This window comes from Perna viridis, chromosome 9 (assembly GCF_037379345.1).
Source record: "Perna viridis isolate PV_CMFRI_1.1 ecotype Kerala chromosome 9, ASM3737934v1, whole genome shotgun sequence".
In the NCBI taxonomy this organism is placed as follows: Eukaryota; Metazoa; Mollusca; class Bivalvia; order Mytilida; family Mytilidae; genus Perna; species Perna viridis.
This window is the reverse complement of record NC_142453.1, coordinates 11,419,052-11,479,999: the sequence shown is the minus strand read 5'-3', so window position 1 is coordinate 11,479,999 and position 60,948 is coordinate 11,419,052. Positions and strand designations below refer to the sequence as shown.

Genomic DNA, 60,948 nt, shown 5'->3' with positions numbered 1-60,948 from the left:
AACTAATGATTTTCAGAACTAGGTCAAGATTAAATCATAATTTTGTTGTTTCACTTGATGCTACATGTAGCAAACGACAATTTGCTTTACCAGTAGACTCAAAGGGAACATAAACTAAACACACAGAGCCAAAGTAACGACGTCCCCTACTTTGTTTTAGTTCATTTGAAACGAAAACCTATTCCAATATGAAATATAGAAGGTTGGTCAACAAAGGGACAGAACATATCGCTATCGTCAATGCTATCCTCAGAAGGCTGGTGCAAGGAAATTAAATTATCATCTCTTTTCCGTCAAGTTATTCTTATAACCTGTCAAGCTAATCAAAAGCTATCCCAGTATCCAGTCACAAACTGTATATTCATAACAGGTCTGTATGAAGGATACAGGTTTACCTGCCAGAATGTTCAATATTTTTACTCGCTTTTAATTTACGACAGCGTACCTCTGCTAAGAACCTTCTTTTCCCGACACATGGGTACTATTAAAAAAGTGTTCCAAGTCAATGGCTAATAAGCTTTTCAAACCATCAAAACTTGTTACTGACAAAAATAATCAAACTGGTCAGAAAAAAATGTGTCCTGGAGATGCAGTTTTGTCGCATTTCATGACTGCTATACACTACAATGAAATTCTTTTTTTTTCTTTCTTTTGGCTTGCACTGGCATGTTTAAGACGAATATCGGCGATAAGTTTTCGTTGTAACAGGACAACAAGAAATTGTAGACAAGTTTAGTGGTGTTATTTTGAGTTAATGAAAAATTCCATATTTTTGTCAAATTTTGTCAAAAATTGAGATGGTTATATAAAACTTAGGCCTACCAAACATTTTTGCTTAGTATCATATAATTGTCTTTGCAAATATACAAAATATTCACACACTGGGCCACATTGGAAACTTGTTTTTGAACTAATGGAGAAATGACTCTTTCACAGCTGCTTTTTAAATAAATAATTCGATATTTTACTGCAAATGTTAGATATTAGAAATTATTTCAGGGTGTGTTTTTTTCAATATTTACTTTCTACTTTTTACATTCGATACCTCAAAGATCAAGATCGGTCATTCATTTCGGGCTGCTAAAATTTGAAAGTTTTTGGCATTTTTACCAAAAACTACTGCAGACAGCACAATTTTCTATTTTTTCTTCAATATAGATATTGATTCTTGTATGGGATGGAATTTGAGCTGATCTGCTGTAAAAAGTTTGAATTTTTTTGCACTAGCGATACAAAAATGATACAATCATGATTGGTCTTTGATCCAATTTGGTTAGAGTCGTGGCAACAATCGATGTGTATGACATCGCTATTTCGATAGAGCTTTAAATACGCTTTCCATCGATATATTATTCAGCCATATTATATTCCGGTGCATTAAATTCTCAAAACTCGATAGCCTGCTATCCTACTATAGGTGTATACTCATGTAATAGTACGCTATGCCACACGACACACGTACAGGTAAACATAGACTTAGTCATTTTTGAAGCGATTTGTAAGGTTGTTTTTATGAATGAACATACAGGTCCATGGTTAACCAAAACATCTTTTCTCCTATAAAAAGAATAAATAAATCCATACTTTCAGTTTCAATATTTTTTGGTTAATGCTGGATCTCATTTTGAAATAAGTTTCATTAGAGTGAACAAATGTTTTTTTTATTTACTGAGTAGCCTTTTGTACGGTTTTGTGCAATCGTTTCTCTTTTTAAATTACGAACTTAATGCATAAAATTGAAAATTAACATATATTCTTTTTTCAATTTTTGGAATTAATAAGTGCACACTTTCAGTTTATCAATTTTCGGTTAACACTGGATCTCACTGTAATATGTTGCATTTTATTTATTGAATGGCCTTCCAGACTTTTCGTCTGCATCTGGTTCTAAATCTTACTTTTTAAATTACAAACTCAAGGCCTAAAATATAATATTAATAATAATATTTACATAATTTTTTTTCCAAATTAATGATTATCTTTTACCGAATATTTCAGTAGGCAAATAAGGCCTTATAGGCCCTTTCATTTGATAATGTAACACAGGTATTAATTTGTTATCAATACCTATAATAAGTATTACAATAGAAAGTAGTCATGGCATAATATGTAAATCAATTAATACACAATTGATAAACATATAACAAAAAAAAATAATCAATAATCAATTAGTTCAGACATGGAAAATAGACATAAACATATAATAAAAGAATAATCAATAATCAATAAGTTCAGACATGGAAAATAGACAATTACAACAAAAAACATAAAGAAACTAAAATCATACATACAAAGTAACAAAAACAAATGAGAAACTCGGTTTCCATTAAAAACTGGGAGCATGGACCGGGTGCACCGGTAGGGCAAGCGTCCTGTGCTTTTCAAGAAACACCCACCGCGTTGCTCATAAAAAGTCAAGTCCGAGGTAGACAAACGAGGAAAGGAAAACTATGACACACTGAATAAATCAGTTTTCATGGCGCAGAGATGGATACACCATAATGATCCATGAGTTCATGATGACGACCATAAAACTTCTGTAGTGATGACTTCAATCTTGTAGAAACATGAACCTCTTTCAGAAGCCTATTTGTTAGAATTCTAGCGCGATACAAAAAGTCTGTGTAGTTTTGGCAAGCCCTGGCATAACGTATGAGTTGTGATATGAACACTCCATACGCAGGTAATTCCAATTTATGGAGTGTGGTTCACGGTACTTGGGACTTTTAGAAAGGATATTACGCAAAGACTCATTTTCGATGATGGTTAAAACTCCCGTAACGACGTCACCGGAAGGACCATATTTGAATGGAGAGTTTTTGCAAGAACAGTCAGGTGGTTTAGCCTTGAAGTCCTCAATCTCAGTGTTCTGCAATAGCCTTTTATAATTGAAAATGTTGGATGCAATGGGTGAAGTAGAGGAATATGAAATAATTGGTATGGATTTGTCTCTGAAATATGGGGGAATTCTGTTGGTAACGTTTGTTAGCCAAATTTATTGCATCTAAATCTTTTTTGACAAACGTTTTTCTTCATCGTGACTTTTCACACAAACTGGTTTAAAGAGTCTGTCGAAACCAATATCCAAAATGATGGCAAAACGTCTGTATAATGATAAGGAAGGTTCAGAAACAGGAGTGTCAAGACTTGTTTTGTAATTGAGCGTAGTAGAGTGAGAGGTATAGAATAGAGAATTAGAATTGATTCTAATGTGATGAAGTCGAAGAGGGTTTTGTGTGAAAGGAAGAAGATCATCCATGGAAACATCATGTAACTTAAGTGACGCATAATGGCGATGGCCATGACTCTTTTCTCGTCTTGGAATCATGAATGATTTTGGACCTTTCACATTTTATATTGTTTTGAAAGAAAAATCAAATAACAAAATATTTACTCTTGCTTTTATAGGCACGCTGGGCGTGATATTACCCCAATAGTAGGACATTGTGTAACACCATCTTTTGAAACATACAACCTTTAACATAAACGTATCTGTATTATTTCTTCAACATTGAATTTGGAAGATGAGTTAGTTGTGTGAAACTAATTCCACTTTTCTTTTCTTGTCAGTTTTGCCTTGTGGAGAAACTACTGTTAACGTATTAATTTTAACAGTGTTCTTATCTTCTCCTTTTCAATGTGAACAGAAAATAGTAACAGCGAAATTTATTTTAAACACTATATAACGCTATATAAATATATATTTATATAAGTTCAGTTTTCGGTATTATTTATTGAAAAGTAATCTTTAATAATATATGATTGTTTTGAAGGATTATAATATGGATGTGAACATATGCACGGTTAAAAAAACATTAGCGTTATATAATGTTTACTAAGATAAACATTGAAAATAGTTTATTGAAACACTGACACATAAAGATAAAACAAACTGCAACATACCTGTAGAAAACATAGTACATGAGGTATCTTTTTTGTAATTGTTCTTCTATTTCCGATTGCACTGGTTAAATTTTTTTAATATCAATTATGCATTACAAAATTATAAAAAAACTATTAAGGAGTCAATTTTGTTTTCCTTTTTAAATGACACCATAGATTGCAATACTGTAGACGTAAGTTATTTCGCGGTTGCTTATTTCAAGTGAACATATTAGCGAGTATCAATTTACATGTATGCGGTTTAAGTATGATTTGAGTTGTGTAATGTTATCTATCAATTTTGCTAGTACGATATTGTACGGTTTTCGTCCACTGCAAAAATAACGACAACTATACTCGAAGTCAGTTCAAGCCAAAATTTCGTTTTAATCATAATTAACTTAAGCCGTTCTTTTATCCAGGCAGAGTTGTCTTTCTTTTGATTCGTTATGAGTTTCTGAGTTTATAAAAACCAAACATCAGTATTTACGAGTGATATACCCCCTGATTTTTTTTGCATTCCTAAAGAGAAATTCCATTTTAGTTCCGTCATTTTTGTTGTAAAGTGCCGATGGTTGACAAAATATTGATAATTGTTTTCTTTTATTTCTTTGTTGACAAAAATGTAACTTCTCACGAATAGGAAAACAAACATTTATTAAGAAGAAACGAGAACCTATTGAAGAATTTTTAACACATAATAAGGCAATAAAACTGTGTTTCGATCGATTTGACAATAAAAACCTTGATTTAAAATGTCACAGGATTCAGACAACTCACATTTTGAGGAGAAGCTTTTTTATGATATATATGTTTAAGTTATTTCACACATTCTTTTCAAATTTGAAGAATATGTTATTTATATGACGCCGAGTATAGTAATAAAAATTAGTACGTTTACAGTATACAATATCAAAATTGGTCTTATTTTCTGCATTTGTGTTTTCGTAAAATGTGTTGACTGCAGTAACTTTGTTGCGAATACAATTTAAATGCCAAGAGTAACAGACGTAACTGAAAAAAAAATAAATGAAAAATAAAACAAACTGATGTACACGAAAAAAAAACTGAAGGATAAGTCAGTTGATAAATAAATGTATGAAACGAATTATTTTGCAAGAAATTGTGTCCATTGTGGATCATAATGATATTAAGACTCAAGTCACATTCTCCGTGTCCTTCATTCGTTATTGCTCATAACTCACCAATTGGGAAGTTAATATCATTAAGACACTGTACTTGATAGTTAAATCATTGATCCAATAATATACTGAATATTACATGTCAAAATTCTGTATTGCATGCTGTATCAACGACGAGACTCCTATATCCCCAAGGGCCACTGGCCTGCGGGGTGATATAGGTCGAGGGTTGATACTAAATGCCATACAGTTTTTGACATGTCACGTTCGTTATATCATATATTTTAACTATACTTCAAGTATGGTCTGTAAAATGGTGTGATATAGGGTATGCGATATAGGTCTAGAGGTGTGATATAGGGTATGCGATATAGGGCAGACGATGTGGAGTCTAAGCAAACACTTTTAATGCATATGCAAAAATGTTATATTTCAATGTAAATATATGATATATTAGTGAATAACTTAACTTTATAATACAATGTGGTGCATACATGACGGCCTGGACGCTAGAATACTTATATTCTTAATACATTTTTCTTTAAATTGTTGATGACGCCTTTACATTAATTTCGGTGCGTTAATAACTGCTGTATTCATGGTTTACGTTTTTACCTGTCACAAACTTCATATTGTTCCCTGTAACAAAATTTGTAAATTGTACCTGTTACAATATTCGAAGTCTATAAAAGTAAAAACATGCTTGTTAGATTTGACTAGTTAAAGAAAGAGGGAAGGAAAACTATGACACATTGAACAAATCAGTTTGTTTGTGGTGCAGATGCATACACCGTAACGATCCACGACTTCATGATGACGACCATAAAACATCTGTAGTGATGAAATCTATCTTGTAGCAACATAACCCTGTTCCAGAAGCCTAATTGTAAGATACAAAACGTCTGCGTAGTTCTGGCATAACGTACGAGTTGAAGGGAAGAGAAGTTGCCTAGGATGGAAGAGTGAATGAAGAGAACATTTGTCGTAAATTTTGGTCAATCATTTTTCTTTATCATCGATTCCTGACTTCACGGTGTATTTACTATCATTTCTCTTTCGGGTAGATGCGATGTTTCAAATCCTCGGAACTAGGATTGTTTAACAATAATATATAATCTACATATCGGTAACTGAGATTAGATGATCTAGCTAAACGATATTCTTCCTTTCAGATCAGATCAGATCAGCTGTAAAGTCAGCCACAAAAGAGTAAAGGAATGAGTCAGCAGGTAGATAACCACAATTTGTTCCGATTGGAATGCCGACCGTTTGTTGAAATACGCGTACACAAGACTAGACAAATATGTTGTCAATACAAAATTTCATCATTTTGAAAATATCTTCTTTTTTATATTTGGAAGATAATTTTGAATTATTTATTACAAAGTATGAGGAATTTCTATCAACTATATATTTGTATCTAGGTGTACCATCGTTGGAGATTTTAATTGAGTATGGGGAATAGAAGTGTACAGTGCTGATACCTGATGATATCTTTGCCTTCATAAAAAAAGGAAGTTTGATATCAAATGAAATTGTAATAACCGACTTTTTGTGTGTTTTAATTTTGTGACATTTCTTGGCTAAGTCTAAATAAAGTTGCAGCGAATTTAAAGAAGTGCTTTGATAGACTAAAAAACAATATCTGCATCTCATTGAGCCATTGTCGTTCCCAAAATTGAAAAAAGTCGGTTGACAGTTTTTAAGTTTTTTGCAAATCCAAAACTTATCTAGAAGTTTATAAATCAGGTACAAAAGTAATGTAATGTCCATACATTACATTTTTTCTGTAAAAATCCTGGACGGCAGGCAACATGGATGGTGGGTTTAATTTAATTTGGAATAGTAAATGTCAGTTTTGGTGTTATTCAGTGGAAGTATCTTTTCGAGTTAAGTATTCGAAAAGCTATTATTTGATCTTTTTCTATGCAATAATTCCTACACAAAGTTTTGGTACAATTCCTCAAAACCTAACCTTGAGTGAGCATCTGAGAGGCGATGGTGTGCACATCGCTTTAGGGTAGAAAACATCAACGCTGTTGTACACAAGACTTCCTTATTTAACTTTAGATATGATACCCTAAGGAGAATATTACAAAAAAACTGTAAATCTTGATTTGTTATTTTTCACTGTTTTACACATTTGACTCTATCCACACAAAATAATCTGGAACTACCATTGCTACTACGGAAGAATATTTGGATTGTCATTAAACCTGTTCAAACCACAATTTCAAGATTAAATGCCTATACCAAATCAAAAACATAGTGACGTGGTAGGACGGCCTACCTGCGTTGTAGTAGGTAGACAATTTAAATAGTTAAATGACTTGGCTAGAGGATTAAATCTTAATCCAAATCGGATTGTCACTGGTTTTCTTTCTTTCCCGTTACAGTAAGTAATTTCATTTTTCGATTTATTCTCAATTTTGCCAGGTCATATTCTGTTGTTATTTCGCTTCTGGTTTATCATAATAAGTTTGGTTGAATATTCATTGCATTTATTCAGTTATCAACTATAAAAATGCATATAACGTAAATAGCTTGTTGTTTTAATTTGCCTAATTTCTTATCATCAAACAGATGCATTGATATTTACAAACCAGACATCTTTGGGATACAACAAGTATCTCCATTTTGTAGTCAGCGGTTATTTAAGTCTCGACGTCTTGAAACGGTACGATATCTTACACAATATTTATTCAGGTCTGTTGACCTATTGATATCTGTAGTTTCCTATAGACATCTATTTTGTTATTTGAACGTGTTAAACATATTTGTCTTGGTATTTTATCACAATTTTCTGGTAGACTGATAAGAAATAATATTTTATCTTGAGAATATTATCTTGTATCTGGTAACATGACATATATTATTCATCACAGTCTATAAAGAAAGGATATCTTAAATTAGATAAAACGTCAGAAATGTATAACCAATCATGTTTCCGTTTTACTTTGGATTCGTGTTACAAAACTTTACGTTCACATTTCACATGACTCTCATAGTCATAGTTTTCCTTTCCTTGTTTGTCTACCCCGGACTTGATTTTTTATGAGAAACTCGGCGGGTGTTTCTAGAAAAGCAGAGCACGCTTACCTTACCGGTGCACCTGGTCCATGCTCCCATTTCTTAATGCAATCAGAGTTGCTCATTTGCTTTTGTTACAATGTACATATGATTTTAAATACTTCATGTTCTTTGTTGTGTATGTCTGTTTTCCATGTCTGGTCTTTGTCCCTGGGTTAAATTCTTTTGATTATCGCTATAACCTTGGTTCCCTTAATTACTCTCTCAAGATGTATACAACTAGTTATTCTGTGGGTGCGAAACATAACGTGTATCAAAAAAGCAAGCTTACAAATAAATTATACTGATATTAACTAAGTTTGTTAAGTTCTTAAATAACAAAATCTACAGCCAATGAAAGAAATAAGAGTGACGTAAATAATATTATCATTAATTAAAAAAAAAAGATTTTACATTATGATAGAGTTTTTATTAAGTTATAATTGCAAACCTTTATTTCATGTTTATCAATTGTGTATTTATTGATTTGCATAATAGGCTATGACTACTTTCTATTGTAATACTTATTATAGGTATTGATAACAAATGGATACGTGTGTTAGATTATCAAACCATTAGATCTTATTCTGCCTATTAAAATAATCAGTAAAACATAATAATAAATTCGGAAAAAATGTTATTATGTAATTCATATTATTAATTTTCAGTTTTATATAATTTCAATAGTCCTATCTGCAAGACTGCTTTTTCTTTCCGAAAAAAATATCTCCAATACATGTATATGCACAATGTACACATATCAAACATGTTCTAGCATGTATTCGATATTGCAAAGTTTATATGCAAGATGTTTGCTCATTTGTCACACAGTTTTTGTGTACATTTATATAAAAACTAGTGCTGTTACCTGATAAATTACTTTGACACAGCATTGATGAGGTGCATGGATGTACATATTAATTCTCATGTGTAAATATCTACTTTAAGTAGTTGTTATGACAGATCTAATATTATATTGGGTCCTTATATAAATATTTGTTATCAGCCACTCAGCTTTTATTGTATTTTCGAATATTTTCATGCAAAATTTAGCGTATATATTTTGTTTGAAAAAGTTATTTTTTTATTTCAGTCAGCCGCATCCTTTCCGAGGGGTAGTTTTGGAGAGAATACACCATAGGCTGTTAAGTTATATGAGCGTGGCCTGGCCGTGAAACATTTGAGGTTTTCTGGTAGGAATGTCCACATGACATTTAAACGAAAATACTTTGTGTACCTGATTTTATTGCAAGTTAATTTTGCATTTGTATATATGAACGGAAATATCATTTGCTTTGCCGTTGATGTTCGGAAACTCAATAGAAGCAGATCCCCTTAAAATTTTTCGAAAAGAGGAGATTTTACGTAGCCTGATATGCGCCAAATTGCCATAACAAATGGCTGACGACCAATAATAATCGCGCAATGATATCTTTATTAATTAACCAATTAGACGCAGTGAAAAATAGAATTGAATTCAGAGGCTTTGTTTTTATACAAAAAACTCAGATTGTAGACTATGCACAACAATGTGACAGATGTTCAAAAATGATTCTGTCGTTTGAGAAGAAAAAGACTATCGAATTTATATTTTTCGTAACTGTCTTTTTAATCTCCAAGGACGAAATAGGGAAGAATGTACCTACCTCAGAGGGTATTTCAGCAGGACCTCAGTATGTCATTTCTTCTTAAACCAAAAGTGAACCATTTCACAGAAAACCTGGTTTATTCTATTGTACATTCTGCAATTAAATCTTTGCTGATGTGTCATGTTCATCAATTATGAGCATTTTACGAAGTCAATACGTTATAAAATCTTACAGGTCTATTTATTACGTATTGACTGAGGGAAAGCCCTTAATGTATATGTTACATAATTTATATATATTTTCTTTTTGTCTGCCTCGTCTGCGGCGCTTCCGCCATGATTGGCGGAAGGTAATTACGGAACGGTTTATATCTGGATCTAAATTTAGAAGTATAGCGTCACTATACATATAAATAGAAACATAGCAGACCCATCGAAACCTGCCGGACCGTCGGACCTGTCCGGTAAAATTGTCCCGGGTCCGGTAAATACACGTTGCTTGTTGGCCCGGGTGTCCGATGTTTTTTTCTTACGTTAAAGAAGATTTTCTCAAAACTGAAGTGGTTTTTGTGAATAATAAAACTAGAACGTTTTATTCTGAGGGAATAAAATAATTACGTGAATTAGCCTACAGTCTAGCGAGATAGTCAATCAATTTGATTTCTTCTAGTAGGCGTATGTAGAGAATATTATGTACCCTTATCCTTTGCAATACAAATATGATTGGATAAATATAAATATAAATATAACACTCATATCATTATTGTAATCTGTATGCTGTATTCATGTCGTAAGGAGTAACCTCTCATCAGAAGCTTTCAATTCAAATAAGTTAAGACCTGCCTAAACCAAACACTTTTGGACTTGTCAGTAAAACCTTATCTTTTTTATTTTCAAACCGGGTCTAGCATATATCATATATCCGATATCTTTACTGCATTACGCCGAAACTTAGCCGATATACAGTAAAACTAAAGAATGGAAATTGATAATGAAAGAAACTTAAAACTTTAGAGATAAATTTAATTTAAAAGACAACATCGATTTAACTAAACAATAAATAAATAAATAAATAAATAAATAGATGAAAAAAAATCAATGCGAAAATAAATCATTCCATAAAAAATATAAGATGTTACATATGAACTCGTTAAATTGACAACATTATGCATAATGCACTTGTTTTAGTAAATTATATGTCTCAAGATACAGTATGAAATATTTTATAAATGAAGAAATAAAAGTACACAAACAGACAAAAGATTATTTTAAATTTATTATTAATGTAATGACGATATGATTGATTTTAATAATCAACTGTTCTGTTTCGGAATCGAAGTAGAGTCGATAATTAACTAAACAAAAAAGTTATCAAGGGAGACAAAGATACTAACGGAAAGCAAAAGAATGTAGTCCAGGGACGAAGACCAGACACGGACAACAGACACATACAACAAAGAACATAAAAACAACTAAATAACACATACAAAACAACAAAAGTAAACAAGAAACTGGGACTCCACTAAAAACTAGGAGCATGGACCAGGTGTATCGATAGGGTAAGCGTCCTCTACTTTTCTGGAACATCCGACAAAGAATATGACACGTTGGTGATATGTTGCTGAACAGTCGCCGTTGATCTTGGTCTTCTTCAAAAGAGCTTTCAATCACTTCAGCAAGTTGTTACATTTCTTTCTCTTTCTTTATCATTCTTAGCGTTTATGTCGAAACTGTCTTGATTATATTGAGATTTCATTATCGCTTTTTTTTATGAATGTTTTTCAAACTTAAAATTTATCATTTTTTCCATCGACTGAAATACCGATTAAACGAAACATGTTACATATTAAAAAATTAAAATCTATTTGGGTCCATTTTGAGCGTAAGGGTTTGCAAAATAGACTTAATCGGGCGTATATACCGTAATGTTTCACGAGTGCATGATGACGCCATAAAACTTCTGTAGTGATGTATAAATAAATACATTCTATTAATAAGAAACTACTACAAATTAATATCATATAATAGTGACATATGCTTTTTATATGTCCTATAAAACGTGCTATGATACTTATAAATTAAGAATCACAAAAGAAGATATGAAAACTATATTAAATAAATGCTCCTGAAAAATACACAAAATACTGATGCATTTTGCCACATTTTCAAGTGTTGACAGATAATTACGTTTTAGATTTTAGCACAGTAGCTTTGTTTACTTTGTTTGTTCCACTAAAGATAATAAAGTGTCAGCTGTGATGAAATATTTTCAATTCTAAGAAATAATGTCGCAGTAACTTGGCACTTGACTGTATTACATACTGAATTATTAATACATTTGTATCTGCTTCAATATACACTTATAACTGATAAACAAATTATTATCTTTGCAAAATACCGGCATTAATTTTTACCTACAATATACAACCGATGATACCGATTCTTCACATCTAAAGTTGTACATGTAAGTATGGTTTCTGCATTCCTATTCTGCTATTGTATTTCTTATTGGTAAGTTTGAATTCTTTCCAAACTTCTGTTTTATTCCTATTCAAATATTTCTAGTTTCTTTATGTTTTTGAATAGACGCAGCCTAGGTGTTGCACATAATGTTTCTCATGTGTTTTTCACTTTTTTACAATGGCCGTGGTCTAAATAACTTTGAAGTACGTCGTCTTAGAATAAGATGCAATTACGTGATGCGTTTTTAGCCTGATATGCGCCAAATTGCCATAACAAATGGCTGACGACCAATAATAATCGCGCAATGATATCTTTATTAATTAACCAATTAGACGCAGTGAAAAATAGAATTGAATTCAGAGGCTTTGTTTTTATACAAAAAACTCAGATTGTAGACTATGCACAACAATGTGACAGATGTTCAAAAATGATTCTGTCGTTTGAGAAGAAAAAGACTATCGAATTTATATTTTTCGTAACTGTCTTTTTAATCTCCAAGGACGAAATAGGGAAGAATGTACCTACCTCAGAGGGTATTTCAGCAGGACCTCAGTATGTCATTTCTTCTTAAACCAAAAGTGAACCATTTCACAGAAAACCTGGTTTATTCTATTGTACATTCTGCAATTAAATCTTTGCTGATGTGTCATGTTCATCAATTATGAGCATTTTACGAAGTCAATACGTTATAAAATCTTACAGGTCTATTTATTACGTATTGACTGAGGGAAAGCCCTTAATGTATATGTTACATAATTTATATATATTTTCTTTTTGTCTGCCTCGTCTGCGGCGCTTCCGCCATGATTGGCGGAAGGTAATTACGGAACGGTTTATATCTGGATCTAAATTTAGAAGTATAGCGTCACTATACATATAAATAGAAACATAGCAGACCCATCGAAACCTGCCGGACCGTCGGACCTGTCCGGTAAAATTGTCCCGGGTCCGGTAAATACACGTTGCTTGTTGGCCCGGGTGTCCGATGTTTTTTTCTTACGTTAAAGAAGATTTTCTCAAAACTGAAGTGGTTTTTGTGAATAATAAAACTAGAACGTTTTATTCTGAGGGAATAAAATAATTACGTGAATTAGCCTACAGTCTAGCGAGATAGTCAATCAATTTGATTGTAAACAATAATATGTAACTTCCGGTTCATTCGCTACACGACATTTCGTCCTTTGATATATCGTCCCTTCCGTTGTCTCGCTACTCGTTTACATGTGAAACATGCGGTCATTATATCGTCAATATTGTATATTTCTTTTACATCGAAATTGATAAAGATTAATAATTGAACATCTGATAAAACAAATTTTCATTTGAAATTTTGTTGGGTCGAACTTATTTAACAAATTAACAAATTCAAGAGCCCATACCCAGTAGTTTTAAAATCAGCTTGATAATAAAATGTACTTGGAGATTCCCACCCCCCATCAAAAATGTTAGCGTGTCGATAAATTGTTCAGAGTTTTTTTCGGTCAGACAAATTGTCGTTCGGTCAGACAAGTCATCACCTTGTGTCTGACCGAATGTCAGATGTGCTTAAAAAAATTTCGATGGGTCTGCATAGCGTCAATATACTTAAAAATAGAAACAAGGCTTCATGTAATCTGAATCTCCATTGCATGATCATAATAACCAATGAGCAAAGAAGATAAATTCACCATTTGTGATATTTGAAGATATACTCGGCATCTCTGATAATAGTGACACCTCTCATATCTCTCATTTCCTCTTTGTTTTTATATTTGTATTTTTACTCCATTCATGATTTACAGACAACGTTTACACACGCTTTCAGGGTTAAGAAAGTCCTGTTTTGGGCTGATCAGAACAAATATCGTTACTGAACCAAAAATTATTATATATGTTTAATTGAAAATCAAAGATATACCAATCTCCGCCACGAATTTCGATTCGTATCTCTTTGAAGAGTTTCATTATGAAAGTGAATGCTCAGAACTGCAGTAATTGTACTATTTTGATCATTAAAGGCATGAATTGGATATTTTGAATGATCTGCAATTAACTATGTAGCTCCTGTTATTCGTTCAAGTGAAGAATGTGTGAAATACAAAAAAAATTGTTGTAAAACAATTTTAAGTGATGGGATCGTGAGGATAAACAAATTATACAAATGAACAAACTAACATTCACCAAACAAAAACAGTATCAACAAGTATCAACAGTATCAGCAAGAAAGAAAGAAGAACCTTTCATAAATACTTAGTTTTGCACTTCTTTGGGCGTTGTTAACTTACAAACTATAATCAATAATATTCACATCTCAGTAGAATGTTTGTCAAGCTTCTTTGATTACATTTATTTCTACATTTGGTAAACCATAATAATAATAATAATAATAATAATAATAATAATAATAATAAGCATCTTATAATAATTAATTATGCTTTATTTGTAACAAATTAGGAAAATATAAATTGGCAGGATAAGAGAGGTACCGCATAGTCTCGTGAAGTCTGGGGCTCGTCGTAACGTTTTTTCTTCGTTGGACTAAAAATGTACGTTTTTGTTGAAAAAATTGAAAGACATGTGAAGAAACACATTTCAAGAGTTATTGTAAAGATGGTTGATACAAGTTAATATTGTGACTCACGAGTCCATGACGGTTGACAATTTTTGTGTAGAAATATGCAAGAAAATTCCCGCGACCTGAACGTCTGCGGCTCTGAAATCACTTATCATATACAATAATCTAACAGAACATTTCCATTGATATTTACGCACTGGAAAAATCAGTAACTTATTTTTTTTCATCCAACTAGAGTTTGATTCATATAAACTTTATATACAAAGAGGAGACAATTATAGATTAATACATCGCGATACTAATATTACCCTTGTTATCAGCCTGAGGATTTGACATCAACCTAAGGGATGATATTGAACGAGTACTGGTAACAAGGTCAATATTAAAAAGAATATGTATCAATATATATATGTTCATATATATTATATATATATTATTTTGTTTTGTACCAGTAATGAGTTCCAAATCAATATTTCCTTTTAAACATAAAATCATCAAAGGCTTGAGGATAAAGTGTGCGGTCTATACTCGTGCTACTGCCTAAGCATCATTCAATAGATATACACGAAACAATAATAACTTAAACAGTGTAACATGTCCAAACCAAACCCTGACTAATCTAAGTATTGTTTAAACCAGTCGTCCGTAAACCCCTCCAATTTTATTTGTTTTTAAGTAATTCTCTAGAATTTTTAGTTATCAAGATATGATTATTGCTACTACGGGAGTAGGTTGTATTGGCACTAGCCTTTTGTCCATCCGTCACTGCAGGCACTATCTTTGGAAGGTAAATTGACATCGCCTTCAAAGAGCAAGATAGAGATTCAGCTATATATTGTTTCTTGGTATGGATTCTTATGAAGTTTGGGAATCCAATACAAGTAAGGTAAGTCCTCACATTTTGATCCGATGTTGAGAGAAGCCATGAAGGACTTATGGTTGTTAAGGATGTCATCTTTGTCAACATTAGTACGATTGAATGTGACATTAACTAGGTTGTTACTATCAATGCCTAAGTCCTCAATAAGGCAATTGTAGTAATGGGCTTTACAAACAAATACGCCCCGTGCAGGTCCGGGTGTTAAAAGAATAGGTCTGCAGCAGCGTTAAGCTTGTCGTATAAGGCGACTAAATAGTGCTCAGAAACCTAGTCGGGGCTAGGCGCTCTGCCCACAGAGCAACTGGGATGTGTGCCCCAGGTGGTGGAATGGGGTACCCCTGGCGTGTTACATGTTGGGGTTGTCAGGCTATAATACGGAAAACCTGACGCAAACCATAGTGGTGCACCGTGTTGGGAAAGATGCCACGTTCCTCGCACGTTAAAGAACTCTGCTGTGGTATTCGATAGGAGTAGGAACCTTTGCGCTCCGCCAGAGGACGCTAAATTGCCCGACCTTACCCACCCCCCTTTTTCCAGTGGCAATCAAAATTTGTCGACCCTATTATCCTTGTGACCCATCCTTTTTTTTTCATTTCATGTTCATTTTATCATCCATTTCATGTTCATTGTCTGAATATAGCTGAAATATTGCTGCTCGGACGTTACACCCCAACAAACAAACAAACAAACAAACAAACAAATACAATGTTGTTTGAAGCTTTGTCCACAGGGATGACAACATAGTTTTCGTGTAATAAAGAAAGCATTTAAGTGCTTCATGACCGTTGAATACGGATGTGGGTCTTTTATTGACACATTTCTTGTAATTGTCAATACTATTCCGTACCGACGATCGAATGGTTAGTATCCGACCTGACAAGGACTCGATTTCTGGTTGTTGGTCGTTTTCTCTCTTTATCCATGATCTGGCATTATATTCAACACATCCATTACGTTTTCGAAAATAAGTTTTCAGTTGAGGCACCGTGGTTCTCTGAATTTTGGACCATAAGGAACTACCTTACCACAGGACTCGGTACCGCTGTGACATCTATGACAACACCGCCTGCACAAAGTCCACCGCCCTGCGGAGGAAACGACCAAAAATTTACATCGCAAATTTGACAGTTTAAACATCGTTGGGAAATCAATGATGCAAATTTTTGGTCGTTCCCTCCGCGGAACTCGAACTCGTACCGCTGTGACATCTATGGCAACACCGCCTGCACAAAGTCCAGCGCCCTAGACCACTCGGCTTGTGACATGCATCATTAATTTGATCCTCTATCCTACATAATAACATCTAAATGAACTGTCCCGTACTACCATACATCGTGTACTATGTTACAGCCCTAGATTAATCCTACGAGGAGGAATGACCCGGCCAGCGAAAGCTATATTTTTTATATAGCCTAGCTGGCCGAGTGGTCTAGGGCGCTGGACTTTGTGCAGGCGGTGTTGCCATAGATGTCACAGCGGTACGAGTTCGAGTCCCGCGGAGGGAACGACCAAAAATTTGCATCGCAGATTTGACAGTTCTAACATCGTTGGGAATTTTTCAGACCTTTCTATACGTTTACATATCTTCCCGGTATCAATTTGATCCGATGGAGCAGTGTAGCGAATAGAGTCGTCACATTCTGAGACGTTATATATATATTGTTAATTTCAGGCCTTGATTATTCCTAAACACTGGATCAAGCGGTGGACAAATGTCATTCTGTTTTATATTCTATGCAGTTACTTTTTCTACAATCATTTCGTTTGAAATGACTTCTAGTGTCAAGACATGTGGACCAAAACATAAATGTGAGTGTGATGAAACCAAGTTTACAGTGACCTGTTCCTATGCAGAATTGGAAGACTTCGATTTTGAATCCCAAATTCCATTTGGTTTTGAAATATAGTAAGTGCCTATTTTCATAGAAGTCATGCCATAATAGTACAATAAATTATTAAAATACTTCAAGGGCCCTCGATGTATTTTATTCGAAGAAAGATTTCCGTATCGCCAATAACTTTTTGTTAGTCTCGTTCTAGTTTCCTTTTCCTCACAGGAATTTTCAATGTAGAACGCTTTGAAATCCGACAGCCGATCTGCATTTTATTGTTTGCTTCTGGGATCTCCGAGTATTACAAAGAAAAATCTTCTATTTATTACTTTTCTTAACACTTCTATCATGTAGAAATATATATGTCATTTTTATCTGTATTTTTACACAAAAAGATGTTTTATTTTTAATTCTGAACTCAACGCTCTGTAATTGACTAAGTTTTCATACATTTGAATGATAGATTATGATCCATTCTCGTGAAATCACGTATTCACGTGACGACACTTACATCCCCTAGGAAGACCTCAAAAAGATTTATGTATTTTAGATGGGGCAATACATAAACGGTTTATACAAAGATACCAAAATACAAAGAAAACGACAAAAAAAAAAAAAACCAAAAAAACAAAAAAACATGATAACAGGAAACCGAAACGATTCCGCATAGTAGATAATAAAATAATACAACACACAAAACATATAGCAAATGCATTACCGCAAGTAGCACAACAAAAATTCCGAACAATAATCCAAAACTTAAGTTAGTCAAACCCAAAACAAATTTGGCAAAATAGATGTTACACCACCGGAGTAGCTGATACCGCAGACGATAGAATGATAGAAAAGTGTGTATTCGTTTCGTGTTTTTTTCTTTTGTAGTCGTTTTGACCACAATATCATTGATTTTGAAAAAGAAGGTGTTGCATTCAACTTTAATGTATTAATGTCAAGTCTCAATAATGTTACAAAAATGTAAGTTAATTTAACCACATGCGTATATCATCATGGTTTCCATTTGTTCATTCTTCTTTCCTTTCGGCCACTCGTTTTTTTTACAGTTTTATCTTACCATCACTTCAACTTGGTATTTTGACAGAATTTATATATACATTTATTAACCAACTACCCAAAATACATTAAAATATGTCAAAAACTGACCAATTGATATGAATTAAAACCGGGCATCTATACGGGGCCAATACGAAAAAAGAGGGCCAATATGGATCAAACCAGGCCCAATACGGCATCAGAACTTCCGGTCGTTTGAAACAGCCATTTCGAATTAGATATTCTCACTTCATTATCCTGCTGGATTATTTATGCATATGTACCTTAACATGTATATAATTTACCAAACAAATAAGAAACTTAGAATAAGGTAAGAAAACTTGATTTTGATTTGGCATATCATTCAAATACAATCACAAGCTCTAAGGAGTTTCAGACCAAATATGAAAATTTATTATGTAACATAACAGACCTCAAACTTATAACAAGGCCAATATGAAATTACATATTTATTAGCATATGATATTGATTATACAGTAACATTTCTTTTTTATCAAGGTCACGTCGTTAATTCTGTGATTTTTTTCTGATCAGAGATTGTTCGTATATACATTTTGGGTGTGTCCATGCTTCTCCAACATTTAATGATTAGACTAAAATAACAATCAAGCAAGGTTAGGAATTGTGGGGCCCTCAAAAAGGATGGATATTTTAAAATATACCCTTACTTTACCTTTTCCAATAAAAATTCTTGGATGAAATATTGTAAATAATATCATTGATAAAGGAAACAAAATATTTCTCTTTTGTAATATTTTTTTATTATTTTTTTTTCTGTTTATGCAATAAATATTTTATGACATATTAAAACAATAGAGCTTGCATTGTTTATTGCTCACGTGGCAAAGTGGGCTGAATTCACTGATGCATTTTAACACAGTGTCTGTTTAGGCACATTTTACAGCAACATGACAAAGGCAAGAAAAGCGACATAAAATATTAGAAAATGTATTGTTACATTATGTGCTACAAAAGTAAATAACTAATTTGGGACTTCACACCCAAAGGCACCGCGCAAAGCTAGAATGAATACCGAGACCGTAATCAATTCAATAAAATCGATACACTAAGGAAACCACGCCGATACACTTGCAATTTAAAGATATTTATTGTTGACGATGGCAACGCACAGAAAATACTTATACTTTCTACCACACGGAACCCTGCCAAACTTATTTCTGCAGGCATCATTTATGGAGTTGGAACCTTCTACACTTCACCAAACAAGTTTACATTGTACATAGTTAAACATGCTCTAGTTGACGACGTGATGTACCCACTTGACATGTTATCTCTTCCTTCTTGAAAGAGCAAACAGTCATACGTCCGACTCTTCAACGTACTCAAGATTGCATGTTAGCAAAGTTTTAAATATTGATTGCCCAATCTACATATGACAGTCCCAGATTATGCAGACTGAGTGCATCATTTTGATTTCGTATATGGAACTTAGGCAGTAATAATTTGTTTGAATTTAAAGTGACTTTGTGCTATGCTTAATACATAAAGTGTTTCGTATTTTTTTGTTAAAATAGTATTGTTTTATTTTGTCTATATGTAATATGCAATAACTGCGATGTTTTTGTAATAAAATGTATAACACAAAGTGAGAAAATACTTTATGAAATTAAAAACTAGTCCTAATAAGAACAACACAACAGCTTTTTTTTTATATTTATAAAAGTAATAATTAGAACATAAAATATTTAAAAAAGTAAAAAAAGATTAAGGTACTCCTTCTTCTTGATAAAACTTTGTCATAAACAAGTAAAAAGGCTTATTGTGAAAAAGCGATACCAAATGATTAATGTTTTAATACCTTGAACCACCCCTTTCATAGGCCCCTTAATTCCCTGTCTTCATTGATTGTTGTTTTAGTCTAAGGTGTGAACAAATTAAAATCATGGAGAAATGTCAATAAACCACTTTTAAGCCAGACCTAATTAATATCAATGTGTTAAGAATAAATCAGATCGAAATTTCGTCAAAATGTCGAGATAACTAACCATTATTTATACTTGGAACAACTTGTGATGTAAATATATACATGTCAAAATTTCAATAACAATGACATCGAAAAAATGTATATTCCCCCAGACTCATATAAACGTCTAAATATGTTTAACATCAACAGAAGATGGTAAAATTTACATTGAATATTTCGGATAACTGATATCCTTTTTCGGCATAAACTCATATTACTTTATGAATATATAACTCAAAAAACTTTATGAGCATAAAACTCATAAAGTTCAAGATCAAAACAGATTCAGAAGCTGAATCGTGTACGCTGTGGGTGATTGTGCCTTTATCAAAGGCACACATAAGCAAATGATAAGGAGCCAACAAGCCAGTGTCGACCATTTGGAGATAAAAGACGTAAGACCTGTGCCCAGATACTGCACACCAAAACTTTTAAAAGCTACTGCACTGGAAAGGAATTTACCATTTTGTGCGACTTGACTTGCAGAGCCGAAAATACCATATACCTTCACCAGTGCCAATGTGGTATGCAGTACGTTGGCGAAACAGAACAACCTTTAAACAGGCGTAGGAATGGTCATCGAAGTTACTACAAATGCAAACCAGACCTCCCTTTAAGTCGCCATCTTAGATCCGCCGGACACATCTAGGAGGATCTCCACAATATTGTTGTAACGATTATAGACCATAATAAAAACTGGTCAAAATGTAAAAGAGTGTCTCGGGAAAGCTTTTTGATGAACAAATTACAAACAAGGTCTCCTGATGGAAAAAAAGAGAAAAAATAATCCATATTTAGGTTTTGGTCTAAGGCTGGTACTGCACTACATGCTATACATCAACACGACGTACTACTATATTTTGACTTTGTTTTAACTGTTTTCCAACAGTTAATTTTTATTTTGATAAAAAGACCCCCTTTGTTATTTTCATTCAGTCTCCTTATCATTAGCTTATGTGTGTCTTTGATAAAGGTACAATCACCAACAGCGTACGTGATTCAGCTTATGTGTCTGTTTCGATCTTGAACTTTATGAGTTTTAAACTCATAAAGGTTCGTGAGTTTTATGCAGAAGATGGATAACAGTTATCCGAAATATTCAATGTAAATTTTACCATCTTCTGGTGATGTTAAACATATTTAGACGTTTATTTAATTTATTGTTTTTAACGATCCATCACCCCGTAAGAATAATTGTTGATATATGCAATACACACGTATAAATCTACAATTAAAAAAATGTGCAAATAAGGAGGATCTCTGGAAAGATCAAATGTGGACATATGCTTTCGAAAATGTATATATGAGGTGCAGAAAAAATAAAATTAGTACAAAAATAAAAAATCAATAAAATAAAATAAGCGATGTAAATTTTACAAACTTCTTATAGATACGGAAACAAGTACAGTTGATTATTAAAAACACACGAACAATCTAATATTACTGGTTATATAATTTAACAATTTTATCTAATATTTAACAATGATTTTTCAGAACTCTTGACCACAACACCTTATTTAAACTACCATCAAATCTATTTTCATCGATATCAAGGTCTAATCGTCTCGAACATTTGTAAGTGTTACAAAGTAAAATAAAAAGAAACTTGGCTGGAGTATTGATTAACGGAGTTATAAAAAGGAATCTTCATGGCTGCAATTTCTTAATTGCAGAAAATTAATACATTTTCGAACAAAAAAGGGGTCGGGTTTCCATCCCTGGAAACCTTCTGGATCTGCCAATACGTTGTTAACTGTCGTATATTCAAGAGAGAGAGAGTAATCAAGGGAACCAAGGTTATAGCGGTAATCAAAAGAATGTAATCCAGGGACAAAGACCAGACATGGAAAACAGACAGTTACAACAAAGAACATAAAGTAACTAAAATCATACATACAAAGTAACAAAAGCAAATGAGCAACTCGGACTTCACTAAAAACTGGGAGCATGGACCAGGTGCACCGGTAGGGTAAGCGTCCTCTGCTTTTCTAGAAACACCCGCCGAAATGATCATAAAAAGTCAAGTCCGAGGTAGACAAACGACTTTTAAGTTAATGAATAAAAACTAATAAACCTCGACATTCCCTCTCCTTGGCATTCTATAAAACCCAGACTGCATACCAAGAAAGGAAAGAGTTTGGGTGATGTTTGCTAGTTCCCAGGGTTCCGAATGTCACTTTTAAAAATGAAAATGACCGACACGAAGCACATGAGGTTTCAATAAGTCATAAAATGACTGGAAGATTTTTTAATGCAGTCTTTTTGTACGAGTCAGTTAGAAGTAATCAACGTTTGGTTTCTGCGATATGATATCAAAACGTATGCATGTACATGGATATATTATTATTTATTTGATGTTCTAGATACAATAACAACTGTCATGACACATAAATAAACATCAGGGCTAAAATCAATAAAGTATTCTTTATTTTCTACTTTTTAACCTTGCAGAACCTTCATTAGTTGTTATATTCATACCTTAGAAAGTGGAGTTTTCGATCGACTAGACTCGATTATATCACTGTGAGTAAAGGTTTAGTCATTACGAAATTAAGAAATAAGTCATGGAAAATCCATTTTATCATTGTATTACCACAGGCAGCCTATTTAATTCGCATGGGTTTACCCAAGAGCGATGGTGAGGGATTAAATAACTGCATGAATGGCCAGTCCGTGGCTAAACATTGATAAAATGGAGTTTCTGTAAAATAATTCAATTCTAATAGGGCTAGTTACTTAATATTTTTGAATAGACACATTGTCAGAAATGTTGTTCATGTGTTTATCATGGTTTTGAAGCACGTTAAATAAGAATATTATTATTCAACGTAGCCTTCTGTCCATAAAGTATGGTCGTTTCCAATCCTCTGCACATTCTGATTCAGAACTACTTCACAGAAAGTAGCTACATTTTATCACTTATATTAACACGGACTGGCTATTAGTGTCACTTTATTTTATCCAAGGTGAAAGCACGGAATATAAGGACACGAATGTCCAGCCTGCGGTAAAACAATGATAAAATGGTGCCTCCACATATATTTTCGATTCTAATAGGATAGTTTACAAGATTTATGAAAAAACATAGTTTATGCGTTGCACGGAATGGCGACCATTGTGGAGCACATCCTAATATGAAGTCGGTGAAAAATCAATCTGACTAAAATCAGCTGTTAGAATACGCTACATTGCCTTACGGTCCCTAACATCTGAAGTAGCCCGATAAGAGGTCATGTCCAGATGAACTTAGTTATTTGAATATTCAAATTTAGGTCGATCAAAATCGTTTTCTGAAAGTGTTACAAGATGGCTGTCGAAATAGTGAATATCGCGATTGAGAATGTCCTAAGGCAGTTTGGTGTTGAAAAACTGAATAAAGAGCAAAGGCAGATGAAACAAAGAAGATTGCATGGCAGTGTTGTCTACTGGGAAAACACCACTCTATCAAATACTAGTGCTAGTGAACTTGCGATGGAAGACGATGAGGTTATCGTTTGTTCACCACTGATTGCTCTGATGATTGACTAATGTGAAAAATTGAATCGTATACCAGATATACGAGCCGTACACAAAGGTTATTTTCTTTTAATTTGACTTAAGTTGTGTGGATGTATCTAATATTATGATCAGATAAAAAAATATTTAGAGGTTTAGCATGACGCTTTCACCATGCTTTGAATGGCTTGATCATGCTGCCCTCATTTTTAATTTTATAATGTGCCCCCAGTTTGCAAAATCAAACTTTTAATTTCAGAATAAATTATTTTTAATTGATTAGTAAATAGACATAAACTGCAGTTGTGCTTGTACACATTGCAAGAGAATTAACTGCCCCATGTCATGATAGGGTGCCACAAATATGATCATTTGTAATGGTAGAGGGCCCGAAACGCATTTGAATAATAATACCTTCACAATTTTCAGGGGGAAACATGATTGGTCAGACTCAGGGGACCATATGATTTAGATGTGGGCAGTCACGTTTTAGAAAAAAAAACAATAAATCTGAACAAGAGCAAGGCCACAAATCTATAAAACAAAGGTAATGGTACCGGCATCTTAAGGATATGGGTAAAACATATTTTATGGGCATGATAAACCTTCCACTACAGTTGCCCTAACTATACAAGAAAATACCTACCAAACGATGACGTGTTAATCAAGTGAACAAACTTGCGCATGAAGGAAACGGCCATCCCTTACATATAATTAACCATATCATTAATGAAGTCTAGTTTTGTTGTGTTAAAAAAGTTATGTTTTTTTTTCAGTCTTAACCATCAACAGACCTGATTACATGAAAGATAAAAGTCAGAAAAATTTCTTCATGCCTTGTACTGACTTAAAACACCATATAAAATGAAGTTGATAGGCCATGTAAAAAACAATCTAATATGTTTTAATAAAGCAATGTTAATAATGTTAATAAAGGAGATAAAACCTTCAGAGCCAAATTGCAACAACTTGAGGTGTCAACTATAGTTGTTGATGAGGTGCATATCATATCAACTGGTAAGATAGTCTATTAAAATATGTCATGACCATTATAAGACACTTGCCATTTTTATAGTGAGGAGGCCTGGGATAATTTAAGTCCTATTTCTGGCAATGAAATTTCTCAGTCATAAATATCTATTCTTGATATTCATCAATATACCATGTACTTCGTAAAATTTTAAATATAAAAAAAACAGGGTATTTTACTCAGTAGCTAATTAAAACTTGTTCAAATATAGAAGGGTGTCCTTTCTGCCGTACTTAACTTTACTAGATTAAACTTGTAAACTCAGGAAGTACTAAACCAGATTTAGGCGCTCTGGTATATAAACATGTAGAAAATTGCACAAACTCTCATTTTGATTTAAAAAAAAATTATCTAAACTTTTTTGATGGTGCAGTTTGATACGACTCAACATGTGAACTTAGGTAGTATACAAGGTATAGCTTTGAAATCATCAATTCATAAGTAGATGTGCATATCCAAATTTCATTTTGGTCAAATATATCAAGTAATTTGAATTAGGCTGGCGAGGCCCTTTGTGACGGTGTCATTTTCTAGATTTATCAAGGTCTATACACGTATACAATAAAAGTCATTATCTGGAAATTATATAGACAACATGGACAGCATTAATAACAGTGACTGCGTGATACTATAAAAAGACCACAATTTTTGTAGTCATGTAAAAATGTCAAAAATTATGTTGCATGAAATGATAGGCCCTGTCCCAGATTTATTGACACACGCACATATCACAGAATCTAATTGAATCTCACTATTTTGGTACAAAGTGTGAATTGTATTTTCTTTACTGGGGCGAAAATGAAGAAGAGGGAAAGCAGACTTTCAGGAAATGGTTTTCCAATATAGGAGAATTGAGATCCTTGTTCCTGAAGCATCAGTTTTGGTATTAAGTGCCATATGTACAAAAAACTTTCAAAGAGAATAGGGAGGATTCTTCAGCTGGACCAGAGTACCACTGACATCAGAATATCACCTAATAAGCCAAACATTAAGTTAGTGGGACATAAAATGCCAAACTTGGTTGGAATGGCAATGATTTGGTTGGTTGATGCCTTGATAAACAATACACTTCCAAGAACACTTATATATTGTAACTCCATTAAAGATGCCTCAAATGTATGTACCTATATGGTCGCAGAAATTCCCGACAATACTTGTACTGAAGTGTTTCATTCATGAACACCTGACGAGTGCGAAGAAAAAGTTTTACCAGCAATGGACAAAGCAAAATAATGGTTGTGGTAGCAACATGTGGCTTAGGTATAGGCATCGATATCGTTAATTTTTCAAATGTTGTTCTGTATGGTGCACCAAAAACAATGATTGACTTAGTACAAGAAATTGGTCGTGTTGGGCGTGATGGTTCACAGTCCACTGCTTTATTGTTACATAATTCATATCATTTACGAAATATTGGCTCAAAGGTGAAAGAATATTGCAAAATGCAAAAGATTGGCATTGATAGCACCATTCATGTCACCCCAAGAACTTGACAAAGAGAAGAAGAATACTGGCAAACAGTCCTGTTGTGACTTATGTGCTACCGATTGTGAATATTGCTCCAGCATATCAACAGATTTGGAAAAGTTGCTCCATGTGAGTGTTTCAGTTGATGAACGATGTGACCAGGACTCATCTAGTGATGCCACTGAATCATATGATGTGTTTGATTATGATGACAGTATTGACTTGAGTCTTATTCTTGATTTAAATGTACAATAAAATTTTATACAATGAAAGTAGGGTATCAAGTTTAACTGAATTTTAGAAATTGAAGCCATTTTGGTAGCAAACTTTGATTTGCAGGATTGTACATTTATGAAACTTTATAAACAAATAATGGGTGTCTGGTTGTCATTATTATGGATGTGTGCATATTGCATGTACTGTCTGGAATCGAATTTTGAGAAAAATGATTTTGCATTTGGTACATGTATGTCAAAAGAGTTTATTCAACCCATCATTAAAATGTATCAGATGTGAATCATGTTTCCACTTTTGTTCCCAATGTAAAAGGCTAGATGGAATGTTCTGCCACCAGATATTAACCCTGTTTGGTAACTTGATATTTTATATCCAAGTTCGCTTTTTTTCTAAAGATATATTCAGCAAATCCACACTTGTTCTATGTATCTGAAATACATGTATGAAGGATGAATCTACACTTTACATACAATTTCAACAAGAAGCTTTCAAGAACATGAATAGCTCACCAAGATCCAATTGATGAAATCCTTTTCTTGTTGTAACACTGTAAAATGTATCGAAGTTGGTTTTTTTTACAAAATAAATAATATGAGGAAATTCGTTTGAATGCCGCAAGATACTTTCCTTTGTCTGGAAACCTGAACATGCTAAGTTACTCTCTATTCAATAGTTTTACGTATTCATCTAATGCCATTTTATTGTTTTTTCCTCCCTGCAGATTAATGCATTTGTTTGCGATAATTCTTTCTTTTTGGTCATCATTTAAATCACCCTCAGTTAAAGCAACTAAATGCACCGATCCTATGGCATACTTAGTTTTTTTCAGTTTTGATATAAATTGGCAGTTGATATTAAGCGGAACAGACACTGCGATACCCATCGGCCATGTCGACTGCTGTATTTAGGTTTTTGTGAAGGAGTGTGAGTTTAAATAATAAAAGGCAATAGTTTCCTACTTCATCTTCAAGTGTCTTGTTAGAGCTCTTGATGGGTGGTAGCTTTACATTGTGAGTTTTTCTTCATGCACTTTAAGTGATCCAATGTAAGCATAAGATTTTTCACAAAAATGACAATGTACTTTTTGAAAGATAATAATTTTCCGGGTGGTTATCATCTTCCATGATATCATTTCCGGAGTCAAGAAATGTTCCTCCAAAATTTCCCTGCAAATTTCATTCAACCAATTGATCTTTTCCACATATAAGGATTCCGAAAAAAATTATCTGGGAATGAGATCTCATCTTCTGGCGTGACATTGAATTTTTTGAGAAACATCACAAGACAAATGACATCACAAAAAAAAATTATAGTATATAAGTTTGTATGCTCTATAAGCGTTGCAAAATTTTCCTTTAACATTCCTGGCATCAAGTAAATTTCTAAAATAACATGCAGTTCCTTTGTCACTATTTGAATCTGTAGTATAAGTCAATCTGCAAATTGCCTACAATTTAAAATAAAGTTAGGTTTATAATAAAATGAAAACATATTTTCAAAATTCATCATTGCTTAAAGCAGGAGGATATCCATAAGGGCTTTCTTAAATCATTATCTGAAATTATTACTGTATTGCTGTTGGTCTGGTTGTTAATGTATTATTGTATTATTTTTCATTTCAAGTACTCTATGTTCATTGAAAGTGAACTCAACATTTAAGTAGCTGTCTTTGTAAGAATCATGCAAAATCTGACAAATGTGATACACCACCAAAAAGGCTACATATTTTCTTTGTAATTAAGTTGTTTTATGGGTCTATATTATGAAATGTGTATTTATTCATTCAAATCTGTCTGCTCTTAGGATATAATCCACATTGAAAATCCAATAGATTCTATTGAAATCTATAGTGCATTTTAATACAATTTGTATCTCCTAAGAGCACAGGTTATATGAAAAGCCACATGTTAAATTCTGTTTACTATGACATTTCAAACAAAATATAAAAAATAAAATTATGATCCTTAGCTGGAGTGCTACTTCATGCTAATGTTTTAATCTAGTTTACAAGGACATATAGATCAAATTGGCTAAACCTAATCAGTTTGAGTCATTTAGCACCAATTGCAATCTAACCCCTATGTTCTATTTGTAGTAATACTGTCCATTTTGTTTTAGTAAATGCTATAATCGAAATAAAAAAAAACTTACTTCCAAAAAGTTCATAAGACGATGAAAATCTTCAATTTTAGAAACAAATCCTTCAAGTCTAGATGTTGGAGTATCTCTATTCAGTACTGATTTTTGAGCACACTGGATCATCTCATCTATTAGTCTATCACAAAAAAAAAATATAAAAACTTTACAAAAGAGTTCAATTATCCAAACGCTGATGCAATAATTCCAGTCATTTAATGAAAATATAAGTAAGAAAAAAATGTCACAGTCAACATTTGCTTAGCAAGCAAAAGCTTTACATGTATATGGCCACTATAGTAAAGCAGTTATTTTCACTCCTCTACTGCTGCATATTACACTGAAAAAATATTTTATGTTCAGTGAAACAGCCTAACAGATTTGAAACCAAAGTATTTATTAGGGTTTCAGTTTACATCTAGAAGTAAAATCTGGTTAGATGGACAATGCAATTTAAATTAACCTCATCCAACTGGGTCTAAACACAAACAGTGCATTGAAGATCTCAATAAGCAATAATAATCTTACCACCAAAAAACACAGGTTCAGATTTCTCATTATTCAGAGTTCAGGCACATATTTTGACTGCATATCCCTTAGGAGTTTGATTACCTCTGCAGTTTTGGTCTCATTTTTATCAAACAGTCCCAACGGATACTGCAAATGAAAATAAGTGCTTATTAATTAAACAAACAATGAATTAATAGTAAATACATATAACTCATTAAATTTGTTAAATGTGTCAATTTTGGCAAATAAATGTTACTTTTTAAAACAGAACAGTTCAACCTTTTTAATGACATATTTTAATTTTAATTAGATCGCAAAACACAGAAAATGTAAACCTATATTACCTTACATATGTTACTAAAAACCCTATGTAACAGCTGAATCATTTTCAGTACAGAACAATACAACTACATGACTGACTTAAAACTACTAAATGTATTCATACCTGTTTAGTCTAAACTCCAGCCATAACAATGTATATGTTACGGTCGAAATCTAAAAATATTAGAAATATAAAAAATGGCAAAGCATTTGTATTTGATGATATTCTTAACCTACTGAGAGATCGTTTCGCTAGAGTAGACTGGGACTCCCTATTTGTAAATATAAGTGTTTTCAAAAATGAGGAGAAACAGGCCTATGGAGAGTGATGAAGTTAGTTCTAAATTTATCATTTCATCGAATTAAACTTATTTTCTTGGGTAATATTGCTTGCTCATGCGTAAAAGTTCCCATTGCATCACTGTATTCGAAAGATAGTTAAATAAAAATTCTTGCAATGACCACTGAAATAAATTTTCAATGAATCATGATAATTTTTATCCCATTTTCAAAGAAAAAATGAATTTAAAAATTGTCGAAAATCAGGTAGAAATTTTAGTTTGTATCTAATTGTCTTCTTAGCAATACTTGATATTATAATGATAGAGTTCGTACTTGCCTCCTAGTTCAATCACAGAAATAAATACTTAATAATTACTTAATAATTACCTTATTCCATATTTTCCACTGATCTTGTTAGGATTGATGGAAACCGTTTTCTTATTTTGTGGTTTTGCCATAAGCGAAGTTATATAGTGCATAATCATATATGTGATGTTTGAATTGAATAAAGCAGAAGTAAAAAAGTTTAAAATATATATTTATTATTCTCTAAAGATTATTGTAGTGTTGTAGAATTTATAAATAGAAATATGATGGTTTTGAATTAATTATAAAATCAAATAAATATATAATTAAATTTAAACTTGTTGTTTTGTCAAAGAATAAAATTTGCATTTTCAAACTCATTTTGCAAAGCTCAACTTTGAGATCAAATATAGAACGTTGTGTTTATTTTTTATTTATTTATTTATTTTTTTTGCTTCTTAGTATTTAATATTGAGATACACATTGTAATATTTACGGTGTTTTATTATATCCATAGAGCTGTGATTAATTTTTTTTTAAATAAACTAAAATACTGCAGTTTTAGGGACAATTTTGTTCTGTGATTAAATAGTGAACTATTGTAAGAAAAAGTTCGTTATTATATTTAAAAAAAAATTCTATTAATGTGATTTTTATATGTTATCTGTTTTTAGATACCTACAACGCACGATTTCACTTAAAGAACTTGCAACTGGGTATTAGGGTATAGATTGATCTTTGACTACTCTTTTATTACTGCAAAATAGTAGAAAAAATTACAATATTTCAATTAGAAAAAGATGATATTCAAAAAATAAATTTATCTTTCCACTGACATATAATATATACTGAATATCGTCAAAATCGGTATCACATGCTGTATCAACCCGAGATTCCTATATCAGGTCGAGGGTTGACACGGCGTGTGATACAGATTTTAAATTTTCATGTTCATTATATCATATATTTAAACCATACTTCAAGTATAGTCGGTGAAGGGGTGCAATATAAGGTAGGCGATATAGGTCTAGGGGTGTGATATAGGGTATGTTTGTTTTGTTTGTTGGGGTTTAACGTCCGAGCAGCAATATTTCAGCTATATTCAGACGAGATATAAGGTATGCAATAAAGGGTAGATGGCATATTGTTAAGGATAGATGGTATAGTGTTAAAACTAAGCCGTATACCATATGGGCCCTTTAAGTTCTAAAAATCCATTGCACTAATATATATATGTAGATATCCCATATGTACGAAGACCAGACAATAATACAATCCACCTGTGCGAAAGTATACATTATAAGTAAGTATATTCAAAAAACGATCACACGGTAATATCACGGTAAGCAATCGCAGTCTTCATCGATCCCCGTACGTGGGAAAATAGTTAAGTTCAGTTTATCGATCCATGCGGTGGAAATCTCTACACCTGTCCAGGAAACGCGAAGCTGAAACATTAACTTAAAAAAATAAATGAAATAGAAAAAGACTGGTTGGGAGGAAAAAAGGTGGGTTTACTAACATAAGTATTCATTTTCTAAATGTTATTATAGTATCCCTTGTCAGGCAAGCCAAAAATAAAATTTAAAATTAAATTGTTAAAGAAATAAATTCAAATAGAAATATTTCTATGGCAGCAAAATTAAACAATATAAAATAAAATGTATGGTATTAATGTAGTGTATAATAAAATAGTACATTAGGGAGCCAAAATTGTAGCGGAATCAAAACAATGTAATCAAGGGACAAAGACCGGACATGCAAAATAGATAAACACAAAGAGAACACATATATACGTATATATATGTATAATAAAAATAAATAAAATTATACATAAAAAGAAATCTAAGTAAATGAAAGAGTACATAGAAGATGTTATACCGGCTAAGGTTAGAAAGTTCAGCTGATTACTAACTGTAAAACGAAAAATCACTGAATTGTAAAGTTTTTTTGGAGATTTATGGATAAATAAGGTGTTGATCTATAGCAATTTTTAAATTAATAATGAAAAAAGGTGGTGTAAGAGCTAATTTAGCGTGTTCCCTTTATAAATCTCGAAATATGCACTGAAATATCTAAGAAACGAGATTGTCCCATTCCGTAATCGGACGACCTGAATCGGAATATCGTGGAATCTCGCGTAATTACGATTCAGGACGCGTCTCATTCCGGAATGGGCCATATTCCAATTTCGGGCGTAACATGTACATGGTCAAAATGTTCTGGGTTAATTTTGGTAAATTCTTCAGTCATCTCAGGAATGTTTTTATTACAGATGTTGCAAATAGAAATACCAATTCATCCATTAAAACTTTCTGTTCTTGTACAGAAGGTATGAACTTCTTAATGTCAATGTCTGGTGTTAGGTCCTGATCAGTAGCTATTGGAGAACTTGTGGGATTTATCCCATCCACAACAACAACAGAATTAAAGAGGTGTAAAGATAACGTCTTCTGTTGTGAAGTCCTGAAAAAAGTAGAATTTAATTACTAAGATACTAACCGGTTTAAGTAATTATAAGCTGTGATTATTGTTCAATAATTCATATAAAAATATGAAATAACTAAAAAGTTCTATCTTTAAATCTTGATATAGAAGTAAATTTAAAGGGATTAAATCTGGATCATATGAACAGCTTCAGTCTACATTGGGTGCAGCAGAAGGCAAAAAAGGCCTTTTTTATGTTTGGGTTGAAATGGCTGATCATGCTGATCTGTACACTAATTATTTGACAAAAGAAGTCTTAAATTTTGTATTCATCGCCATAAGTGTTATATTTAATGATCATGTACATACTTAAATGCAGGAAGGATATTTTTGTCTCAATTATCTCCAATAACTTGGTACTTGCTGTCATTTCCATTTTCCCATCCTTTTCTCAGCTGTATAATTTCTTCATCAAGCTTATCAATCAAGGATGCCAACTTGTTGTGAACTGACCCAGGGCTTACACACAAGCCAAGTTTAGATAGCCTCTGGATATCCTTGTAAAATTGAGAATTTTGTCTTACAGGTACATGTTGTAATTGTAATTACATTGAATTCGTCCATATGTTTAAGGTACAACCCACATTTACATGTAGAAAAAATATATTTGGCGGGTGTTTTCATAAAAACAGAAGACATGACCCTACCAGTGCACCTGATCCATTCTCCAAAATTTTAGTGTAGTGCAGTTGACCATTTACTTTCGTTTATTTGTACATGTTTTTTGTGGTTAATTCAATTTCTTTCTATTTGTATTTCTACCTTTTCCTTTCTGCTCTTTGTACCTAGATTTATTTTAATCCTTGGTTTCTTTGATTACTCCTTCTAATAAACAGTTTACATACTTAATGTATTCTATTTTAGTAGTGTCGAATTTTACCCATTATGTTCTATGTGTATTTACTTTGTATTGTAAAATTCTTATATTGTTGTATTTGATAAATCAATGAAATAAAGCATTAGTAAAGCCTTATTTGAAATAGACTATATTGAAAAGTACACGTAATTATTGATCTTTGGTTTTGATTGGTTATTGGAAATTCCGTCATGATTTGGCGCAGTTTTTGGTTTTGAGTTGAGAGTAGCGCTCGGGGTTGAGGTGATCGAGACAAATTGAATTCTACAATTGTCTCTAGTTATTTTGATGAAGTTGTGTTTGACATTGATGAACGGTTAATGTCCAGTACAGACATGCTGACTCTGTAACTTATTTTCACTTCTTTTACCACTCTAATTGTATGATTAACAGAATAAGGGACATTATCTTTCTTTCTTCGCAGAATTATATTTGCACGATCCTCGAATGTGAACATGAGCGGCGTATGAGTGAAACATGTAAGATCATTTCATTTTTACATATTATCGCTACATTTTTATAACGCATTCAGGTATTTTCTGATCCTTTTGATCCTGTAATTGTGAAGTACGAAATGTGCATATTTGCGGTGCAAGGTAGTTGTACAATAAATTTATTTCATTTTACATAGTGTATTTGCTTGAGTAATCGATGTGAATGATAAAAATATCGTCGAATCGACACAGATATTGATTATAATACTTGTATAGTTGATTATTGATTTCACGGGAACAAATATTGATCTATTGTGTATTGGTTTCAGATTTCACGGGAACAAGTATTCATCTATTGGGTATTGGTTTCAGATTTCACGGGAAGAAGTATTGATCTATTGTGTATTGGTTGCAGATTTCACGGGAAGAAGTATTGATCTATTGTGTATTGGTTTCAGATTTGCTCAGATGTTTTAACTAAACTGAGTGTCTGGTTCACACGAGCATAATATAGCTCATTCCACAAATGGTACGCGTTAGCTATTTGTATTTATTTTCTTTAACTGTTCGGGAAATATCTAAGATAACTTCCCTTTAATTTGTATTCCAATTCTAACGTCATTTGTCTTTATTGCTACTTTATTGATTATTGTATTATTTTAAAGGAAGATGTTTCATTTGTCTTTTATCATTTCTATTAAATTTATATATACACATCAACCAAATATTGAACTGTAGTGAATGTTAGATTACAAGTAGTCTTGCATATTTTTGATAACTGTTTGTTAAGTTAAAAGTACATGTAATCTTTTGAACTTTCTAACATTCCATTGTGATGTGTATTTGGTTCTTTATTATATTACTTATTGTGATTGTGATCAAGTGATCGAAAACCATGTGAATCACCTTAATGATTGTCTTTAAATTTAATTTCTTCATATATATTGTTTCAGAACTATGTTAAATATGCTGAATAAAAATAAGAACCTTGTCGGTTATTTTTATTTACCAACACTGTTACACTATATCTGGTATCAATTCTTTAAATTCTAATGTTTTACGGTAAATGAATTTGTTAACTTTTCATATACATGTACAACATGGGCATCATACTTACTCTCTGAGTGCATCTTCCATGAAGAAGAACAAAAGCTAAGCAGTAGTGAAGTGCAAACATCTCCTGATTTCGAGCATGAAACCCATTTGCAATTGTGTGTAAAACATACATAAGCTTTTTATCCGTTGGCGAAAGAGTAATCAAGGGAACCAAGATTATAGCGGTAATCAAAAGAATGTAATCCAGTCCAGGGACAAAGTCCAGACATGGAAAACAGACATACACAACAAAGAACATAAAGTAACTAAAATCATACATACAAAGTAACAAAAGTAAATGAGCAACTCGGACTCCACTAAAAACTGGGAGCATGGACCAGGTGCACCGGTAGGGTAAGCGTCCTCTGCTTTCCTAGAAACACCCGCCAAGTTGCTCATAAAAGTCAAGTCCGGGGTAGACAAACGAGGGAAGGAAAACTATGACCCGTTGAATAAATCAGTTCTCATGGTGCTGATGGATACACCATAACGATCCACGAGTTCATGATAACGACCATAAAACTTCTGTAGTGATGACTTCAATCTTGTAGCAACATAATCCTGCTCCAGAAGCCTATTTGTTAGAGTTCTAGCGCGATACTGTGATGTCAATGTACTTGCAATGGCACTCACAAATTTTAGAACATTTGGGGCTCTTATTTCCAATTCCTTATGGACTCCGTCCCATGCAAATGTCATCAAACTGCTATGGTCTTTGCACTGCAACAAAGCTTCAGAATTTCTTTTACATAATTCTTTAGACTCTAAACTGATAATTTTTGATGCAGCTGTAACAACATCACTAGCACAGGAAGCGGCAAGCACTTCTAATACAGTTCTTTTTTCTACATTTGTAGCTTTGAATATTGCTTTACAGATTTTTTTGTAGTTTTCATTCAAAAATTCTGTCCATTTCCCGCTTGGATAGGATATAGATATCTGATAGAAGATAGATACATACTTTAACTTTACTACTAAATAAGAAAATCTCATAACTTTGCAATTTTCAAAGTTAATCTACAAAATAATCAAGTTTATTGTTGAATCATGTTTAAAGTACAATAATTTTTGATAAATAAATGGTACAAGATTGATTCTATGATCAAGCAAATGTACTGTCTTTAATCTGCATTGTTGTAACATTAATATGTGAACATCAATTACCGGTATTAATTTTAAAAGTACATGTGATTTCTTTTCAAAGTTTCATATCATAATTTTGATCTTGTCTGTCTCTCATGAATATAATATAGTGTATTTATAGGAACTTACAAAAAATTGCTTATAAATGTCTGATTACATACAAATCTGTAAAACAACAAAGGCATTCAAACACAATGCAAACTAAACAGTCAAACGAAAATCAACATAACAAAAGTGAAACAATTGTTATATATGCATGTACAAGTACAAATGCATTGAAATGATTGTATATGTACATTATCTATTGGAGAGATGAATGATATTTGTACATGTAGTTGACACAGAAAGTAGTTTTATTTATTTATTTTTTTTTTTGATTTTTTTGATTTTTTTTTTTTGGATTCTTTGAAAAAATGACCAAAAGAAAAGCCGCAATTGATGCAAATAATTTCTCACTATAAAACGCTGTTTGGTTGATACTACAAGTACTTCCGTGCAAGATTGATTTATTGCGCAAATTAGAATCCTGTCAAGTAGAATAGTGGATAAAGCTATTATTATTTATTCACTTGCAATGATTTTTTTCTTGCTTTTACTTGAATCAGTTTTATACTTGCATGAATCATCGGGGAAGATATAAAATAAAAACAAATCCTCGGGTAAAATTTACAAGAGAAATACGTTTATTTTACATTTAAGCTATGCTTTATATTTGTCGAGGAATAAGCTAATTCACTTTGCATTTAAGTTTATTTGTTCTCACTTTCTTCATTAATTATCATCTTGTGTTTTTTTTTGTTTTAACATATTGAAAACTATTGCAAAATACTTATATTTTAAAACATGTGACAGTGCCTTATAAATTGGAACAAATCCACACAAAACAAAAACAAAAACAAAACAAAACAAAACAAAACAAAACAAAACACAACAAAACCAAATTTTATGTAGCCTTGAAATTGTTGCGGAACATTCAGCTACACGAGGTTATGAAGATGTAGATGATGATTGATATGCTTTTTAGCCTTGCGATCGTCTATGAAACAACCATTTAATTTTGTTGTTTCTGTGAATATCAAAAATTAACTCGTGACTTTTAACGAAGATTAAAAAAAAACTCGTCGCTTTTTTTACTTTTTCATTTTAAAAATCAATACAGTTGTTATTGTTAGAGCAAACTTAGTCGTAAAGAATTGATTATTGTTTATATTACTGCTTGTTGCTTTATCAATTTTTCACTTTTTTAGGATTCTGAGCGATAACAATATAACATCTTTACCTTCAGACATATTTATGTTCAACGCCAACACGTTACAATTGCTGTAGGTAGAATATAATTAAATATTTATCTGTCTAAGAATCAGGCAAACTATGCATGAGGTGTGGACCAGAAGAAAAAAACACAGAGATTATATTGCATTTTCCAGGTATATCTCATGACCCAAAGAAATATCCATCAAAGTGCTTCTAAATTTTTCCTTTTAACAATATTGATAAGTAAAATTAAGTTAAAATTCACCATGACAAATTATCAGGCAAATTTTCCCATACTTTTTCCGTATACAAGAAGTCAAAAATATCTAGATGCTTCAGGATAAATTTAAATAGCCTTTCTGGTTATTTTCGAGATGTTATTAATATATTTGAGGCAGTTTTTCATATCTGGTCTATGTCCCTGGATTACATTCTTTTGATTTCCACAAGAATCTTGGTTCCTTTAATTATTCTTGCAGAATTACACCCTTTCATGATTTTGGTTCACATAAATCTTATTTTTTTCCGTTGTCCATTACTCCATTCCAAAATCTCGCTACTATGGTTTCCTTTTCCTACTGACCCATCCTTATTACCTATAACAACAACATTTCAATTCTTATTCTAATTGCTATTTGCGATAACGTGTAAATGAAGCACAATTCAAAATATACCTCTGTAATGATATATCAAACGCGTGAATTGAAACGTTATGGTATATACAATGTGAGCAAATTTAATTCTGAATTTCTAGTTGCTTTTACTATGCACTTTTATGGTTGAACCATGCCACTGTAAAAGGAAATGAAATATAGGTTGCTCTCAAGACATATGTATATAAGTATAATATGACATGCTTGTTCATGTTAGTATGTTTTTTGTTTCCCTCTCTCTCTCTCTCTCTCTCTGTTTGTGTGTTACTTTTTTATGTGGTATGCTCTTATTGTTATACAGACGGTAGAGAAACCAAAAGAGGATAACACAGATTTATAGTTTTCCAATATCTCTTCTTTCGTAGTGTGTGGTAGCAGAAAATGTCTTATTATTGCTATTATTTTCTACGTCTACCTCGTACACATTGGATGTAATTCGTTTTGCAGACAAAACAATGTTGTTTTGGGCTTTGTATGCTGGTAAGAAACATATTTGTCAATGTTTTTGCTACATCGGGGTCTAATCGATGTAGCATTGACACTCATTGACCTACTTAAAACTTTCATACGTTTTAAAATTAAAGACCTCTCAGCTTTACCCACTCTAACAGAGAATCAATGTCTTTTTGTTCTCGTTTTATCAATTTTTTTGCGTAGTCCTCAACGACATCCATAAGAACTTTAAAGTCATTCCAATTTATGGAGCGTGCATGGTTCACGGTAACTGGGACATTTAGAAAGGACCTGACAAATACATTCGTTTTGGATGATGTTTAAATCTCCCGTAATGACGTGACCGGAAGGACAATATTTTAATGGTTAGTTCTTGCATGAACAACCAGGTGGTTTAGCTATGAAGTTCTCTATCTCGAGGTCCTGCAATAGCCTTTTATAATTGAAAATGTTTGATGCAATAGGTGATGTATATGAGTATTAAACAATCGGTATTGATTTGTCCTTAAATACAGGGAATTTTTTTCGTTACGTTTTTGAGATGGAGGATATCAGCAAAATTATTTGCATCTATACCTTTGTTGACAAACGGTAGTGGAAGACATGCTCGTTTTTCTTCATCTTTACCTTCAACAAACTGGTTTGTAGAGTATGTGGAAACAATATCCAAAGTTATGGCCATTAGTCTGTATAATGATTAGGTAGGTTCAAAAATAGGAGTGTCAAGGTTTATATTATTAGGGGAGTGTAATAGATTGAGAGGTATAGAATAGAGTTCGAATGTGATGAAGTCCAAGAGGCCTTTGCATGACAGAAGACCATTTATGAAGACATCATGTATTTTAGGTGATGTATAGTGGCGATGGCCATGACTCCTTACCCGTCTTGGATTTCTGCAAAATACATTCATTACATTTATGTCATTGTTATATTGGCTTGATAGGGTTCCTACACTTTTGTTATTGTCATTGCACTGACAAAAAGTGCCGTACGTTGTTTTAGTATACAGTATTCCTTGCTTTCCCTGCGATGGCTTTTTCTTAGGACAGGACTGTTCGTTAGGTGGTATATTTTTTCAAGTATACAAACTCTTCATAGCGAGTATTGAATTATCCTATTATTAAAATGTAGATAATTTGTGGGGAATTTGATCGTATTTATTCCCGAACGATGATCACAATCATCTATTTGAATGCAAAATACTTAAACCGCATAATTACAATAAGGTCACTGACTGATTTTTTCTTTTTGTTTTGGCGTCACAAACGTTACATTGTTTTGCAATTGCAAGGATGTCGCCCGCAACAAATAAACACTGTTGTTTTTCTTTCTTTAAACGTCATTTTCTGTTAATATTTCGTTGCCATATAAAGAAAATAACGGTGCACTTGATAAAAACTTAGATATACTAACTCGAACCAGTAAAACTGCTTGACACAGCTTCGCTTTTTTCCATAGGTCCATATTTTAATATCATTTTTATGTTAGGTTAGTTCACTGTTATTGTGTTCTTCTTATGGACTTATTTATTGTTTGGTTAGGTTATCCCTCTCCAAATTAAAATGATAGCTTTTCTCACTGATATTTCAGAAATTTAAAAGATAACGCCTTTAAGTGTGATTGTGGCATAAAACAAGTCTTTAACACAATAACAACACTAATAAGCAAGTTTTCTGTAACTGTAAATGCGGATTGTGCAAATACTAACGAAGATATAGCAAAACTGAAAACAAACTTTGACGTAGAATGTCCAGGTAAGTGAAAATATTTCCGTTAATAGAAAATGATCTTCTAACATTCTCTAATAAAGTAATTTGAGATAAATACTGTTATCTGATTGGTTGAAATAATTTTGTTATATCTCAATGGATAAAAAATACTGACACGCCCATATAGTTCAATTCAGAGCTGTTTTGTTTCTCTTTTTTAAAGATAAAAATATGTTTTAAAATTAATTTATAAGAATTGGCTATGATACAAATTTTGTCTATGGACAAATAACATAAATTTTTCATCTGCATATTGTTTATTGCATTTAGACAAAATTTTTATCATTGCCAATTCTTAATAAGTGCAAAAATTCTTAAAATAAACGATAAATATTGGGATGATAAATGATAAAAAGCAGAAGGAAATATAAACTTAAAAAAAAGCCAAGATATTTTCATTTCAGAATGATGAAACAAGTTGCAATAGGTTTTAAACTTACTAATCACCGAACCTTGTAAAATAGTTAGGCGATGAAAAAAGTCATTCAAGGGATACATGGCAAATCCAACGATAAGGGTGACACAACGCGATTTTTATTGATTTGGTTAGATTTGGTTGTTTTAAGTGGGAGATGAATATGTGGTTTTCTACGAAAAATACAAATCTTATAGAGAAAAATTACTATTTTTACATAAATAAGGCATATGTTGATCGAAAAGTATCGCTTGTTCAGTGGTTATTTCTACAACATGAATCATCTCAAACATAGGTAGTATCTGAATCCTATATGGACTTGTACTTAAAAAAGGAGCTAAAGGTGAAGGCCATTGTTGCATGTCTATTGATACTTATACAGTACACTTTTATTCACTTAAAAGGGTGTCTAAAACATAATGGATGGTACAAGACAATTCTTAATGTTTTTTAATGTTAATCCATTTCACACGACAAATGCATACTTTCCCAAAGTTGAATGTTGGTTTTCGATTGACGATAAATTATATTGGAAGCATTGAAATTCAATGAAAAATCGAGGTAACTATTTATTTTAACCAAAATATGGTGGCTTTGTTTTGGATGTCTAAAATCATTTTCTTAGACATCCATTGGCGATTAAAAATACTTTCGTATCTTATAAACATTTCATTGGAACCAAAACTTCAGTGGAAATAAAAATCGCGTTGTGTTACCCTTATCGTAGGATTTGCCTGGTATCCCTTAAATGGCTATTTGTGAGTTGAAATGACCCGTTTCATACAGTAGTTCGATGTCAAGATTAATACTTTATTTTATTAATTTTGATCACTAATACCAGTTTTTTTGTTTCTCAAGGCGATGTTTCCAATGCCACTTCGATACTGACTTCGTATTATTTAATCGCTGATGCCGCAACAAAAGATGATTTACCAGCCAAACATATAATGACATCACCAGGTTTAGTTGTATTTTGCTAATAATTTATCATGCGTTCATCGAGACCTGAAACTAACTGTATGAATTGTTTGAAATACTTAAAATGATAAAGTCAAGCCTTTTGGTTGCATAGAGAGAACTCGTAGAAAGTTTGAAGCAACTCACATAAAGTGCTATGTAATTAAACATGGCATATAAGCTCCATGTAAAGTAATAACGACAAAAAAAAACATCAGAAGCAATAAAACAGAACACAAAGAATAAGACCAGAGTCCTTTAAACTAATCACATGGATACATCTTTAAAATTGATTTTTTCTGATAACCGCTAGAATATTGGTTCCTTTGATTACTCTTTTTTATTGACTAACGTTCGAATATTAGCCTTGATATGATTAAAAAATGCCAATATAACACAAAATACAAAAGGGCGCCAATACGAGATTTGGTCGTCCAAAACGTCATATTGGCCTGGTTAAGGTATATGTTGGCCGAGGCAAATATGATGTATAAGGGTGCATAGTCAATAAAGGTATCTTTATGTAAAGTTTTCCATATTGGCTGAGTTATTCGTTCTCGACTAGTCATTTAGGACTTCAGCTACGCCTCAGTCCAATCAGGGACGTTTCGGACAAATAACTAAGCCAATATGGAAAACTTTACGCAGTAATACTATTAATCACTTTCATATGATTACATGTATCACATTTGAAAGTTATAATTTATTGTAGATGAAATGTTCAAATATGTATCAATTACGCCCACGTATATCACATCTCGGACCGATTGTCTTTGGTATAAAATAGGAGTCCCAGGTTGATGCGGCATATTGTGTAGATTTGATAATTACTGCTCACTAGATAGAAACTGCTATAATTTAAAAAAACTCATGGGCAACAATTAAATAGCAAATTTCTGTATAAACTTTTAAAACTATATGGTATTGAATGGTTCCTAAAACTTGGTAAAAGAATGGTTTGCATATAATTTTAGAAATAATTGTTGACAGTTTTTGAATGTGCACAATTTAATTTTAAAAGTTATATGCATGTTTACATAAGCTTTCAAATATGTTGCTATTGTTTTCCTTGTATTGCAAGGTTCAATTAACATTATCGAATTATACACACAAGTTGCACTGTTATTAAGTTATTGCGTATTCATGTTTGGAACTTAAATTGATCATTATTTTTTTAATAAGTGACTACAACAAGTGATCAGTCAGTTACCATTTTAAAAATTCATCAAACGCGTGCAACTGGTATGCCAGATGATTTCCAAATCACAACCAAGTCAAACGAAAGGTTATTCATTATTATATCGAAAACCCACAAAAATTTAACTTAACTTCTTGTATAAGGTACCGATCATCAAACCAGACTTAATTTGTCTTTCGGTTGTTTCACTTTTGAGATAAGATTTATAAAGATTATTCATGAAATTTGCACTATGTAAGATGTGCTGTGCTTGATTTGGTTAGATTTGGGTGATTATAGTGGGAGATGAATATGTGGTTTCCTACAAAAATACAAATCTTATACAGAAATGACTATTTTTACATAAAATACGGTATATGTTGACTGAAAAGCATCGCTTGTTCTTTGGTAATTTCTATAACATGAATCCTCTCTTCCATAGACAGCGTCTGAATTCAAGATGGAATGTTCCTTTTTAAAAGGAGCTAGGGGTAAAGGCCATTGTTGCATATCTATTGATACTTATATAGTACACTTTTATTCACTTAAACGGGTGTCTAAAAACATAGTGGGTGGCACATCACAAATCTTGCTATTAAAACTTCAGTGGAAATAAAAATAGCGTTGTGTTACCCTTATCGTAGGATTTGCCTGTAATCCCTTAAATGGCTATTTGCGAGTTGAGATGACCCGCTTAAGACGACAATTCGATGTCAAGATTTATACTTTATTCTATTACTTTTGATCACTAATACCATTTTTTTTGTTTCTCAAGGCAAGGTTTCCAATGCCACTTCGATACTAACTTCGTATTCTTTAATCACTGATGACGCAACTAAAGATGGTTTGCCAGCAAAACATATAATGACATCACCAGGTTTAGTTATATTTTGCTAACATTTTATCATGCGTTCATCCAGACCTGAAACTAACTATATGAATTGTGTAAATTACTTAAAATGATATAGCCAAGCCTTTCGGTTGCATAGCGAGAACTCGTAGATACTTTTAAGCAACTCATATATAATATATGATAAAGTACTATGTAATTAAACATGGCATATAAGCTCTATGTAAAGAAATACCAAATTACGAATACCGACAAAAAGAAAAACATCAGAAGCAATAAAACAGAACACAAAGTTTAAGACCAGAGTCCTTTAAACTAATCACATGGATACATCTTTAAAATTGCATTCTTTTGATATCCGCAATAATCTTAGTTCCTTTGGTTACTCTTTTTTATTGACTAACGTTCGAATATTAGCCTTGATATGATCAAAACTACCATTACAACACAAAATAAAAAAGTTGTCTAATACGATATTTAGCCGTCCACTGTGGGATTTTGGCCTCTGATTCGGCTTTTTCTCGTCCAATACATCATATTGGGCCGGTTAAGGTTAATTTTGGCCGAGGCCAATATGACGTATTAGACTAGTTAGTCAATAACGGTATATTTACGACAAGTTTTCCATATTGGCTGAGTTATTTGTCCTCGGATAGTCATTTTGGACTTCAGTTTCGCCTCAGTCCAATATGGCAAGTCTCGGACTAATAACTAGGCCAATATGGAAAACTTTACGCAATATTATTATTAACCACTTTCATATGCTTACATGTATCACACTTGAAAGTTATAATTTATTGTAGATGACATGTTCAAATATGTATCAATAACACCCACGTATATCACATCTTGGACCGATTGTCTTTGGGAATAAATAGGAGTCCCAGGTTGATGCGGCATATTATATAGATTTGATAATTACTACTCACTAGATAGAAACTGCTATAATTCAAAAAAAATCATAGGCTACTATTAAATACTGATTATCTGTATAAACATATACAATTATATGGTATTGAATGGTCCCTTGAGTTTGGTAAAAGAATGGTTTGCATATAATTTTAGAAATAATTGTTGACAGTGTTTGAATATGCACAATTTAATTTTATAAGTTCTATGCATGTTCACATATACTTTCAAATATGTTGCTATTGTTTTCCTTGTATTGCAAGGTTCAATTAACATTATCGAATTATACACACAAGTTGCACTGTTATTAAGTTATTACGTATTCATGTTTGGAACTTAAATTGATCATTATTTCTTTAATTAGTGACTACAACAAGTGAGCAGTCAGTTACCATTTTAAAAATTTATCAAACACGTGTAACTGGTATGTCAGATGATTTCCAAATCACAACCCGTGGTGTTTTACCTAAGACTGGATCGACAAAAGCAGCCTCAGGTTTGTCTTGTACTACTTTAACTATCTCTAACATGTCTGATTTAACTGAACTGGTTTTAAATCTACATTAGATTAGTATGAAATTTGATATATTGATGAATTCAAATCGTTTTAATTTTTTTTAACATCAAACATCAGAGGTGTACCGGATACCGAAATTGGCAATATCTTTAGTTTGGCATTTTGGTATAACGGACTGCATTTATAAACCACTCAGCCGAGAACTAGGAAGTACCGTTCATTGCAAGTCATGCTGATCTAGATCTTCGTGGATCTTCCCTTTTATTGAAGGCCATTAAAATGATACATTGTAAAATTACTCAACATTAAACAAAGTTATGATTATGAAATGTGCTCCTGTCTGATAAGTGGCAGTCATAATAAAAAGTCAAACAAAAGGTTATTCATTATTATATCGAAAACCCACAAAATTCAACTTAACTTCTTGTATAAGGTACCGATCATCAAACTAGACTTAATTTGTCTTTCGGTTGTTTCACTTTTGAGATAAGATTTATAAAGATTATTCATGAAATTTGCACTATGTAAGACGTGCTGTGCTTGATTTGGTTAGATTTGGGCGATTATAGTGGGAGATGAATATGTGGTTTCCTACAAAAATACAAATCTTATACAGAAATGACTATTTTTACATAAAATACGGTATATGTTGACTGAAAAGCATCGCTTGTTCTTTGGTAATTTCTATAACATGAATCCCGTCTTCCATAGATAGCGTCTGAATTCTATATGGAATGTTCCTTTTTTAAAAGGAGCTAGGGGTGAAGGCCATTGTTGCATATCTATTGATACTTATACAGTACACTTTTATTCACTTAAACGGGTGTCTAAAAACATAGTGGGTGGCACATCACAAATCTTGCTATTAAAACTTCAGTGGAAATAAAAATAGCGTTGTGTTACCCTTATCGTAGGATTTACCTGTAATCCCTTAAATGGCTATTTGCGAGTTGAGATGACCCGCTTAAGACGACAATTCGATGTCAAGATTTATACTTTATTCTATTACTTTGATCACTAATACCATTTTTTTTGTTTCTCAAGGCAAGGTTTCCAATGCCACTTCGATACTTACTTCGTATTCTTTAATCACTGATGACGCAACTAAAGATGGTTTGCCAGCAAAACATATAATGACATCACCAGGTTTAGTTATATTTTACTAACATTTTATCATGCGTTCATCCAGACCTGAAACTAACTATATGAATTGTGTAAATTACTTAAAATGATATAGCCAAGCCTTTCGGTTGCATAGAGAGAACTCGTAGATACTTTTAAGCAACTCATATATAATATATGATAAAGTACTATGTAATTAAACATGGCATATAAGCTCTATGTAAAGAAATACCAAATTACGAATACCGACAAAAAGAAAAACATCAGAAGCAATAAAACAGAACACAAAGTTTAAGACCAGAGTCCTTTAAACTAATCACATGGATACATCTTTAAAATTGCATTCTTTTGATATCCGCAATAATCTTAGTTCCTTTGGTTACTCTTTTTTATTGACTAACGTTCGAATATTAGCCTTGATATGATCAAAACTACCATTACAACACAAAATAAAAAAGTTGTCTAATACGATATTTAGCCGTCCAATATTGCTTTCACCCGTCCACTGTGGGATTTTGCCCTCTGATTCGGCTTTTTCTCGTCCAATACATCATATTGGGCCGGTTAAGGTTAATATTGGCCGAGGCCAATATGACGTATTAGACTAGTTAGTCAATAACGGTATATTTACGACAAGTTTTCCGTATGGGCAGAGTTATACGTCCTCGGCTAGTCATTTTGGACTTCAGTTACGCCTCAGTCCAATATGGCAAGTCTCGGACTAATAACTAGGCCAATATGGAAAACTTTACGCAATATTATTATTAATCACTTTCATATGCTTACATGTATCACACTTGAAAGTTATAATTTATTGTAGATGACAGGTCCAAATATGTATCAATAACACCCACGTATATCACATCTTGGACCGATTGTCTTTGGGAATAAATAGGAGTCCCAGGTTGATGCGGCATATTATATAGATTTGATAATTACTACTCACTAGATAGAAACTGCTATAATAAAAAAAAAATCATAGGCTACAATTAAATACTGATTATCTGTATAAACATATAAAATTATATGGTATTGAATGGTCCTTTGAGTTTGGTAAAAGAATGGTTTGCATATAATTTTAGAAATAATTGTTGACAGTGTTTGAATATGCACAATTTATTTTTATACGTTCTATGCATGTTCACATATACTTTCAAATATGTTGCTATTGTTTTCCTTGTATTGCAAGGTTCAATTAACATTATCGAATTATACACACAAGTTGCACTGTTATTAAGTTATTGCTTATTTATGTTTGGAACTTAAATTGATCATTATTTCTTTAATTAGTGACTACAACAAGTGAGCAGTCAGTTACCATTTTAAAAGTTCATCAAACACGTGTAACTGGTATGTCAGATGATTTCCAAATCACAACCCGTGGTGTTTTACCTAAGACTGGATCAACAAATGCAGCCTCGGGTTTGTCTTGTACTCCTTTAACTATCTCTAACATGTCTGATTTGAGTGAACTGGGTTTAAATCTACATCAAATTAATGTGATACACGACAGCAGATTAACACAAAAGACCACAGAAAGCTGAATTTGTTATAATTCCACTTCTATCATTTTAGTACTTCATGAATTCAAATCGTTTTAAGTTATTATCTTCAAACTTCAGAGGTCTACAACATACCGAAAGTGGCAATATCTTTTGTTTGGTATAACGGTCTGCATTTATAAACAACTCAGCCGAGAACAAGGTATAACACTTCATCACAAGTCATGCTTATGTATATCTTCTGTGCATCTTTTCCTTTGTTGAAGGCCATTAAACTTTTACATGGTACAATTACTCAACATTAAACAAAATTATGATGATGAAATATCCTCCTGTCTGATAGGTAGCAGTCATAATAAAATGTCAAACAAAAGGTTATTCATTATTGTCGAAAACCCACAAAATTTAACTTAACTTCTTGTATAAGGTTCAGATCATAAAACCAGACTTAATTTGTCTTTCGGTTGTTTCACTTTTGAGATAAAAATTATAAAGATTATTCATGAAATCTGCACTATGTAACAGGTGCAGTGATTGATTTGGTCAGATTTGGGTGATTACAGTGGGAGATGAATATCTGGTTTTCTCAAAAAATAGAAAACTTACACAGAAATGATTATTTTCACATAAAATGTGGCATATGCTGACTGAAAAGCATCGCTTGTTCTTTGGTAATTTCTATAACATGATTCCCTCTTCCATAGGCAGCGTCTGAATTCAAGATGGAATGTTCCTTTTCAAAAGGAGATAGGGGTGAAGGCCATTGTTGCATATCTATTGATACTTATACAGTACACTTTTATTCACTTAAACGGGTGTCTAAAAACATAGTGGGTGGCACATCACAAATCTTGCTATTAAAATTTCAGTGGAAATAAAAATCGCACTGTGTTACCCTTATCGTAGGATTTGCCTGTAATCCCTTAAATGGCTATTTGCGAGTTGAGATGACCCGGTTAAGACGACAATTCGATGTCAAGATTAATACTTTATTCTATTAATATCGATCACTAATACCATTTTTTTTTGTTTCTGAAGGCGAGGTTTCCAATGCCACTTCGATACTTACTTCGTATGCTTTAATCACTGATGACGCAAGAAAAGATGATTTATCAGCAAAACATATAATGACATCACCAGGTTTGGTTGTATTTTGCTAACATTTTATCATGCGTTCATCGAGACCTGAAACTAACAATATGAATTGTGTAAATTACTTAAAATGATACAGTCAAGCCTTGTGGTTGCCTAGAGAGAACTCGTAGATACTTCCAAGCAACTCATATAAAATCTATGATAAAGTACTATATAATTAAGCATGGCATGTAAGCTCTTTGTAAAGTAATACCAAATTACGAATACCGACAAAAAGAAAATTATCAGAAGCAATAAAACAGAACACAAAGTTTAAGACCCAGAGTCCTTTGAACTAATCACATGGATACATCTTTACAATTGCATTCTTTTGATATCCGCAGGCATCTTGGTTCCTTTGGTTACTCTTTTTTATTGACTAACGTTCGAATATTAGCCTTGATATGATCAAAACTTTCATTACAACACACAATAAAGTTATTCAATACGAGATTTAGCCGTCCAATGTGGCTTTTACCCGTCCACTCCGGGATTTTGTCATCTGATTCAGCTTTTTCTCGTCCAATACATCATATTGGTTAATATTGGCCGAGGCCAATATGAAGTATTAGACTAGTTAGTCAATAACGGTATATTTACGACAAGTTTTCCATATTGGCTGAGTTATTTGTCCTCGGATAGTCATTTTGGACTTCAGTTACGCTTCAGTCCAATATGGCAAGTCTCGGACTAATAACTAGGCCAATATAGAAAATTTTACGCAATAATACTATTAATCACTTTCATATGCTTACATGTATGAAACTTGATAGTTGTCATTTATTGAAGATGAAATGACAAACTATATATCAATAAACCCTTAGTATATCACATCTCGGACTGATGGTATTTGGTATTAAATAGGAGTTCCAGATTGATGCGGCATATTATAAAGATAATTTATTGCGTATTTATGTTTTGAACTTTAATTGGTAATTATTTCTTTAATAAGTGACCACAAGTAAACAGTCAGTTACCATTCTTAAAATCCCTACAACACGTGTAATTGGTATGTCAGATGAATCCCAAGTCACCAACCGTGGTGTTTCACCTGCGACAGGGTCAACGAAAACAGGCACAGGTTTGTCTTCTACTTTAATTTTCTCTAACATGTCTGATTTACGTGAACAGGGTGTAAATCTACATCTGATTATTCGATGTTAATCAGCTATACTACACAAATGCACATTATACTTTACCAAATGACAACAAAAACAACAAGGGATATGGCTACAGATGAAAGGAAAGTTGACAATTCTGAATGAAAAGTCATCACGTTAGTCGTAAAGTTAGGTCAATAGTTTTCCTTTACCATCGATGTCTAATTGTAGGTCAAGATATGAGGCTGACTTCACAGTGACTGTAGTATCCTCTATCTCAAGTTCTTTTGGGTAGATGCGATTTATCAAATCTCCGAAATTAGGATTGTTTAAAGATAATACGTCATCTATATAGCGGAAACTGAGATTGAATGATCTAGCCAAACGATATTCTTTCTTTCTGATCAAATCAGCTATAAAGTCAGCCTCATAAGAGTGAAGAAATAGGTCAGCAAGTGAAGGAGCACAATTTGTTCCCATTGGAATGCCGACCGTTTGTTGAATAACATGTCCACCAAATTGGACAAATATGTTGTCGATTAAAAATTACAGCATTTTGTAAATATCTTCCTCTGTATATTTGGAAGATGATTTGGAATTATTCCTTACAACGTATGAGGAATCTCTACCAAGAACTATATATTTGTATCTAAGTGTACCATCGTTTTTGGAAAAACAACGATGTATAGTGTTTTTAAGTCGGGATTGTAACTGAGTATGGGGAATAGAAGTATACAGTGTTGAAAAATCATAGGTTTTAATGCTATTATATTCAGATAATAGTCTTGAACTGATTGTCTCCAAAAAATCTTTCGAATTGTTCAGGATCCACATTGAATTAATACCACTACGGGAGTAACAAGTGTTGTGGTAGGACTGCAGACCCTCTTTGACAGTTGTGAGTATAGAAGTTAAAAGTTTTGAAAGAGGTTTGGTGGTACATTTTCCAGATCCAGCTATGAAACGTTGTTTGTTTGGATTCTCGTGAAGTTTAGGAATCCAGTACATAGACGGTAAATCACAATCATCGTCCTATGGTTTTCAACAATCTCTTCTTTGGAAAGAGTGGTAGCAGTATAGGTCTCATCACTGCTATTATTTTCTACGTTTACCTCTGATAATAAACATTGGATATAAAACGTTTTGCAGACAAAAACAATGTCGTTTTGGGCTTTGTCTGCTGGTACGACAACATATTTTTCATGTATAGTAGACAATGTTTTTGCTAAATCGGGGTCTTAGAAAACTGTAGCCTTGGCACTCATTGACCTACTTAAAACTTTCATTCGTTTCAAAATTAAAGACCTCACGGCCTTTAACCACTCTGACAGAGAATCAATGTCTTCTTGTTCTCGTTTTATCCATTTTCTTGCATAGTCCTCGACGGCATCCATAAGAACTTTAAAGTTATAATTCCAATTTATGGAGAGTGGTTCACGGTACATGGCTATTTGCGAGTTGAGATGAGCCGGTTAAGACGACAGTTCGATGTCAAGATTAATACTTTATCTTATTAATATTGATCACTAATACCATTTTTCTTTTTGGTTTCTCAAGGCGAAGTTTCCAATGCCACTTCGATACTAACTTCGTATTCTTTAATCACTGATGACGCAACAAAAGATGATTTATCAGCAAAACATATAATGACATCACCAGGTTTGGTTGTATTTTGCTAACATTTTATTATGCGTTCATCGAGACCTGAAACTAACTATATGAATTGTGTAAATTACTTAAAATGATACAGTCAAGCCTTTTGGTTAATAGAGAGAACTCGTAGATACTTTTAAGTAATACCAAATTACGAATACCGAAAAAAAGGAAATTATCAGAAGCAATAAAACAGAACACAAAGTTTAAGACCCAGAGTCACAAATACGTTTTGGGCTTTGTCTGCTGGTACGACAACATATTTTTCATGTATAGTAGACACTCTTTTTGCTACATCGGGGTCTTTGAAAACTGATGTAGTCTTGGCACTCATTGACCTACTTAAAACTTTCATTCGTTTCAAAATTAAAGACCTCACGGCCTTTAACCACTCTGACAGAGAATCAATGTCTTCTTGTTCTCGTTTTATCCATTTTCTTGCATAGTCCTCGACGGCATCCATAAGAACTTTAAAGTTATAATTCCAATTTATGGAGCGTGGTTCACGGTACTGGGGACCTTTGGAAAGTATATTACGTAGAGATTCGTTTTCGATAATGGTTAAATCTCCCGTAATGACGTGACCAGAAGGACCATATTTGAATGGAGAAGTTTTGCAAGAACCGTCAGGTGGTTTAGCTTTGAAGTCCTCAATCTCGAGGTTCTGCAATAGCCTTTTATAATTGAAAATTTTGGATGCAGTGGGTATATTACAAAACTGTCAATATAACAGAAAATACAAAATTTCGCCGTCGAATGCAGCTTTTATATGTCCAGTACGGGACTTTGTCCTCCGAAACGGCTTTTGCTCGTCCAATACATCATATTGGTTTGGATAAGGGCAATATGGCCCGAGGCCAATACGACATATTAGACTAGTTAGTCAATAAAGGTATATTAACGTAAAGTTTTCCATATTGGATGAGTTATTCGTCCTCGGATAGTCATTTTGGACTTTAGCTACGCCTCAGTCCAATATGGGAAGTCTCGGACCAATAATTAATTCAATGTTGAAAGCTATACGCATTAATACTTTTTAATCACTTTCATATGCTTACATGTATCACACTTGAAAGTTATAATTTACAGTAGATGAAATATCCAAATATGTATTAATAACACCCACGTATATCACATCTCGGACCATTGGTCTTTGGTATTAAATAGGAGTCTCAGATTGATGCGGCATATTATATAGATTTGATAATTACTGCTAACTAGATACAAACTGATATAACTAAAACAAATATAGGCAACAATTGAATAACGATTGTCTGTATAAACACATACAATTATATAGTATTGAAAGGTTCCTTAACCTCGGTAAAAGAATAGTTTTCATATAATTTTAAAAATAGACACAATTTAGTTTTATCAGTTCTATGCATGTTTACATAAGTTTTCAAATATGTTGCTATCGTTTTCCTTGTATTGCAAGGTTCAATTAACATTATCGAATTATACACACACGTTGCACATTTATTTTAGTCAATTTGGACTTCAGTTACGCCTCAGTCCAATATGGCACATCTCGGACCAATAACTAAGCCAATATGGAAATTTTACGCAATATTATTATTATTAATCACTTTCATATGCTTACATGTATCACACTTGAAAGTTATAATTTATTTTAGATGACAGGTCCAAATATGTATCAATAACACCCACGTATATCACATCTTGGACCAATTGTCTTTGGGAATAAATAGGAGTCCCAGATTGATGCGGCATATTATATAGATTTAATAATAACTAATCACTAGATAGAAACTGCTATAATTAAAAAAAAATCATAGGCTACAATTAAATACTGATTATCTGTATAAACATATAAAATTATTTGGTATTGAATGGTCCCTTAAGCTTGGTGAAAGAATGATTTGCAAATAATTTTAGAAATAATTGTCGACAGTTATTGAATATGCACAATTAAATTTTATAAGTTCTATGCATGTTCACATATACTTTCAAATATGTTGCTGTTGTTTCCTTGTATTGCAAGGTTCAATTAACATTATCGAATTATACACACAAGTTGCACTGTTATTAAGTTATTGCGTATTCATGTTTGGAACTTAAATTGATCATTATTTTTTTAATAAGTGACTACAACAAGTGAGCAGTCAGTTACTATTTTTAAAATTCCTCAAATACGTGTAACTGATATGTCAGATGATTTCCAAATCACAACCCGTGGTGTTTTACCTAAGACTGGATCAACAAAAGGAGCCACAGGTTTGTCTTGTACTCGTTTAACTATCTCTAACATGTCTGATTAACGTGAACAGGGTTTAAATCTACATCAGATTAATGTGATACATGACAGCAGATTTACACTAAAGACCACGGAAAGCTGAATTTGTTATAATTCCACTTCTATCATTTGAGTACTTCATGAATTCAAATCGTTTAATTTTTTTTATCTTCAAATTTCAGAGGTGTTCAGATATAAGGCCATTAAACTTAAACATTAAACATGGTAAAATTAATGAAAATTAAACAAAATTATGATTATCAAATATCCTCCTGTTTGATAAGTACCAGTCATAAAAAAAATCAAACAAAAGGTGATTCATTATTGTCGAAAAGTCACCGAATTTAACTGCATTTTCTTGTATAAGGTTCTGATCCTAAAACCAGATTTAATTTGTCATTCGGTTGTTTCACTTTTGAGCTACAAATTATAAAGATTATTCATAAATTTGCAATATATAAGAGGTACTGTGCTTGATTTGGTTAGATTTGGTTGATTTTAGTGGGAGATGAATATGTGTTTCTTCTACATAAATGTTACTCTCTATGCAGAAATGGTTATTATTACATAAAAATATGGCATATGTTGATTGAAAAGCATCACTTGTTCTGTGGTTACTTCTATAACATGAATCCTTCCAAACATAGGCAGTATCTGAATCCTATATGGACTGTTACTTAAAAAAAGGAGCTATGGGTGAAGGCCATTGTTGTATATCTATTGAAACGTATAAAGTTTACTTTTATTCACTTAAACGGGTGCCTAAAAACATAGTGGTTGGCACAAGACAAATCTTGTTTTTTCTAAAAAAAAAAAAAAAAAAAAAAAAAACATTTTCCTATTCCATACCACAAATGCATATTTTCCCAAATTTGAATGTTGGTTTTCGATTGACAGCAATGATAAGCAAGAAACAAATTAAATTGGAAACAGTTAAATTCAATGAAAAAATCGAGGTGACTATTTATTTTAGCAAAAAATGGTGGTTTTATTATTGATGTCTAAAATCGGTTTCTTAGCTATCCATTTGCAATTTAAAAAAAATCGTATGATAGAAACATTTCATTGAAACCAAAATAGAAATTGCGTTGTGTCAACCTTATTGTAGGATTAGCCTGGTCTTCCGGAAATGGCCATTTGAGAGTTTAGACGACCCGAATGTTCGATGTCAAGATTTCAACTTTATTTAATTAATTTTTATCATTAGTACTACTTTCCTGTTTCTCAAGGCGATGTAACCAATGCCACTTCGATACTGACTTCGTATTCCTTAATCGGTGATGCCGCAACATTAGATGGTTTACCAGCAAAAAATAAAATGACACCATCAGGTTTAGTTGTATTTCGCTAATATTTTATCATGAGTTGATTGAGACCTAAAACTAATGAATTGTCTGAATAAATCAAAATAATCAAACCTTTTGGATGCATAGAGAGAATTTGTAGATTCTTTGAAGCAACTAAATATAATCTATGCTAAAGTACTATACTCGGCGTCACATAAATAAGATACTGTTAAAATTTGAATAAAAATATTTTCTACGACTTTACTGACACCTACCTCGTTTAAATTGTCTTAAATGACTTGCTCATTCGTTTAGCCAAACGGCTTCTCCCAAAACATTGAATCGTTAAATTCCGGTGAGATTTTAATTTTCGTTCCCAATATTTACATTATCAAAAGTCGGCCATGTTTACAGTGATCGGGTTGCTAGGAGATGTTGTTTACGTTTAAATGGTTTGTCCGAAAACCGAAGAACCCAGAATGCATTTCGGCGCTTATTCGGATATCTCGGATTTATTCTACGTGAACATCGTACAACACCGAGAAGTTGATCAAGCAGACGATTGTCACCGGAGTTCAACGGGAACTTACGAACTTCGTCTGTAAACAAATCGTCCCGTAGAAACCAACATGGCGGATATTAGTATAGGATTTTCCCGTAAGGATTTGTTACGCACGATTTCAGCCAATAAACGACTCGTTAGAACTATCACGTCATGCATATATGCGAACTATCTTAAGATTAGATAAAAGAGAGACAACTCTAGCGGTAAGTCCCGACAGTTTAAAAAATAGAGCTTCAAATCGAAAATGTGCTGTATGTGGCGTCGAGTATATATAATTAAAATGGCGTATTACCTTCGTGTAAAGTAATAACAAATTACGAATACTGACAAAAAGAAAACATCAGAAGGAATTAAACAGAAAGACAATTTCAAAAGCAGAGTCATTAGAATCCAATCACATGGATACGTCTTGAAAACAGTACAGGAAGACGACAGAAATGTTTTACCAACATAAAGTAGACAACAATATAAAGCAAAATCAATTAAAAATCTATGAAAAAAAATCGTATACACAAACACACATGCACACACATCAACAAAAAAAAACACCAAGCATTTTCAATAAGAGTAAAAATTGTTCGTGGTTAAATTTTCGTCTTAACAAGTACCCTTTTTTTTATTAATATGTAGTACCTTCCAATGAAACGCAAATATGCGTTTTAATATGTAAAGATACGTACATATACGTACTGATGCACGAACAACATTTCAAAATTGAAAAATCAAATGCCGTTTAAAACGTGCAAATCGAATGAAACTGCAATGTTAAAGGCAATGTTTTTTTTTTTCTATAAATTTACAAAAATCTGCGAATATTACATAAACTGATGTATAATATTGTAGGTATGGTTTTGACTGGGTTGTCAGTGGTTGTGGCATCATGTGCTAGCAGCTTTGCAATAACTCGGATTATATTTTCTATTAAAAACCAAATCAAGCACGTAAGTATTGAGCAGAAAATGAACGTTAATGCAATATGCAAGATCTGGTATGTTTCCCGATAGTTCTATGTATGCAGTTAAAAATCAAAACAGTTTTCAAATACGAGAATCAAAAGAAACAAGCAAGGCATTAAACATATATGATAAAAGATAATATCAACAGAACAAAAAACACACAAAACAAAGAAAAACAAGCAAATAAAGAAGTTAAAAATAATCTTTTTGATTAAAAAGGGAGGAAACAAGCGGGGAAAGAGTAAACAAGGGATTTAAGATTCTAGCGGAGATCAAAAGAATGTAATCCAGGGACAAAGGCCAGACATAGGAAACAGGCATACACAGCAAAGAACATAAAGTAACTAGATATATATATAGAAAAAAATAGCGATATTGAAATCTCGATATAATCAAAACTGTTTTGACATTGTAGGTAGACAATAAGAATGATAGAGAAAAAGAAGATATGTACCAATGTATTGAAGTGATCGACTTAAGCCCATTTGGAGAATACCAAGACCAACGGCGACTGTTCAACAACATACCACCAACGTGTCACATTCTTTGTCGGTGTTTCTAGAAAAGTAGAGGATCCCTACTTTACCGATACAACGGAATCATGCTTCCATTTTTAGTGGAGTCCGAGTTTCTTATTGACTTAAGAGCAACTCGGACTCCACTAAAAACTGGGAGCATGGACCAGTGCATTATGTATAATTTTGTTAATTTAACTAATTCATATGTAATATTTTATTCTGATGGAAGATTTATTTTCGAATTGAAAATAACTTTTGTTTAGTTAAATCGAAATTGTCTTCTAAGTTTTTCTCTAAAGATTTTAAATTTATTTTATTATCACTCTGCCGTCTTTTATTACTGTATATCGGCTTACTTTCTGCGAACCTTAGCCAATGTACATTAAAAAAATCGAATATATGATAAATCATAGAGCTGGTTAGAAAATAAAAGTTTTAGTAGCAGTTATAATTAAAATCAGACAAGAGATGATTTTGTGCATGCAAATATTCTATATTTTTAAATTCAGGAACAGAAACAATGACAAAGCAAGTCCTGGTATTGCATTGTTTAGGTAAAACTTATATGGATTGTTCAAGAAATAAACATTTAGGATAAGCTATCGCTCATGACTTGGTTGATTCATGTGGGAGATGATTGCACGGTTTTCTTCAAAGTACACATCTGTATATAGAAAGTTACGCAAAAATATAATGTATATAGAAAGAAACAGCACAGCTTATTTGGTGGCTATTTTCTTCAGCAGGATTCATATCTGCTGTTTACAGTGTATGTATTTAATAAGAGTTGATGATAATCACTACATCATTACATTGATTCGTCAGATTTTTCTTCAGACACAATTTTGTAGTACTAAGTTGTTTGCAGAGAACTGAATTACTTAGTTATTGTTTTGTATATGTACATGTATTTTCATATTTCTATAAGAAGTGAAGTGGAATCAATTTTCAAGTTTTTACCGTGATTTTGCCACCCGTCAGACGGACATTCATTTTAGACCCTTCCTTTTGACTATTTAATGAAAGTTATTTTATAACCTCTTCATTAACGTCACTTGACCCGTCAACCCGTCTATCACAATGTTATAATTCTAAATTGATTTTTTTTAAGGAAATCTAAATGATAGATCGAATAATTTATAGGTAATTGTGAATTTCCAATATAAAATAATTCGATTTATGCAAACATGTCAGAGTTCAAAGTCCAAAGACCCCTTAAGTAAATACAAATTAAGACATTTCTTTATCATTAATCTTTAATTTTGATCTCATACGTCGACAATTACGACGTGCAATGCGCCTAAAACAATAATCTCTCTAGAAAAAAAAAACATATACAAAATGTACATTTATCTAAGCCATATACGAAAAAAAAATTTTATAAACTGGAGTTTTGCATTTAAACTTAATGAAATATTTTATGCTAACTGTGGAAAAGTCGGTGACTTGAAGGTTGGGCTTCTGGTGGAACGAAAGAATTTTCTTTCCGGAAGAACTTATTGAGCATGCTTATCGCAGATAAAACGAGAAATTCTGTGACTTTTGTATATTCACCGAAACTACCCTCACACAAGTTTGAGTATTAATAAGCTGAACTCAAGCCAATACAAATCAAATACTATACAATCATTTAACTACACATTTGAATAAATCTAAACATCTTTCATCCTTTGGTGATTGATTTGACTTCCTATTTCAATAGTTTTGATCATGAGTACTTTTTGTACACCATTTGTTTTCGCATCTAAATTTTCTTATGTGCAGCAAAATCAATTTTAACGTGTCTAAACTGAGCCCTGATATATCCGAAAACGTGTCATAACCAGACATTTTTAAAAAGCAAAAAAAAATTAAAAAAATTGGGGTTTAGGCAGGTTTTTACTATATTTGATTTTTAAGCTGTTGATAAGAGGGTACTCTTTGAAACACGAGTACAGCGTGTAGATATGACTGGCATTTTTATATTTATCCAATTATATTAGTATTGCAAAGGATAGGGTACATAAGGCTTTGTACATGGCACCTACTAGAAGAAATAAATTTTGGTAAAACTCTTTATTTTTCTTTCAAAAAAGAAATAAAAAAGCCAAATACGTACGGAATCAGTATATGTTATAAAAAGTAAAAAAAAATGACAGTAAGAATGAGTTAGGATTAGATAGTAAAATCTAGTCAGAGAACCATACATAGCATGATTTTTTTTTCTTCCTGCTGTTTTTATTGTAACTGAAATCAAATAAAGTTTCTGTACACAACGTTAATGTTGGGTAGTCATGATCTGGGACAGTCACGTATTTCTATCTGTGAAGAATCTTTAATTATGTGCATTAATACAAGTATTGACATAATTAAAACAAACTTATACCATCGACAGTGTTCCCCTGAAAACGGAATCAACAGGAAAGAAACAAATATACAAATATATTTTACCATTATCTCCCAAGCTACATGCAAGCACTGCATGAGAGACAATATCTTCAAGAAAAGCAGTTAAAGGTCATGATGTTTCTTGTGCTCAACTACAGACAGACAGACAGATAGACAGATCCCTTCTATGATTAATGTGAGTACAGTAGGTAAACATAATGAGCACGTACATGTATAATTCATTGTTGATAAAACAATCATAAATTTTAGTAGAAATCAATGCATCAAATATTAATGAAAATTAATATTAATAAATAAGAAAATAAAATATGATACCTTTTTCATGAAAACGAAATGATAACGAATAATAGTAAAGTGATTGAAATAAATGCATCTCTATATAGGTATTAATTCTTCAGCAGGTGACTTTCGGTATTTCATCGTACATTCCGGAATATCCCACTGTCTTGCCCGTCTCTCGGTGGTATCTTACAATCTGCAGCTTTCGGATTTTTTGGTATGCATGACTCACTAAAATGGGGAAAAAGGAAAGTTATGAAGTTCAGCAATGACAATCTTCAATTTTGAATCAAAATTACAGTTTTTGTTTTTAAATACCAATCTAATAATGTATTTTTTTAAACATGTACAACACATTCTAGCATAGCTTTATAACAAAAAAATATCTTGTAAAATTGACACTACGTCAAATCTCACTTTTTCGGAAAATTTTAGGGGGGGATGCTTCTATTGAGTTTTCGAACATCAACGGCAATGCAAATGGCATTTCCACTTAATTTTATGTTATATAAAGGAAACTAAAGTGACGTGATTTTATGCACACGAAAAATGTGTATAAGATAAGCAAACATCTTGCATATAAACTTTGCAATATCAAATACATGCTGGAAGATGTTTGATATGTGTACATTGTACATATACATGTATTGGAGATATTTTTCCGGAAAGGAAAAGCAGTCTTGCAGATATGACTATAATTAATCATTTCATTGGATAAATACACGCAGCTTAGTTTTTGACATAAGAAAACAGGAATCAGGAGAAAGTAAAATCTTTATTTGCGTTTGATATTAAAATAATGTTTCAAACTTTGTCGGATTGCATAAGGGTTTGAAAAAGCGTTGCTACATATATTACAAACACAATTAGCTTAAGAAAAAGAGTGCTACTGGTTTCTATACACTAAAGATTATACCAGCTAATCAAAAGTCTCTTAGTCAATGCAAAAATATTTCATTATATAGAATGT

General features: G+C 32.5%; 2 pseudogenes; one reads left to right on the top strand and one right to left on the bottom strand.

Moving 5' to 3' along the window:
- The first annotated feature begins 17,347 nt into the window (after positions 1-17,347).
- LOC148606700 (bifunctional 3'-5' exonuclease/ATP-dependent helicase WRN-like) lies at positions 17,348-26,712 on the top strand (annotated as a pseudogene).
- A 456-nt stretch (positions 26,713-27,168) lies between these two features.
- LOC148606699 (uncharacterized) lies at positions 27,169-50,088 on the bottom strand (annotated as a pseudogene).
- Between the last annotated feature and the right edge of the window lie 10,860 nt (positions 50,089-60,948).